This window comes from Nelumbo lutea, chromosome 1, assembly GCF_056320005.1.
Source record: "Nelumbo lutea isolate HS-2025 chromosome 1, American lotus-T2T, whole genome shotgun sequence".
NCBI lineage: Eukaryota > Viridiplantae > Streptophyta > Magnoliopsida > Proteales > Nelumbonaceae > Nelumbo > Nelumbo lutea.
In genome coordinates, this window is record NC_142684.1 from 127,399,347 (window position 1) to 127,468,051 (window position 68,705).

A 68,705-nucleotide genomic window follows, 5' to 3' on the forward strand; every position below is an offset into this window, starting at 1 on the left:
AATGCACCAGTTGCGACACCTTTCTGCTCTCCACTTTCCTTTCGGAGTTAATTTAAAAAAAGGATCTTTTCTTAGCTGCAGACTGCAGAGTTGAGTTCGGAAGGTGGACATCATATTCCAGAATTAGGGTGTTGTTTTTAATCCCTCAAACAATCTAAGTTCTAAATATCAACTGCCATCACAGACCCAATTTGGGGATTAGGGTTTTTTATTATGACTTCATTAAGGATTTGATTAGTCTTGGATTGGAGTTGGAAATCTACATGCATTCTTCCTTCTAAAATCTTGAAGCAAATTCTATGGCAATGCCCATCAAATTTGTGAAAACCCCATCTAATTCTGGACAGATAGCCACTTAAATAATCTGACTGATTAGGTTAGGATTTGAGTTAATATGAGCCATTAATGAACCACTGAATGTGGGTGGATTCTATTGGGTCTGGGGCTGGTTTGACCGCTGGACCCTCTTAATTCTCCATGTGATGTTGAGATCACCGCCATCATGTGGACCCATTATGACTTGAATCTCAGTGGTCTTAGCTGAGCCATGTGGCGAGTAAATGGCCCCCCCAAGAATGTGTTAGTGTTACAGCTGATGTGTACCCAACCCAGCTTTGCCTTTGCCCGTAGATAAATAATAAAATCAGTAATCCTTACTTCAAAAATCCGCCAGTCCAGTTGTAATAATATTTGATATTATACCAGAGAGCCCAGCATAGACACTCCAACCCCGACTGTCCCCTTCTTCATGCTCAATCCACTGTTCTTTAACAAAGCAGGCGAAGTAGACTCCTCGATTGCACTCCCAACAGGAACAGAGCCATCATAATTCAAAACCCTCTCTCTCTCTCTCTCTCTGCAATGGAACCCAGACCTCCATTCCTTTTCATCTTACTAGCACTCCTCTTATCTTCCACCGTCACCATCTCTTCCTCTCTCTCCCACAACTCAACTTCACCATCACCACCACAAATCTCTCCAACCAAATCGCCCTCACCTTCAGCTCCATCTCCAACGCCTACAAAACCTTCTTTCTCACCTCCAGCTCCAAAACCTTCAACATCGCCATCTGCTCCATCAACCCTTGATCCAAAACAGCTCCTTGCTCTGCAATCTCTCAATATCCCCACCGTCAAGGACCCCTGCATTCAGCCCTCCCTCCACAATACCACTCTCTGCGACAATGGCAAGCCCTTCCGCCACCTCCTCTCTCTCCGCCTCGTCAACTGCTCCGATGACGTTGAAATGTCCATCACCGCCCTGAAATCTCTAAGCACATTGCAAGATCTCGAATTCCTAAACTGCCCCATCCAGCCCGTTCACTTCCCCGCCGAGCTAATCGCCAGCCTCCGCTCCTTCTCTTGTATCAACAGCCTCCGTAAGCTGACCGGCGTTTTTCTCGGCCGCTTAAAGAACCTCACCGATCTAACAGTCTCTCAAGTGACAGTTAACGCCAGCGGACCGATTGTCATTTTTGGTAACTTGAAGAAGCTGAGGTCTGTAACGATTTCAAACGCCAATCTTACTGGTTATCTCCCCAAAAGATGGCATTTGAACTATACCCATATCGATTTATCTGGTAATCGACTCAAAGGAAGGGTACCCAGTTCATTAACACTTCTCGGCGACCTTGAGTTCTTGAATCTTTCTTCAAACACGCTCTCTGGTGAGCTCCCCACTTCGCTGGGGGACCTGTTATCGCTTACAAATGTTTCATTTGCTTCGAACTCATTGTCGGGTCCTATACCCGACTCAATGTTGGAGATTCCAGGTCTAGTTCACCTCGATTTGAGCTCGAACCAGTTCAATGGAACCATCCCGAAGTTCATCTCAGAGATGAAGCAGTTGAAGTATCTCAATCTTGAGAACAATAACTTTCGGGGGGTCATGCCCTTCAATGGGTCCTTCATAAAGAGGTTGGTCGTGTTCAAGGTAGGTGGCAATAGCAATCTTTGTTACAACCACACGATTATTTCGTCAAAGCTGAAGCTCGGGATTGCACCCTGTGACAAAGATGGGTTTCCTGTGTCGCCCCCACCGGCCCGGTCATCGGATTCATACGACAGTAGCAGCAGCGGCGACGACGATGAAAGTTCAGATGGTAGCAGCAAATCCAAGGATGATCATCGCCATGGACCAAGTAAGATTGTTCTTGGAGTGGCAATTGGGCTTTCATCTATAATTTTTCTAATTGTGTTCTTGGTTCTTCTCTCAAAGAGGTGTGGATGAAAGAAAGTAGAGATTAGTTTACTTTTTACATAAAAGGGGAAAAAAAAAAGAAATTTAGGAATTATAAGTTGGTTTTGTTTAATCATGACTCATGAGGAGTGGATGCAAAGGGAAGAAAAGATAAAGGTGGAAAATCATTGAAGGGGTGTAATTCTTTTTTTATATGTATAATTATTTCTTTCATTCTACTACAGCTGGAGAAGAAGAGTTGTCTCTCTCTGTTACCATTTTTTAAAAGTGTAGTTACTATGGATTGTATTATTGTTGTCATACATGTAAAAGAGTGGCCGATGATTCATTGGAGGAGCTTTTTTGTTGTTTATCTTGAAATTGTTTTCTTCATTGCTGTTGTCATTCTGACTCAGAGATGCTCCATGGTGGTAATGATGTTCTCTTATGGTGGGTGGGAGGGGAGTTGAGGATTTTTTATTGTTTATGTTGTTATGGGTAAACAACTAATCATTGGATTCTCTTCTGTTTACCTCTTTTTGTTAATACCATTCTAGGTATATATAGTTTTTATTTCTTCAGCCCTATTCTGCTTGTCTTTTAACTTGTTGCTTTATTTTTCTTTCTAAATTTTCAGAAACATGACTCGTGCAGTCCATTTGGGTAGGTGATGGGCTTATGGTTCCCATTTCAATATCCATGTTCAGACTTCAGAGTCAATTTGATATCCAAAGTACAAATCCAATATACTGAACCGGTGTCTGTGTCTGTCCTGAACGTTTGTCCCTCTTTTGCTTTTTCCAGGACTTTTTATTTATTGTTTCAAGGAAATTGAAGCTTATCTAGGGGCTAACGGCCAGGCTTGTACAAATTACTCTCACATATATATTAAAAAAGGGTAAATATAAAAACCTCCCATTGAGTTTTTCTGACAATCACAAAAAGCTCTCTTGTGTTTTGATGTTAATAAAAACTTCCCTTGTGATTCTGACAACAATGTACAAATACTTCCCATTTAAGGGTGCAAATGGATTGGATCATGATCCAATTTGAAATCCGATCTTATTTGGTCGAATTCAGATCATTCTTGTTTACCTTTGGATCGGACTCAAGAAGATCTGATCTATATATATATGTTATCTATTTATTTATAAATATATTTTTCATATTATGTTTTTATAAATTTGTTATATTATTTATTTTTTTATCAAAAAATTATATATATATGTATATGATGAAAATAATTAAAAAATACTTGTATATTTTGTTTTTACTTTATTTAAATTAGTATATTTTATTTTTTATTTTAATAATTTATTAATTTTTAAAGAAAATAAGTCGGATCTAATCAGATCCGAATATCTGACTTATCAATAAGATTCGAATCCAAATCGAGTCTTATCAAATCCAATCAAATTTTTAGATCAGATCGCATCCAACATTGTTAATGTTAGATCTATTCAAATATACCTTGATTCGAATCTGATCTGATCCATTTGCATCCTTACTCCCATTCAACATTCATTCTAGTAATAAAATCATTCAAATTATAAAAATGTGATTACCACCATTATGGTATTATTATACAATTTAAAATTGCAGTATTTTGTTTCACCACATACCTTGTATACTTCTGTTTGCCACTGTTGATAAATATAGCATGTATTTTGTTTCATGGACATTTCGTGATAGGCATTTATCAAAATGCCACCATATCATCGCCAAATCATCATTTTTTCAATCATATTCATCCGTAGGTATTGATATCACAAAAGTGAATTTTATTTATACGCACACCAAACATTTCCACAATAATTGAGAACATTTATTCATTGTTCCACTGATGTGGTGTTAATGGCACCTAGTTGTCCATAGACGGTTTATCAAATACTTTTCTCAGTTTTGAAGACAAATCAAATACAAACATTTATTTAATAAGGGGAAACTATATCAAACACATACATAATCTCTCTCGTAATGGCAAAATCTCTCATACCTATAAACGATGCAACAGTTGAATATTATTATTCTGGCCTTTTAAGACTCCAGTCCACACCAGTCTTCTAAAATATATGGGGCCCACTAAGAAATTGAAGGGAGAATGTTCGGGGTCGCCATGCCAAATTCACAGGCAAGATGCGGTTGGAGTGGGGGTATAGACTATGGGTGTTTCACAGCCTGCTGAACAGCTAAAGTGTTCATTGCTATCTACTGAACAACTCCCTTGGCCTATCCAAAGACCAGCAGCCATGCCAATCCCCCTTCAAATCACAAAAGAAGTTCAACCAACCATATCAAAATAAAACCGAAATCTACCAGATTTTATTCTTTCTTTTTTTTTTTTTTTGCTTTAACTGAATAAAGGAAATATTAGGAATGTGTCATAACCAAAATTCTTTAAAAAAAAATCCGAAAAAGCCCAAACGGTTTGACTTCAGAAATAAAATCAAATTCACAGTAAGAGGCCAAAGAAAACAACTCCAAAAACCTTCAATGTTCTTGCTAGCTTTATCCAAACCGATCTGTCAGATGATATTCTAGAAATCCATTAATGATTTATGAATCAAATTATTACTAAGAATAAAGGGTTTTGTTTTTTAGCAGAAAAGAAGCATCCACCACCTGAAGGTTTTACATATCTCATTCTTCAAGCATGTGAGATCTCGTTAAGTGTTGAACAATGTTGAGATTAAGGTTCAGTTTGCAAAGAGTATAAATACAAATATGTAGAATGCAGAACCTTATACTTTGTACTAATTTGTACCTGGTTATGTAGACTCTTCAGAGAGTCAGTGGCTCGTGAACTGCTTGTTGTTTTGCCACACTGAAAATTGGACAGACAATGGAACGCTACCCAGGTCTTATTAAGGCATACAGTAACTTTTTTGTTTGAGGAAATGAAATAAATTTTCTTTTTGGGTATTTTAATAAATATGCATATCAAGGAATCCATTTTACCCCAGAACCATCATTTTGGCCAAAAATTGTTGATTTGGTCAGTAAATCATTGACTTGGGCATTCGAACTATTCAGCAGCTGTTAGCTGTTTTTATTTTTTATTTTTATTTTTATTTTTTGTCAAAATGGTCTATCTATTTGATTCCAACGGTCAGACCATTCAACCCGGGAATCAGACCCCTGAATGGTTCATTGTCCAGTTTGATTTTAAAAACCTTGGGTAAAACTGGTATTTTGAAAAGAATATAATATTGCGTCAGCCTTTTTGTTTAGAAAGTTAAAAGGAGGAAATTGTATACTTTGTGAAAATTATAGGGGAGGTTTTTGCTAATATCAAAGCCTAGAGAAGCTTTATATGATTGTAAAAAAAATCTATGGAAGGTTTTATATTTTACACATAAAAAAGGATATAAATAGAAGGGAAAGAAAGGAAGTTATTGTGAATTCTCTGTCATCTCAGTAACATATATATTATATATTGGGTCCCAATGAATGAGTCCAAAATCATTTTCCAAAATTTTCTCCTTCCATGGAATAATGTTTATAGGTGATGGATTATGAGACTCATTTTTACAGTATTTTATAAATATTTTGACAACTGTTAAAAGTTACTTTTAATCTTTTTGAAAATAGATCGGAAGTATTTGAAGGGACAAAGTATCAAAAATATTTGAAAGTACTCATTTAATATGCTGATCAGACTCGGTTCGACGACCATTATACCTCTTCAACTTTGCTGAAGGTCGGACCAAGTTGACCAACTGAGGCCTGAGCTGGAATTTGCTGCGCACTCTTCCCTAAAACATGCCAACCATTGACCAATCCGGATCTCCTACTTCTCCCCCATCCGCCATCTCTACCCACAGGATACGACAGGCGCGCATTGGGAATATCACCCTTATTCATGGGGAGATGTTCCAAATGCACGGTAGTATCTCAGTATCTTGTGGGCAGGGATGTGAAAAATGTGTTTGAGCAGGAAATCCAGAGTGCCCATTGACATCCCTCTTTGAAACTTGGATCGGTTTTATGGTGGAGCCTGATTGTGTTATGTATGTGCTTATAATAGAAAATATTGATAGCTAATCTATTGCCTCGACTGTTGGTTTGGGTAATTTCTATGTGCAGATACAAAATAATAACAAATCAATGAGAATTTACAGTGCAAATCAGTGAGAAGGTGCAAAATCTAATTTCCCCAAATCAAACAAATGAAGTAAGAAACAGCATATATAGCTCCAATTAAAGTACGAAGTTCAATTTGACCTGACCTGATAAAAAATATATAAGAAGAAGAATTGACTTACTATTTTATGTATCAGAGGCTGTCTGAATAGATTTATGAATGTTTCAATTAGAATGTACCGCCATCTTTGGCTTTGTCGTTCCTCTCAAGGAACTCAATTACGGAGTGTGCAGTGCAGTAAGAAATGGCCTGGACAGTCACCATTGGATTCACACCAAGTGCAGTTGGAAATACGCTGGTGTCAGCCACAAAGAGCCCCTCCACCTCCCATGTCTCTCCTCTTGGGCTGACCACTGACTTGTCCCGGTCCACACCCATCCTGCAGCTCCCCATCTGATGCGCTGAAGCCACCGGCGTCGACAGCCCCCACAGTTTCCTCCCACTCTCCTCCTTCACAAATTTCTCAAACTCGTCTTTGCTTGCTCGCTTCACATTTAATTTCCTCCCCTCACAATGATGGGTTCCAATCTCTTCCGCCCCTGCTGCTGCCAATATTCTTAGCACTTTCTCTACTCCCTTGCTTAAATTCTCTTCATCTATGGCATCCAGTCGATAACTCAGCGAGCTTTCTGAGTTCACCTGGCCTGATCCTTTGTCTCTCGCCAAAGCAAACACATGGGCGGTCCTTGAGAACCTAGACATCCTCTCTTTGAAGTCAGTACCTGAAACCCACGGCATCAGAACTGAGAACAAACCTGGGTGCAACGATGGGGTCTGTAGAATTGCACCATAGCCGGAGCCCTCAAACCCTGCAACAACTGTCGACATTGATGTAAGTATGCCCCCTTCATAGCTCCGTTTATCTTTGAGCCACTCATCACCATTTGATGAAGCTGGTTCATCAGCGAAGTAGCCCCATGCCAACACAACTGGATGAACACGGAGGTGTTTTCCGATGTTGGTATTCTTCAATCCACTTCTCTTTAACAGTACAGGTGTTCTTAGAGCACCACAAGCAACCACTGTCACCTTCGATTCAACAACACAAATATCATGTCCTCCACTGCCATTATCTAATCTGAAAGCTACCCCAATGGCTGTGCTTCTGTTGTTCCTCCTTCTCTTTCTCTCATGTAAGACCTTCAAGGCCTCACAGCCTGGAAGAATAACGCCATTACCTGAATCCACTAAGTCGACCAGCCATGTCTCTGCGGTGCCTTGCTTCTTTCCGTCCTTGCACCCAAAACCACACCACCCACAGTAGTGATCCATTGGCGCATTTTGCGAGACTCTGCTCACTGGGTAGCCCAACTCAAGACACCCTCTTCTTAACACTGCATTGTTAAAGCTTTCTTCCTGAGTATCAACTTGAACTCCCATTCGATTGCAGACGACATCCATGGCTCTATTGTAAAGCTTGCGATCAAATAACTCAAGCTTGTGACTGTAACACCATTCCTCCATGACATGATCAGGAGTTCGTATCGAAGCAGACCAATTGACCGTGGAGCCTCCACCAACGGTGGCGCCTGCAAAAAGGAAGACGCCCAGATCGTCGGTGGCTGTGAGACCACCGTCTAGGTACATTTGCTCGAGACTGGGTCCTTCCAGAAGTGAAAGATTGTTTCTTGCAAAGTATTTTCCCTTCTCTAAGACGAGCACCTTGTAGCCTGCTTTGGCAAGAACAGCAGCTGCTACACTGCCACCAGACCCGGATCCCACTACGACTGCATCACATCTTATAGTTAAAGAAGGAGAAGATATCGAGGGAGTCTTGTTTCCATGAAAATGGTTAATTGTGACAGGAAACCCAGATTGTTCAAGGTATTCTGCGATACTTTGTCTTGGGTGCCTTGGATTGATGAGGCGTCTATAGAGAGGCCCAAAGAGCTCTTCTTTTTTCTCCTCTTCTTCTGAAGTTAAATCATCTTGGTCTGTTTTGGATGCTTGAATTCGGTGTTTGAAATCTGGATCTGGACCACAGTAGCCTAGAGCCTTCCATGATGGGTTCTCATTCTTCTCGTCTACCTGAAAAATACAAGAATTAGAAAACCGAGGAACCAAATAATCTTCAGGGTTTGTGCTTTTAAAGCCCAAAAGCACAGAGTCCCGATTTCAGGCTTTCTGCATTGGCCATTGGGGCTCAAAAGGGCTTTTTCAGAAGCAATTATTACCAAATCTCATATTAGCTCTAAAGCTCAATAGCAAAACTTTATCCAAACAATACTTCTTAAAAAACTTATCCATAATATTCAAGCATTTTATGCTTGACAATTTTTTTTTTCATACTCATGTCAAGTATGTAGTCAGGTGATATAATATAGTGTGGCTCCTAGTCCTACAGAGGTTTTTGATAATTAAGGTGATCATTTCTAGCCCGGCCTGGAATATTCTGGGTTTGGGACTGGGTTTTCAGGCCTCTAACATTTATTAGAAGATGACACATATAACATATCTATTGCTATATAAAACAAATGCTTGTCTATTAAGGTCATAAAAATTAATTCCAAATATCATATATAATATATAGTTATTGTATATATAAATTATAACATATATTTCATACATATTTTATATGCCACATATATATTTCAAGGTCCAGGCTATAGCCCAAATCATCAGTGTGGAAAGCCCAGCCGGGCTAAGTGATGATCCTCAGTTTTATGTCCATGTTTCTACAATGACGAGTGTTTGAATGGTGGCATAGACAAAACAAGCTCACCTCTGCGCTGTGACCATCATCACACAAATTTTTGTGACTGTCCATCAAAGTACAGACATGGTCTCCATTGGCTTTAAATTCAATACACCGAGTGATTCACTTGTTGGTTCAAATAAAAACACTGTCCATGCCAAAAACCAACATGCATTTTGCTTTGGCCAAATTAATAGTCTGATTTGGAAATTGTTTGTAGAAGAAACATTTCTCCACCATCCAATTAAATGCAATAAAAAAATTGGAGGATATGGAAAAGTACGGATAGGCACCTACCCCAATTGTATTTTGGGCCTAAAAATTTTGATCATGGATTGAACTGTCATTCTTCCTATTTTTATTCTTTTTATGTTTAAGCTAATTTATTCATGCATAAATTAAGAGATGGTGGATTAATTTTTAGGGGGATTTTATAGTTCAGTCCACCCCTATGGTGGAGTTCAGATTTATAGGGATAGATTGAATCCTGACCGTGGATTGATGTCAAATCCACGGATAGGATGCGATTTTAAGAAAGGTACTAATATACTAGAAGGGGGCTGCAATTTCAGGAGTAAATTACAGTCCACTTATATGTAATTTTTTCAATGTTCTCTGACTGGTTGTACATGTTAAATGAGACTTGCGAGTCAAATCCCACTGTCACCATTGGTTGGGGTGATAATCACATTGCTGTAGCGCAATACTGAAACATGCAAATCAAGGCCTTTGACGTATTGGTATGGCTCTTCCTTGAATGTATGAGAGAGAGAGAAAGAGTCGGTGCTGACCATTGTTATGGGGGCACTAAATGAAAGTAAAACAGAATTGGGTATTAATTTTGCATCCAATCAAGATTTTCTACGCAACGAAACGCAGCCATATACAGTAATGGTTTAATCATATCTTTTACTTTATTTTCTAAATTAGAACCTCTTTCCCAAATAAAATATAAAACTGAAAGGCAATTGAAATAAAACCTTGGGAGAATGACGGTTCAGCCCAGGGTCAGAATTTATAGGCTCCAAGTACTGTTGGGTACGTGTCAGCTAAGAATTGATACCAATTCATGGGTGGGCATTGGTGTATAGAGTGTGGGTTGTTGACATTTTGAATATTTATAACTCTGTAGTGGAAATCAAAAATTTTTATTGAACTTGTCCGTACTTTTCTTTAAAACCTCCGACCTATGTGCCCATGCCCAAACCAGGCCAAAGTTGTGTACGGCTTTAGCTTGGGATGGGTTTGGGCTTGCCAGCCTGGGCTTACATTGGGCCTTGGACCGGAGGCCATGTCTTAGGATTTGCCCCAATTGGCTCTTAACTCCATCAGATCTACTCAGTGAACAAATTTCCTACTCACTTTTTCTACCCAAACCCTACCCATAATACATTGCAGCCGCACATCTTATTAAATACAAGATGGTGATGTGTGGCTGAAATCAAGGTGGGTTGTGGGTAAAGATTAGTGGGCAGGAAATCGATTTGTTGGTTATACACTCTATGCCATTCTATCCTTGTTGGAAGGATCTGGTGGTTGCTCGGTATGTGGTATTACTGATTATGATGGTGTTTGAAATCGTTGCTCTTTCTCCATTGCCCTTTTCTAAGAAAACAATAATGCAATGGTGTACCATTTTCCCAGAAAACACTCATATATTTCGTTTGTTTGTTTGTGATATTGTCCGATCTGAGGTCTTTTGAACTGAAGACGCAATCAAATAATCTTGCTAACAGGACAAGGCCGAGGTGAAAGGACAAACCCACACACTAAGATCTACAACCAGGAGAAACGTCAGAGTCTCGAGGAGTTGTTCCCTGGTAGGTACTTCAACGCTCAAGTTAGTTGGATAGAGAAAGAGGTGACCGGGCCGAGCAGGTTGAAATAATGCTAGTCCGGGCCGAAGAGATAGTGTAGAGAGATATTCCAAGAGTATTTTTTTTCAAAAGTCCCTTACCTCGAGTGGGGAGTACTTATTTATAATTGGGTTTCTGTGTTCTAGATGGATAGAGCTCCCAGGGTAATTGGGATGAGATCGTCCACCGAGGACTTCGAGAGGTTTCCGCTTCCCTATCAGAGTCTACTTCCTTGTCCATGCAGGACACTCCTTAATTGTGCTCTTCCATCACACGTGGTGCCGATGTGGCTTGAGAGAGGACATTTGTAGAGGTTGCCATGTGGCATCTTTGGCCAGCTCAACCATCACCCGAACACTACTCCCCTAGTTCTGAAGTCGAGGAGTGTAGTGTTCGGTTGTGACTAGGCGTGGAAGAGCTCTACGGTCCTCGGTTGTGGAACTTTAATTTTTTCAAGTTGACTAGCCAGAGTAAGGTTGGTTTTCTAGGCAAACCGGCCAGTTCAACGCTCATGACGTTTCCGAGATGGGTCGACAGACGAATTGTTTCATCTTTCTGAGGTCATGGAGTGCGAAGTGTGGCATTGAATCGGCGTCGTTGATCTAGTTTGATTTGAACCGTTGGCTGCCTTTATAAAAAGGGGGTAGATGAGCAATTTAACTTTGCCATTTGAGAAGAGTCTATGCCTTGGAGTTTGGCAAACGTCCCATGCTTGATATCTTAGGTGTCTCGAACTTCTTTTTTTTCTTCAGTAAGATGTCTTTCACTACATCTTCCTTGTCTTACCTTTTCACCGGGTACACTTCGGTGGATGTAGTCCTCAGCGTGAGGCGACCAAGGTTAGGGTGCCGGAGACTGATGCCAATGTGGTCAAGGTTGGTGACGAGGGCAACACTGAGATCTAAGAGATCGATGCTGACAAGGTGGCCGAGGCCGATGTGGAGTCTAAAGAGAAAACCCTCGAGGGGAGACTTGGGGAGCGGTTTGCCTCAGCTTAGTGTAGCCTTTCTCCAGGTAACCCGGCTTGGATCTAGGAAGTGTATCGCATTCCCGAGGAATACGAACTGAGGTGTCCTGGGAGAGGGGAGAGGGCCATTATGGCTCGTCCCGGGGAGATTTGTGTATATGTCCATAGTTTGATGGCCGGCCTGTTGATGTTTAGATACTTTCTCCACTTAAAGAAGCATAAGCAAGGGTACTACTACTTGTCGGCCAAGTCGATCACTAAGGTGCTTGTGGGGCTCCCTCTTCCATTAAGCACTAGAAAGAGGGTTTTTTTCTTTGTGAAGTGCCAAGGAGGTTGGCTATTCTCCCTCACCCTATCCATTCTGAGGACCAAGGATAAGGGTCCTTCCCAAACTGAGCTATCGAAGGAGGAGAAAGTTGTTGTGAGGAGGATAGTGCAAGTGCACACTCGGGAAGTACACATCATCCCAATTGTTGACCATAGTTGGGCTGATGTGCCCTTAGGCTGATCAATCCTAGTCCGGTTTGTGGGTTTCACGGTCTTTCTTCTTTTTTTTGGTGAGCTTGCCTAACTTTGTAATGAATTGTGTAGATTCGGACATGATTGGCGCTGAGAAGAGAGCTCGATGTATGAAGGTCGCGGCTGCAAGGAAGGCACAAGCAGCTAGGACCACGGGCTGCAACTCGGGACTGTGGAGCTTCAACGCCACTCGATAGAATGCACACCTCAATAGGGGAAGAGTCCAAGGTCGATGAAGGAGGTCATGGTGGTTGACTCTGAAGAGGCCACAACTTTGCTCAAGCGGTCCTTGTTGTATAGGGGGATGCTCCAGAAGACACTTCGGTTGAGGATTCAACCAGTGTGTGCGTTCAACAATGGTCGATTCGACCAGAGGACACCCTTGAGATGGAAGGGGTGGCCAAGCAACTTGTTCGGGGTGTAATGCTCCCTAGAGGAAGGAAACTAGAAGTTACACCAATAGCTTCCTGGAGAGCGTGGCTCTTCATCAAATCATGGTGGTGAGTTCAGCTTTACTTGTTCTTCCTTGTTTCTCTTCTTTAATATTAACTATTTGATGTCTTGTGGTCGGTTGTTCAATCACTGACCTTGTCGACCACCTCCTCAATTTGCACTAATTTTATGAGTCGCAAGAGATAGAGAATACCTAGTTGAAGGTGGAGTTGTCTGAGATGAAGCCCGACACCGAGGAGAGGGACGACATTATCTGTAAGATGAAGAGTTGCGCCCACGATCTCAAGGTGGCGACAGATGTGCTGAGGAGGGGGCTCGAGGAGGCTGAGGCGAAGATTGCTCGAGCAAAGGAGGAGGGCATCTCTGAGTATAGGTCTTCAGAGGCTCATCAAAATGAGTTGGGCAACTACCCTACTAACTCCTGGAAGGAAGGATTCACCCTCTGTCAGCAGAGGGTGATACGTTAGTTCCCAGAGGTGGTCGAAGTCATTTAGGGGTTCAACTCCTTTGATGCCGAAGAGCCTGATGGTGGGGATGTCATTATTGTTGATGAATAGAAGTTGGGTCTTTCTCCTGAGCATTTTTTGTGTTGTTCTTCTCTAGATTTGTGCATTGATGTCGATAAATCCACGAAGGTATCCACATTGGAGAAGGTCTTCTAGGTTTTGGTGAAGGTCATGATAGCGCTTAGTCTTGTAGTTGTGTTCACAGTGGAAGTCACAAAACTTGTCTTGATTTCTCTTGTAGCCCTGGGTTTTCATCTTCTCAAGCCACCTAGCAAAGCTACGATCATGGATTTGCATCAGCATGTGAGCCCACAAAGCGTTGAGTGGAGTGAAGTTGTGATACATCGGCGACAAGATCCTTGGTTTGTGGTTAGGTCGACGATCTTGCCTCTTGGTGTCTCGACGCTTCCGGTCGTGTTGGTCTGCATCCTCTCCACGCAACGCTTGGGCGTCTTCGGCATTCATATACTTCTATGCGTGTTTCATGAGTGTGGTCAGGTTAGGCAAAGGGTTATTTTGCAAAGAGAAGCTGAATATTGAGGAGCGCAGCCCGCTCATGATGGAGGCCACAGCCACCGACTGATCTAGAGTCCAGACTTAGAGGGCCTTAGCATTGAACCTCACCAAGTATTCCCTCAAGGTCTCTCCTTTCCTTTTTCGCACTTGCATGAAGTTGACCGACCTCTTCCAATGCCTTTTGCTAGCGGTGAACAATGTCAGGAACTGTATCTCCAACTGCTCCCAGGAGGATATGGACCACAGAAGAAGGGAGGCGTACCAGGTTCTGGCGACTCCGTGGAGGGTGGCAATGAAGGTCTTGCACATGAGAACATTAGAAGAGTTGTGCAACATCATTATCACCTTGAACCCCTCAATGTGGTTGTTGGGGTCCGAGGTTCCATCATATTTCTCGAATTGAAGGGGTTGCCATCTGATTGGGAGGAGCTGGTCGACAATCTCTTAAACAAAGACGGGCTCTTTGGCAGGTTGTTGATTGTGGTGTTGCTTTGTTGGTTGAGCCAACGGAGGTGCAACACTTCTATCTACTTAGTTGTGCTCTAGTTCGGCCAGACACTCCCCTTTTGGGATTGCAAGCCAATCTCGAACTAATCCAAATTCGACTACCGAGATTAGCCACTGTTGTAGATGTTGGTTGTGTCATTCTTTCGTCGGCACTCAGGTGGAGTGATGGGATCTACTACGGGCGTCGTGCATGCGAGGTCGGGCTGGGGAGTCAGATCTTCTAGTTGGTCGTGGTCAGATTGGACCCTGTGCCTATCTTCGTGGCACCTTTTGGGGTCCTCGGTGTGAGGATCGGCTATAGTAGGTGCCTATGCGGCAGGGCAAGTGGCTTTGTGATGCGAGCTGGTTGCTCCAGCGTCTCCATCATGGATAGGATATGATTGATTTTCTACTGCATGACTTGGAATTGTGTGGGGTCAACTGTGGTATGATGTAGGGGTTCCTAAGGTGGAGAGCTATGAAGTGAGCAAGATCCTCAATATGGGGAATAGGCTCTAGAGCGATCAAATGTGCTTTTAGGCATGGCTGCTTTTAGTGCACGTAAAGGTGTTTGGGAAATGACATTTCGTATGCTTCCCACAGACGATGCCAATATGATGTTGTCTGATCTGAGGTGTTCCAAACCGATGATACAATTAGATAATCCTGCCAACTGGACAAGGTTGAGGTGGAAGGATGAAGCCACACACTGAGACCTGCAACCAGGAGAAAGGTCAAAGGCCTAAGGAGTTGTTCCCCAGGTAGGTACTCCGATGCTCAAGTCAGCTGGATAGAGAAGAGGTGACTGAGCTGAGCATGTTGAAATAATGCTGGTCCGGGCCAAAGAGATAATACAGAGAAATATTCCAAGAGTCTTTTTTCAAAAGTCCCTTACTTCGAGTGGGGAATACCTATTTATAGTTGGGTGTCCGTGTTACAGATGTATAGGGCTCTCGAGGTTGTTGAGATGAGGTCATTTGTTGATGTCTTCGAAAGGTTTCCTCTTCCCTGACAGAGTTTGCTTCCTTGTCTGTGCAAGACGCTCCTTCTTAGTCGCACTCTTCCATCACACGTGGTGTCGACATGGCTTGAGAGAGAGGATGGCTACGGAGGTCGCCACATGGTATCCTTGGCCAACTCAACCATAACCCAAACAATTTGGTTCCATTGTTTAGTCTGGACCTACTAATCTCATCAGATCAAATTGATCCAAACTTTGGCTTAATGTTGTGTTTGGTATAAGAACTTTTGTTCAGCTAGCTTTCTATTTGTCTCTTATTTTATATCAAACCAAACACAACCTAAGGAGAAGAGTGGACCACAGAATGGATTTTCCTCTTTAGGCTTTAAGTACTTTAGTACAAATGCTGACCCAAAGAAAATTTGCACTCTGAACCAAATTTTCTAATCTTTGATAAGAATACATTTTTGCACTGAAAATAAAAGTAAATTTTCTTTTTCTGTTTTTTTTTTCTTTCAAAATGGGACCAAAGTTTGCTTCTGTTTGTGTTTGGTAAGGATATGTCGACGTACTGAAAAATGAACTAATTTTTTCATAACTGCTTTTTATTTCAAAATGGGAGAATTTGCACACAAAGTAGGTCAATGTAGAAAAAGTAAATTCCACTCTTTAAATTTGTATTTATATCAATCACAATCAAATAAAAAGGGCAAAGCAGTGCATGAGGCTCTTGCCAATGTGGGGTCTAGAGGGACATATGTATTTTGGCCGAATATATTTGCATTTATAAAAGGCTACAATAGCAGGACTCTTTTCCATTTATTCTTTAGGCCTAGTTTGTTTACAATGCATCATTAGTATTAGTTAAAAAATAGAAGTGCAAATTCTGATTTATTTCTATTTTGCCTTATGTCTTATTTTATTTATTTACATTGCATAAATAAAATAAAATCTGAACCAAAGCAAAGCAAACCTGAATTTTTATTTGTACTTCCATGCATTTGTACTAGGGCAAAAGAAATTGCACTACCAACAAAACAACCTTAAGGCTGTGTTTGGTTTAAAGGAAAAAGTAAGGAAAGGAAGGAAAAGGTAAGGAAACTTTTACAAACCTTGTATAGGCTTTTTTAGCTTTCCCTTCCTTTCATTACCTTCTCCCTCAAACCGACCATAGCCTAAGAGAAGGCAAAATCTATGGTTCATCACCTGCACAATGCAACCAAAAATGTGATCCATTGATTGATAAAATGTTACGCCACAGCTTACATTTTTAACCTTATTAAATATGAACCAATAAAAGATAAATAGGTCAAGTAATGTTTTTAACATAATTAGTTGAAATCTTAATTTAATATGTAAAAAATATTAGTCAATACACCACAAATGAACTCGAAAAAGAAAAATAAAATGAAAGGTTAACTAAGGCAAGGTGACAAGGCACATAACTGCTCCAAAAGTAAGTAGACTATGTGATTGGTAAATGCATACCATGGATGTTTTGGCATGTTGATTGAAATCTTGATTTTATATATAACGGATATAAAAAAATGCACTTATTTACAGTAATTGGAATCCACAAGTACAACCAAAATGAAGGTTAACCAAAGGCACAAAAATACTTCGAATAGAAAGAAGAAAGTGGAAATAGTAGAATTAAAAATTATGATTTTTGAACTACCGTTAACCTGGACGGTTGAATCGTTGAGCTTGAGAACCGTTCAGGCAACCGATTCTGTTTTACCTTAAACTTAATCTCTAACCAAAAATCATTGAATAAGTCAATAAACTATTAACCCAGACAATCAAACCGTCTACTAGCATTGCTCCAAAGGAATAAGAAACATGTGATTTTATACAATCTAGCAATTGCCCAGAAAAACAGTATCATACCCTTATCGTCATAGACATTGCTCAAGAAAAAAGCCAAATATAATAAATAATGGGACCGCCCAAAGTTTATGGGCCTCACATGCCATTATGGTTCGTGGGTACTGTGAGATGGTCCTTTCTCTGGAGTTCCAATTAGCGCCCCATACAACACGCCCCACAAGTACATCTTAGCGTGTTATGGCAACATCTTTATTTATTATTGGGAGATACTTTTAATGTTGTGGGACATGTTCTGTTGGGATGATATAAATTCCTTTTTCGGTTTGTTTCCCATATTATCTTAAAAAATAAAAATAGAATACAGATATCCCTACAGTTAAAAGTGTGTTTGGTAGGGATTGCAATTTCCCCCGTAAAATCGGGGCCTCGCCCCGCTCCGCTCCAAATGGGGCGGGTTTTCCCCGACTCTAAACAAGGATAGGGCAGGGACAGACAAAATGATTTTTCTTCAAATCGGGTATGGGGCATGGGCAGGTTTTGTATATAATTTCTCGAACCCGAAGGTAAATTAGTAAAATATATCTAGGTTTAATATTGATATTTAAAATATCTTTAAGTTTTCCCTAAATTTTTAAAATCCTACAATCCCATAATTTTATTTTTGAATTATCCCTAAAGTATTGTAATTCAATTTTAAAATACCTCCAAATTCTTGTATCTTTTATATAAATTATCCATAAAATATATATTTTTTAAGAAATTACCTTAAAACTGGGAAATAGTAATTATTAATTTCTTTAAATATTTTGTTTATATATTCATGAAAATCAATAAAGAAAGACAATAGTTCTTCATATATCTTACAAATCCTAATAAACCCAAGTTTAATGTTATTATTCTTTCAAAACATTAAAAAGAAAATAGATAACAAAATTTAGAGGGCTGAGGGAGAACTGAGAGTAGTTTTTTGACTGGAGAGAAATAATCTATACAATTATTTCATCCACATAATTCTCCACCTTTTTTTTTTTGCTTAGTTTGGGTTTAAACTGCAATTAACATATATACTCCTTTGCTATTCTAAAATTTGCAGATCTTACTGTCTCAAACAATGCAAAACTTGATTTAAATCTTTCTTTTTGTTAATTTTGCTTTAATTTTTTGCAATTTCTATTTTTAAATTTGATACCCTTGTTCTTGGGGATTGAAATTAAAATATGCCAGAAGTCTGAGAGAGTTTGAACAATAGCCAATAAACCAGCCTACTATCCCATTCAACGATTTAATAAAGGGAATGGAGTTGTATTGTACCTGAGTGAAGAAGACGAATAGAAGGAGAAGCTTGAAGATTTTGAACAACATCCTCAGCAAGCTAAATGAACTGGTTGACCATGAAAGAAGTATCTCCTCCCGTTTCTTCTGTGAAACCTGAGAAAATTTCTGGAAGTAGGGGAATTTAGTTGACAAACTGGATTTCCCAGTCAATATAAACGTTCCGAACCATGTTGAGAGGAGCCATAGAGTTAAGCGGAGGATACCCACCTTTGGAAGTGGTAACTTTTCAGTTATAATTCCTGCAACCTACATTCTCGAAAGCTAAAAATATTGAAAAATACAAGAAAAGGAGAGAGAGAGAGAGAGAGAGAGAGAGATTTCTGTTATTATGTTCTTACAAGTTGTGGAATTGCAGTGGTGGAAGCAGAAGCCCAATAAAAATTGGAGAGAGAATCATCTTCATCAGTGCCAGAATGGTTAATAGACGGCAAAAGGGTGTCACACAATGTGCATAATGAATGCATTTCGCGAGAAGAAAGTGAATTCACAGTAGTTATCTTCTCTGGATAGCTGAGATTTGCAGGACGATTCTTCTCCATTCTTCTTTTGCAATGAGTGGAGTATTGAAAGAGCCCTTCACAAGAAGTTCAGAAGCATCCTGATTTATGCCAGCTTTCTCTATATATAGATAATGAAAAGCCATGTTTCATATGGTCTCCAATCTCCGTATGTCCTATTACCTTCATTTTTATTTTCTACTGATCCAATAATATAATAAAATAATGCCAACCTGTGCTCACTCACATAGTAAGCGTCCTAGCTATTTGGTGCAGCAACTGACCAAGGCATTAACTCCTCCGTTAGATAAAATATTTATTTTTTATATATAATGAAAATTAAGCAAGACTTTAACTAATTAACATGATTGATTGAAATCTGGATTAGTGAAATGATCGAAAGAAAGCACCCTAGCTCTGTAATGGAAGTCATTGAAAAACTGATTAAACAATTTCTCATGGTGGAATAATATACTCTATCAATGACTAGTTAAATCAACTAAAGGAACACCAGAGTTATCAGTTGACGCAGATCTAGGGAAAGAAATTAAAATGATGACGTTTCCTTAAGAGCCTCGCCACTCTCCATACGGAAGGCAGAGCCAAGGGAGCCTCGGTCCAGACTCCAGACCCCAGAGGTGGTTAAGCAGGCAACAGGTGCTGTATTAGTATCTCCGATGCCCAAAAAGGTTTTTGTTTTTTTTTTTTTTGGTAAGAAGCTTTTTATGCGGTCGACAATAGGAGTGCAAAAAAAATGCATTAATTGGCACCGGATGTACTATAGACAAAAACAAAAAATTCATGGAAAAGTATGGACAAGCCCAATGCAGATTTCTGATATTTCTAAACATTCAAAAGATCAACAACCAACATTCTATGCACCAACTCTCGCTCGTGAATTGGCATCAATTCCAAACTGGCACCTACCCCAACAGTAGTACTTTGGGCCTACAAATTCTGACCCTGGGCTGAATTGTCATTCTCCCAAAACTCAAGGGGCAGAATACAACTATGGTAAAATATTGCTATTTACCATGGCCTTGGGGTAAAAAGAGTAATTGTCCTCAGTATTATCTTGACTAGAAAACCAAGTTGTTGACATGCGTAGTGGAAAATAATGTGGACTGCTCTCTTTTTTGAATTTAGGATTATTATTGAAAGAGAAAATTCCTTATCAGTACCCTGTACCTTGGCTCGAGTGACAATCTAGTCCCCGAACTTTAAAATGTGACAATCCAATATCTCCACTTTCAAAATGTGACAATCCATAATCTCCACTTTCAAAATGTGACAATTCAGTACCTGTCGTGAACCGGTCCGTTAATCAGCCATTAAGTGACATTTGAAAAGTCAAAAATGCCCTAAGAATGCCACCTAATTCTCTTTATCAATCACCCAAACATTGACAATAAAATGAACAGTCTCAAATTCTATATTCTTCTAAATAGTCACCAACTTTTTTGAATAGAAGAGGCTAGGATTTGGGACTGTTCAATTTTGTGTCAACGTTTAGATGGTTGATAAAGAGAATTAGAAGGCATTCAAAGGGCATTTTTTACTTTTCAATTGTCACTTAACGGTTGATTAACGGACTAGTTAACGACATGTACTGGATTGTCACATTTTGAAAGCTCAGGAATTGGATTGTCACATTTTGAAAGTTCAGGTACTAGATTGTCGCATTTTAAAGTTTAGGGACCAAATTGTCACTCAAGCCAAAATACAGGATACTGATCAGGAATTTTCCCTTATTTAAAACTTCCTGCCACTTTTTCATATTTCTCTTACCTTCTATCATATCACAGTTAGTAATCATTAACATAAGTTGTCTGATTAGAATATAAATTATTTCTAATGACAAAGCTAACCCCGATCTTCTATAAAAGGTTTAGAAATGAAATCATGTAAAAATAAAAAACATTTCTTCATTATCCTCCTCCAATCCAAAGGTCCCAAGGCTACTGGTGTAATTGAATCGAGATGAGTCAAGTTTAATTTCGGTGGCTCCAGCTCGAGCTCAACTCAAAAACATGGAGCTTTAAACTCAATACAAACTCAATAGAGTTTTGAGTTTCATACTTGAACTCGTGTCAATACTCACAAGCTATTCAAGCTTGACTCGGCTTAAGCCAATTATAAATAAATTAAAATTTAAAATATAAATAAAAATAAATATTATGAAACTTGATTATTTATTTATTGAAGGAAGGATTAGGATCCATCATATGGATGCTCGAACCATGCTAGATGGTTGCATGAAATTTCAAAAGTTTTCTAATCCTTTTGGGAATCGAATTCCGTATGTTTTGAAAAATTACATTTTTCAAAGATCGGTATTGCACTGAATCGGACTAGATTTGAAACCAAACAAAGAAGGAGATGTATACCTGATACGAATACCACAAATTCAAATCCCAATGTGGAAAGTTCACGCCCAAATTGGACTTAAAATCAGCCACCGCTGAATATGGCGTTATGTACTCCTAAAGCCAATTCAACAACGTAGTTTTCAGCAAAATTGCAATCCAATTGCTTAGATCGAACTAGGGAGGTGATTACAAAATTCCTCTAGATTTTTCTTGCAAAAATAAGAGGGAAACTGATATATAACAGTCCCAAATAGTTGAGGTCGAAGTGGAAAATTTTTGAGAGACAAAAGGGTGCAGAGAGGACTAGAAACTGCAAAAATATAAAGCTGCCTTGGACTAATCCGCCCCCTCCTCTTTTATAATTCTTATGGAGCTATCTCCTAATCTAATTAGGAAATAATCCAAATCTAAATTAGATTTGGACTCTAATTAGAAATGGATCTTATCTTTTTCTAAGATTAGGTGCGCCATACCCAAATTCGCCCCATGTCACATGACAACTTAAGCTATCATGTGATAGCTTAATTAATCATATTAATTACGAGCTTTAGGCCTATCAACTATAAGGCTCACAACCTAAGAGTGTTGCATGGATAAGTTAGGCCTGATTTGTATGGTGTGGGACCCCACAATGACCTCACATAAATCAACATGGGTTCGGTCTAGCCTCTGTGAAAAGGCCTGGTCGAATTCACTATGTTTAGCCATCCTATGAAAACCTAAGGATAATGGACTTAAGTAAAATAAAGCTCATCAAGTAATCAGCCCTTAATGGTCTCTTACACTTAACCTTTCAGCCCATAATGGTCAAACACTACCCAATAGGGAAGGACCTCTCGCCTGGCTGTAAGGTACAATGTCACACTCTCTACTCGGATGGATCCTGGGAATTAAAACCTTTTGCAAACATTTTTCATAAAGCATAATATTATATCAAATAAATATATTTCGCAAAACCAAATCTTAAACACAATTGAAATCCACTACCAACAGTTTAGGTTTCCATCAAAAGATAGTGTTAACCCTATCATTCACTTTGTCCGACAAAGGGGCCAATCCTATCCCTATAAAAACTCACTTAAGTTAATTCTCAGACTGCCCCAAAATACTTAGGTTTTGACCCTTAATGCATCTCACTGATTGGCACATCAAAAACATCACAATCCAACACCTAGTGCAATACCATAATCAAGTCTAGTGGTTATGTGTAACTTTCTAGTTTTATCCATCAATCTCCAAGGTCCAGGGCATAATTAGAAAATGGTCTGAGCTCAGTGTTTCAACCAAACACACATTGCATGTGCTTTGGGTCTAACCCTAGTAGCTGAAACAAGCTGCCCCAACTTCTTTGGTAGCACATCAATGTCAACCTTGGCAAGATAAACTCCCCAAGTCTAACCAACAATTGAGAATATTCTAAACTAACACAAGTCTCATAAGTGTTCAATTTAAGGGGTAATTTCACCAAAACATACCAATACCAACATGAAACAATAATGCACTTTTATTCATTTACAATGCATGTATCTACATATCTATCTTATTGGAGCTAAGGGCATACATTGTCTAATAATTTTCACTTGCACTTAGGTCCAATTGGGTATAAGCCCCAGTCTCATACTATCCATGTGTTTCTCAAACACTTTGGGTCAGTGACTTAGTTAATGAATCTGCCACATTCTCCGTTGATGCTATTTTCTGAATCTAGATGTCCCATCTACCAATAATCTCCCGTAGATCTAGTGTTATCACACAACAATGGAATGAGTGATATGGTAGGATTCTAAATTCCAAGACAAATTTATTCATCCATACTACTTATTAGGTAGGCTCACTTACGGCAATGTGCTTGGCATTGATCGTGGACTATTTTTCTCACTACATAGAATCCCAAAGTATCTAGATATAGACTTTCTATCATTTGGTTTAGGCTGAAAATCAGCATCAGTATGCCCGACCATCTGTAGTGAACTACCATTGAAGATAAGACAATACATTTTAGTCCTCCATAGGTACTTTAGTATGCTTTTCACAGCAATCCAATGCTCTTGTCCTTAGTAACATTGGTATCTACTTACAACACTAACAATCTGAGCAATGGCTGGCCGAGTATACAACATATCATACATGATGCTCTCTACGGTTGAGGCATAGGGAACATCTCTCATGTCCTCAATCTACTCAGGGGTCTTAGGTGATATTCCTTTGGAGAGAGTGACTCAATGCCTGAAAGGAACAAATTCCTTCTTAGAATTTCGCATGTTGTATCTATTGACGACCTTGTCAACGTAAATAGATTGGAATAATCCAATTATCATCTTCAATCTATCTCTATAAAGTCAAAGTCCCTAAATATAAGAGGTTTCTCCAAAATCCTTCATGGAGAATTGTTACAAAAGTCATACCTTTACCGTAGTCAACATTCCTAAAATATTCCCAATGTGTAGAATGTCGTCTACATATAGAATAAAAATTGTAACATTATCTCTCACTATCTTTCTGCAAACACAGGGTTCATTCATATTCTACTCAAAATCAAATTATTTGACTATTGAGTTAAATTGGACATTCCAACTTCTAGAAGCATGGCCTCAAGTGAGAATGTCTCAATTTCTCCATTAGGGCCCATCTTCTTCTTGTAGATCCATTTGCAATCGATTACTTTCACTCCAGGAAGTGGGTCTATGAGAGTCCTGATTCCGTTGGATTTCATCAAGTCAATGAGTCTATGCTCAACATATCTTTCGTATAAGTCATTGGATTTTCCTTACTGTTCACAACTTTCATCAAATAACTTTCTTGGATCATATCCGTAACGAACTGGAGGTTTAGAAACCCAGGTAGATATTCTAAGTTGGGTATTATTATGTGGAATCTATGGGTCATTTTCCACTACTCCTTAACTCTCTTCATCAAGAACAACTTCTTGGTGATGATTGTTCAGGATGTAGTCTTCCTCCAAAAATAGGCATTTAGACTAACAAACAATTTTTGTTCTCATTGGTCATAGAAAATATACCCTACGGAGTCCTTGGGGTAGTTTACAAATAGGCAACAACTAGTTTTGGACAACCCCATATTTTCAAGTGTCTTACACTTGGTTTCTTGTTGGTTCATAGCTCATAAGGAGTCGTAGGAACCTACTTGATTAGAACTCGATTTAACATGTAATTTGCAGTCTCTAATGTATGCCCCCAAAAGGATATAGGTAATATGAATGAACGAGAATTGATTGGACTATATCTAATAGAGTCTGATTACTTCTCTTTGATATTACCCCATTGTCCTTTAAATAGTCTATGAATTTGTTGGAAAGATATTCACCTCCTCGATATGATCAAAGGGTTTTGATCTGTTTCCCCAACTGTTTATCAACCTCTTATCTAAACTCATTGAACTTTTCAAATGATTCAGATTTATGTCTCATTAGGTACACGTAACCATACCGACAATATTCATCAGTGAAAGTTATGAAATAATAGTGTTGGTTCCATGTCCTAACATTTATGGGACCACATAAATCAGTATGTATAAGGTTAAGTGTATTTGTAGATCTTTCAGGCTTACCTATAAATATTTTTTTATGTCATCTTGCCTTGGAGGCAAGGCTTACAAGTTGGTAGATCTTCCATAGTGAGAAAATCTAAAGAACCATCATTCACCAATCTTGTAATACGTTCTATATTTATATGGCCAATTCAGTAATGCCACAGGCATGTAAGATTAACTGTATCATGTGTTTTTTTCTTGAGGATGTGTTCCGATAAAGTTTCGGTCACATTTGTTTCTAGAGAATGATGGAGAATATAAAAACAATCTTTTAATGTAACAATTCCTTCTCTAAAAATTAAATTTATTGTTCCTATAGCAATAGTTGCAATAGTTGCAGTCATCCCTAAGTAAAGCACAACTTCATCATCATTCAACCTTTTACTTTCCTTGAACTCCTGCAATGTGTTACATGCATGAGTGGAAGCCCCGGAGTCAATACACTAGTATGCAAAAGTAACTAACATATTAATCTCTATGACAAGAGATTAGAAATTACCTTTGTTTTTGTAGAATTCCAGATATTGAGGATAATTCATCTTCTAGTGCACAATCTACTTGTAAAAGTGGCATTCATCTAATGACTTGTCTTTCTTCTGCTTCTTCATTTTGTCTCTCTTTTTCTGAGGCATCTTCTTACTCTTTCTTTTCTTCTTGTCAAATTTGACACTTTCAACAAGCATGACTACCGACTTGTCCTTCTTCATTAGTTCTTCATTTCTTTGCAACATATTATTGAGCTCCTACGAGCTAACTTTTAGCTTGTTCGTATTGTATTTCATGACAAACCGATTGAAGGATAAGGGTAGAGAGTTTAGAATGGCATTAGTCTTAGTGTCATCGTCTAGGAGCCAAGAGCCTCTAATTCATTTATATAACCTATTATATGCATGACATGGTCATGAACTATTTGGCTTCCGGTCATCCTTGTTGTCATCATCAATTTGAGGACCTTTTGTCTTATAAAATGATTTTGCTTCTCATACATGATCTTCATGATATTTGGGATATCTTTGTAGATATCAATTTTGTCAAATTGTCTCTGGATAGAATTGTCCAAAGAGGCTATAACATAACACCACGCAAGAGAATTTTTCTCTTCCCATTACTTATATTCCCTTCCTTCGTGCTTCAAAATCCCCATCACCCAAACATTTGGGTGTTGGGTTTTCGGAAACCCTATCCAATTTCTTAGATGTGAGCACTAGGTTTAGGTTATGATACCAATCTGCATAGTTGGGTCCTTTCAGTTTATTATCATCTAACAATTTAGTGAATTGTACATGTACCATTCCTAATAAAAGGCATGAATAATTAATCCACAACCATAATATTGTTTCATCTTATCTTTCATAGAATGGACTTTTATCTTTGTTCCATCTCCATTTGTTCATCTCTGAGATTTTCCCCTATCTCAGTGACGATGATACAGTTCATGTCCCTACAAATGTAGGAAATCATATAGGTGCATGGGACCAACTGTTTCAATTACATAACCTCACCACTTTATGTGAAAGATCACATATCCACCCATCCAATGAGTTTTCCCTTTGGCCTCCATCAAACAAGATTCATTGTCATTATACATTAAACCTTTCTGTATGGTAAGTGCAAATTCGTCATATCGTGAGCCCCAAATTTTAGCACCCAATTTTTGCTAGGTCCCTTCACCCTACCTCTTCGTACTCCCCTTTTGCACACCAAAAACTTGAAATACAAATAGATCAACTTGAGACTTTCCAAACCCGAAAAAGACATCATTTAACACAATTCACAAGATAAACAAAAACCTTAACCAGACATCATCCCCAAACTTGAAAAACTATAACTTAGTTACACATCAATTTTCATGACTAAACTCTAAAGATCCATTGTTCACCACACCAACTTCCTTTCTAACAGCCCTGATCTACGCGATATTCAAATTCCAACTCCTCCAAAATCAAATCCAATATAGCCATCACCTCGAGATCATTAGGAAACAATCAATTAGCAAATCCCACCACGAGTCTACGACAACCAACCACAAAGACATCAAGATCCAATTATAATGGCCCTGAATGATTACCAAGATCAACCATATCTTTCTCATATCAAAACTATCCACTTGACTCTTCCCCTTAATTCATGCCTATCCACTTCACCAGTTTGACCCCCCATTAAACCTAGATCCTATTTCAGCAAATCTTATTAATTAGAGTTTACCATCTGTCATCCCAACATCACGTGGAAAATCGACATTACCACTATGTTCGAAGACCCAAAAAACCTAGCATATCAAATCTCACGACCAAACACCTCTGTTTGACCATTGGAAAAGTAAAATTCCATGTCAAACCCTTTCGATTGATTAGAAAACCATAAAGTATGACCATGGTCTGAACTAAATCAATCAATCTATACTTTTGATCAAAGATCCATCACTTCCATTAGATTCGGGATGATCAAAAGTGCCAATCCATCAAATTTCATCCCAAAATTCTCCCTTTTGACCCTTCATCAAACAAAGATTCTATTTCAGCAAATCTATTGACCCAAACTTGTTGTCAATCATCCCGACACCATTTTCCTGATCAGATATCACCACTGTGTTCAGAGACCCAAAAAACCCCAGGATGCCAAATTTCATGACCAGACTCATTCATTTGACTGTTAAACTAGAAATAAACCATTTCAAAGCACTAGATTAAATTGCCACATCATCTGGCCCAACCTGAAGCCTTAAAAGGCTGATGGCTGATGTCAAACCCATTCTTAACCCCTTAAAATACTTGGACCAATGAATTTGAGCCTAATAGGCTTAAAAATCTCAAAATGCTAGACAAACCCCTACTTAAGACCAAGAAAAGACAACGTCTGGCACGCCCCAAGCTCTCATTATACGCATAAAACTCATGTAAACCACCCTCAAATCGAAGAAAATGTTTCACCAAACAGAAAGGCTTGACTTGGCATCTATTTCTTTGAAGAATCTTTACCCATTTTTGTGAAAAACCTCTGTTAAATTATAGGCACTATAACTAGGCGAATTTCAGACCCATCTCCCTCCATTTTCTCTATAAAAAGAGGCCCAGCTCGAGCTTGAAGAAAGGAGGGGACTGAGATGAAAAAACCCAAAGGGAACTAAAGGAAGGAAACCTAAGAGAGGTCCCTAGAGAAAGAGAGAGAGAGAGAAAGAAAAGGAAGAGGAGAGTTTTCTAACTCCTGTAACACACTCAGTCTGCCTAAAACCCGAAAATCCTTGAAGCTAAGCTCAAGCCTCGTCCCCTGTTTTCCAGACTCAACACCAAAGACGCCCAGCCTAGTTTCTGCCTTGCTCAAGTTTCATTTGAATTCCTTTCAACTTCTAGAAAAATTGTTTCAAGGTCGTACACGAGAGGTTAGCCTCTCATTCCACTGTATCTTTGCATTTAGTTTAGTTCCAGGTTGCTTAAAGCCCTGAAATATTGGGAAACTTACCTTCCCAACTTCCTCTGAATTTGAGAAAAGAGGTAGAGAGGCGAGGGTCCCGATAACATCACCTCAAATCGATTCTGGGAAAATTTGGGAACATTTTTCCCATACTTCAAGAGCTTTGAGCAATCTTGTTAGTTTGTGTTTTGCCAAAATCTGAGCCTGGATAACTTTGTTTTGGGCTGCTAAAGAAACTTGGAAAGAGGGGTGCCTAATACCTTCCCTCTCCCAATTCTTAGAACCCGAAATCTCTTGTTTGTGTGCCTTTCCCATGGAAAACAAAGTCACTATCAAAGACTTAGTTCGATTTTTCACAACTGAAAATGAGGGCCCATTTCCTCTAAAAAATGGGTGACGACTCCAAATCTTTTGGGACGATCATGAGCTTTTCGGAGCTCACACCAAGGTACCATGCAAGAGTCTTCCATTTTAGGATAGTCCCCCCCTACTAACCTACGACGCCCCTATCATCTCATGAAGTTCATCCCATTGACTGTCTCAGTGAAATGGATAGCCCAATTTTATGGTGTATCTTCACCCACCAATTCAGCCTATTTTCATGCTAATGACAGAAGACCTTTAGAAAAATCATCTTATGATATTCTCTATCTCATTATACTTATAATAATCATGAAAGAACTTGTATATCAGTCTCTAGGTCAGATTTAGGACATACCATAATGGCTCCTACTAGCTTTCATAAAGTCATATTCAAATGGGCCCTTATGGGCTAGCATTCCCGTGAGGTTCCTCTTAGGGAGGAAGCTACTTAGGGAGCCTATTGAAAGAGGAGACACTACAATGATCTATGCACATCATGGAAATGATGTGCATTTAGCCATGATGTTCGTAGAGAGTCACATAAGTCAATACATGGGCCAAACACTTATGGCCCATTAACAAATCACATCCATTCAACACATCACATACAGAAACGAAATTTATCCAAATCAATTTAAAACTTGTAAAAACCCATATCCATTTAGATTAACACATTATCAGCCCATCAATGGACCAAATTATCTAATAGTTTTATCTTGGTATATGGTCTAAACTACGAAAAGCAAGTCGGCTCAACTAACTACTTGGCTCAATAATCTTAGATCCAAGTTCAATTATCTAGCGTGCTAAACTTTAGTAGCTCACAAGTTGGTTTCACTTGCTTACACCCCTACCCAAGCCCATTTGGATGATGATATGAACCCCCAAACATTAAATGGAGGGGTACAATAATAAATTCCATCATCGCACAAGTTTTCTTAATGAAAAAGTCAAATAGAGGGACAATATAGTTAATTTACAAGAAACCCATCCATCTCCTAATGGTGGATCTCTAACAAGGGTCTCTAGAGGTTTTGAAAAGTCAATGAAAGTTTAAGAGAAATGGTGGAAAATGAAGGCAAATTTTAGATGATAACCCTTAACTTTTCCTAATTTGATTTTTACCTTCACCTAAACTCATCTTCAATCCCAATGGCTCTATACCGATATAAGGGTGGTAACGAAGAAAAAAGAGATGGTATTACCCAAACAGCATTGACTTCTTATTAACTAGAAAAATTCTCATGCTATGCAAGGGAATGGATTTAAATATATGAATTTGAAAGAAATGATTTAATAAAAAGATGTGAATGCATCGAATACAAGAGATATCATTGCTTCAAATGAATTTTGGATCAATTCCTTTATACCGGCCCACAATGAAGGCAGACACAATGGAGTTAGTTCGGAAGTGTAACAAATCTCAATAGCACGCTGATATACCACATCAGCCAGCCACCGACCTAAGGTACCTTACTAGTTCATGGCCATTCACACAATGGAGGATAGATATCCTTGGTCCCTTCCCACCTGTGACTGGGCAAAGGAGGTTTTTAGTGGTCACGGTCAACTATTTTACCAAGTGGGTAAAAGTCGAGCTATTGGTTTCCATCACAGCTCGTAATGTCCAGAATTTCATTTGGAGGAATATCGTTTGTAGATTTAGACTCCCCAAGGTGCTGATACCGAACAACATGAAGTAGTTCAAAGACATCAAGTACTAGAACTAGTGTGCCGAGATAGGAATCTAGCATAACTTCACGTCAATGGCCCACCCCCAGAAAAATAGTCAAGCCAAAGTGACAAACCGGACTAAAAGCTTGGATTTTTTGAGCTAAAGGTTTGTCGGTGGACGAGTTGCCTAGTGTTCTCTGGGCCTACCGAACTACTATTAACACAGCGATTGGCGAGACTCCTTTCAACCTAACGAATGGAATGAATGTTGCCATCCCAACCAATATCAAAGTGTCAACCTTGCGGTTTGAGACATATGACAAGGAGGCTAACGAGGACAAGCTGTGGACTAACATCGACTTAGTGGTAGAGGTCCGCCACTTAGCCTACATTCAGACTGCAGCATACCAACAATGGGTAGCTCAGTATTATAATGCTCGAGTTAAGAAACGTAAACTTCGAGTTGGCGACCTGTTACTCAGGAAGGTTATGGTACCTGAGCCCAATGTGGGAAAGCTTTGTCTGAATTGGGAAGGCCCCTACAAAGCACTCAAGGTGATCGATGAAGACGCATATGAGCTCGAAATGTTGGAAGGGAGGCAAGTACCCCATGCATGGAACATTGATGATAACTTAAGGAAATACTAATTATGAGGAATTCGGAAGTTTCAAACTACGTACGCAAGAACAAAAGTATAGACCACCTGCTACGGTGACCTGGTGAAGCGAACAAGGGAAAGCCAAACCGCTTTCAGCTTTAAGGCCCCCTATGTCGACCTGAAAGATGTCTACAGTTTGACAAATCGACAACGTTTTGACTTAGCCGAAATCATAAGCCTAGTCACTTTAAAAGTATAGGCATAGGTACACCTTGGCAACCTCAAATCGTGTTTTGACATTTAGCCTATTTTCTAGTGATAGAAAGTAGAAGGTAAGAAAGAGGGGCACAGTATATGCAAAAAAGTCCATTTCATTCAATAATGTAAATCAGACTCTTGATTGACCCAGTTCATCATCTCATTAGTGAACGCCGAACTCTTCAGCTTGGCCAAGTCAAAGTCGGGGCACACCAAGGCCACTAACATCTGGCATAGCTTGAAGCCCTGGCAGAAGGCACATGTCCCGAACTCCTCTCTATCCTTTAGAAAGTTAGGCAAAGACTTGAAGTTCTCGATATCTCGGACCTCAGCAGCACAGACGTCATCAAGAAGTTTCCCTTGAAGCTCAACAAGCTCAACCTCCTCTTGTAACTTGAAGCCTTTGGCTTCTAGTTCGTCAGTCAACTTCTCAATGGTGCTCACCAAGTTAGCATCGTGACTTCGCTCTTGGACAATCTCGGCCTTTAAGTAATGGATGAGACGGCTAGCTTGTTCCATGCGAGACGGTACTGCATCACCTCCTTCTCAAGAACTTGGGCTCTACCAGCTCTCCTCTAGGCATGATCCAACATTGCATGGGCCATGGCATTTGCCTAAAAAAATGGTATATCAACAACAAGCTAAACTTTGGCTAGGTATGAAGAAAGAGGTCAAGAAAATACCACCAAGATGTAGTGCATAAGCTTCCCACCTAGTTCACCAAGATGCAACTCACTAAGATTTGTGACCTCCTCTGGAAAGATGGCCTCTTTGTTCTTTAACAAGGTTGTCCAGAAGTCCATGATGGTGCGCTTTTCTTTAGAAGTGGCCCCTTGGAATTCGAAGTAGTGATCGCCTCATCCCCAAGTTGTGGAAGGGGCTCCTCAAAAGTCCAAGTGGCCTCAGGTTCAAGCAAGGTCCCCTCCAGTCATTCCTCCTTGACGAGGTCAACCACTGGCACGACTTTGGTTGCATTCCGTCCAGTGGGTTTGGAAGTTATGACCTGAGGAGCTTCCTGGGGAGTCACCTTCCTCTTCTTCCTCCCCATAGCCTGGAACAGCCCGAAAATTGGTATGCCCAACATGTTTCCTACACGATAAGTTCAAAGATAAGTCAAGACAAAAGAGAGAAAGATATATGCTAGATCTCAAAATGACGACCTGCCTGGAGGACTTAGCCTTGCCTAGATCAACTTCTCTTTAGCCAAGAATTCACTCAGCTCCGACCTCCTATCCACTAAAAGTTGCACCTAATCTACATCCGCTCACTCAATGTATCCTCCCTTGATTCCTTAATCCCCACTCTCCAGGCCATTGAGAACAGCCACCCACCATTCCGGTTGAGAAAGAAATACCTCATCTTCCAGTTTAGTACCTTGGAAGGAAAGGCCCGTACGGCAGGTAGTAGCTATACATCCCGGGAGTACTGGAAGGATTTTTCTTTATGTGGAATATGTTGGCGAAGGTCTTAAGATCTAAGGGGAAGTTGGCATAGTAACAAAAGTAGATGATGCCGACCAGGGTCCTAATAGAGTTTGAATGAAGTTGATCGAGGCTAATATTGTAGTAGTTCAGCACCTTGGGAATAAGGGGGTGAAGAGGGAACCAAAGTCCCGCTTTCAAGGCCTCCTCAAAGATAGTGACCTCGTCATCGTCATGCTCCCACGGGAACTGCCCAAGGGGAATGGAATATCCAAATTGGTCTAGAATCCTATACCGGTCTACATGCTCATAAACGTCCTCGGCAGCTAGTTCGGTGGAACCGAACTTGGATTTATTTTTTGAGTTGATGACTGGAAGATAAGGCTCCTTTATTGGAACCTCGTCGTTCCTAGGTCGAGGACTCCTCCTTGGCCTGGCAAGATGGACCCCTATCTTCCTCGGCTTTGACACCTGACATGATAAAAGAAAAGAACGGATCAAGGGGGAGATGACTCACCTAGAATGAAAAAATCGACCTTGCCGACAACACCGACAAATTCAACAATGTCGATCTCTGCGACCTCACTATGCACCAAAATTCCAAGGTTAGGGACGAGTGAAATGGTCCCCTGAGGGTCATATTTATAAATAGATGAACAAACTATGGACGGTTGAGATTAGTTGGATCTGACTGTTCTCAAGGACGTAACGGTTCGTATTCCGAAGTAAAATCAGTTTAGCATTTTTGACGTCTGCGCGACCAAATGGATGTGTGAAGTCTGCACGTCCCCAGTATGTTACCTCATGCCTTGGTTGGATCGAGTGAACTAACCCAATCCTAAGCCATTGGTCGGACCATGATTGAGGATGGAGCTCAGACCAAATCATCTCAGGTTAAGACTACTCCCTCATTGGACTAATCATGCTGGACTCGGGAGTGGGGAGCAATTAATGAGGGGTAATTTGGTCCTCCAATGATATCACGATTCATGGCATTGTAGAATGGAAAAAGTGATACCTTGGCCCCATGTAAACAAACCCCAGGAGCACTTTGGGCACTTCACAACTACATCGATGACCTTGACACCACTCCAATAGGCCGAACTACAAACAGCTATGAAAGAACTTAGGTCAGCGTAAGAGGCAACCTACTTCCACCATTCTGACTTGACTCTAGTTGGCGACCTGCTTGACTTGTTAAGTGACCTCCTCGGGATCACAATGCCATGTCGGTATAGTCGATTATCACCCTGCCCGCTTTGGCCGGGATTGGATAAGCATTACCTACTTACACGAATCCACCTCCAGGCATGAAACCACCTCCGAACCAGATGAACCAGAAATCCCGAACGTGTTTCATGAGGCTCACGATAGCTCGCCTATATAAGGGCCTCATCTCCAAGCTCATAAGGTACGTGTGACTTAGCTCTTTAAGAACTCTAGCTCTCTTTGATCTCTTGAAATCAAATACCAGCTCACTAACTTAAGCATCAGATTGCCCACCCTGGGTCAAGCAACCCGAACACTCTGATTACTTCTCTCTTGCATCTCGACCAAGCGACCTACTCAATTCGATGTCCAAACTACCAACCAGCAAGAAGCACCAAATCGCGAATCATCAGAACCGAACAAAAAATAGAATTATTTAGGATCATTCAACTAAGTTGGGTCCTCCTCTAAGAGAGTGACTTAATTGCTACAATGAAATAACTTGTAAAAGGCAATCTTCCCTAACCATGGCATTCATGATTTCATTTTTGAAGGCATCATTTAACAGTAGATAAAAGATATTGATCCTTTAAGGCATTCTACATGGAACTATTTGTCCAACCCAGGGGATCTCCTTTGATGAAAAGCTTCTCTACTAAATTATCTCTAATTCCGATTTATCCTTTCCCCCACTTTTTATCTATCTATCTATATTATATATTAAAACAAAGCGGTCAAGAAATTCTCCTTTTTTTGAATCTTTTAGTTTTTAAGTCCATATCATTTTTTAGTTTTCTCCTAAATGACCTGCCCCACTATCCCCTACTTTCTCCTAAATATCTCTAGCTCCTATTTATCTTCTAAATTATCTCTAATTCTTATTTATTTCCAAAATTATTTCTAATTTAGTAGAGAGTTTCTCTCCTAAATTATCTCTAATTCCTATTATTCCCTCCCCCATTTTTTATCTATATCTAAATGTTATTCAAATAATAAAAATTTAACATTAAGAAATAAAATAGTATTTCAATATTTCAATAAAAAAGATCATAAATAACAAGATATTATAAATATATAAATAATTATATAAAAAAATATTTAGTAATATGTAATAGCTTTAAATATAAAAAAAAAACTCAAATAACAAGAAATTTTAAAGATTTTACATATTATTTAAATATTTAACAAAACTAGATTTTAAATAGTTAAAATAACGAAAATACTTAATAAATTTAAAATTTTCGTAAAAGTAGAAAAATAATTATAACATAAAATTGAAATTAATAATAATTTAATATCTTACAAAATTATTAATGAAATTATGTATTAATAGTATAAATTATAATTTTATGGATTACTAAAATCAATAAATAACAAAAAAATAAATATTTTACATATTATTTAAATATTCAAATAACTAAATATTTAGCATAACTAGATTTTAAATATATAAAATAACGAAATTATGTAATGAATTTAAAATTTTCTTAAAAGTAGAAAAATAATTACAACATAATATTCAAATTAATAATAATTTAATATGTAACATAAAATTGAAATTAATAATAATTTAATATATTACAAAAGTAATAATGAAATTATGTAATAATAGTATAAATTATAATTTTTTGGACTATTAAATTCAATAAATAATTAATATTTTAAAAAATAAATATTTTACATATTATTTAAGTATTTAAATAACTAAATATTTTAAATAACAAAATATTTAACATAACTATATTTTATATTAGTTAAAATATAGAATTTATGTAAAAAATTTAAAAAACTGAAAAGTTGAAAAATAATTATAACATAAAATTGAAATTAATAATTTAATATTTTACAAAATTAATACTGAAATAACTTTAGTAATAATTAAATATATATATATATATATATATATATATATATATATATATATATACATAATATTTTAGAAAACTAATTTCACTTGTATCAATTAATAATTCAATAAAATAACTTTCATAAAAATTAATATTTATTAATAATAATTTTAAACTCTTAATACATATTTATTATATAATTATATATTCTAATATTAGTATTTATTGCATTTTAGTAATTATTTATTGTTTTTTGTGATACATGTATTTTCAATAATTATGTATAAATTTATTTTTGTTATTTAACGGAAAACTTTCAATAATTATTGGGTTTAAACTACTATTATTGAAATTTTTAAGTCTTGTTTATTGTGCTTATTGTATTTATTGTTGTAACTTATTGATTAATATTTATTAGATATTAAACTATTATTTGAGGTTATACTATTTAATGACTAATTTAATATATTTTTATTAATTATTGTATTTTTTTCATTATTAATATATTCTCAATAATTGCTATAAATTTTCAATAATTATTAGATAATAAACTATTTTTATTTATCAGATTTGAGACTATTGAGTTAACTGAAATTATGAGTGCTCATGAGTTGGTTTAGTTTGGTTGTAGGCTATTTGGCCAACCAAATTGAACAAGTCAAGTTGGGGAGTTGGTGAGCTGAAACCAACTAACCATTTGTGAAACCAACCCATTCACGTTGTATCGGTTTGGGTTGACTTCTTGGTTTGGTCAATCGGTTCAAAAGATTTAAACTAAAAAATTAAATTTAAATTTTAAAAATTATAGTGCAATCATTAAAATTTAAATTTATGATATAAAACATTTTAGACTAAGAAATATGGGAAATTTCTCACTTTTTATATTAAAAATTATATTTAAAATATAAAATATTAATATATATATATATATAATATTTTAGAAAACTAATTTCACTTGTATCAATTAATAATTCAATAAAATAACTTTCATAAAAATTAATATTTATTAATAATAATTTTAAACTCTTAATACATATTTATTATATAATTATATATTCTAATATTAGTATTTATTGCATTTTAGTAATTATTTATTGTTTTTTGTGATAAATGTATTTTCAATAATTATGTATAAATTTATTTTTGTTATTTAACGGAAAACTTTCAATAATTATTGGGTTTAAACTACTATTATTGAAATTTTTAAGTCTTGTTTATTGTGCTTATTGTATTTATTGTTGTAACTTATTGATTAATATTTATTAGATATTAAACTATTATTTGAGGTTATACTATTTAATGACTAATTTAATATATTTTTAGTAATTATTGTATTTTTTTCATTATTAATATATTCTCAATAATTGCTATAAATTTTCAATAATTATTAGATAATAAACTATTTTTATTTATCAGATTTGAGACTATTGAGTTAACTGAAATTATGAGTGTTCATGAGTTGGTTTAGTTTGGTTGTAGGCTATTTGGCCAACCAAATTGAACAAGTCAAGTTGGGGAGTTGGTGAGCTGAAACCAACTAACCATTTGTGAAACCAACCCATTCACGTTGTATCGGTTTGGGTTGACTTCTTGGTTTGGTCAATCGGTTCAAAAGATTTAAACTAAAAAATTAAATTTAAATTTTAAAAATTATAGTGCAATCATTAAAATTTAAATTTATGATATAAAACATTTTAGACTAAGAAATATGGGAAATTTCTCACTTTTTATATTAAAAATTATATTTAAAATATAAAATATTAATATATATATATATATATATATATATATATATATATATCAATGGCCAGGTCATCCGGTTTTGGTTGGTTTACAAATGGCCAAAGCGAAATTGATCCAACTTGGTCGAGTTGGGAAATTTTTAAACCAAAGTTGACTTAAAGTATTAGAAAACCGACCAACTCAGGTTGAATTGATCAGGTTGATCGGTATCATCAATTTGATGAATAAACCTAACTGAAATTAATTGTTGTTATTTTTGTTTTATAAAAAAATTATTAAAAGTAGTATATATAAAATATGAATAATTATTAATTTTTTAAAAAGCGGAAAATATAAAACAATTGTATACTCTTATGTGTTTCTATTAGGGTCATTTACTAGAACACACCTTATAATTTTACAAATTTACTTAAACCTACCTTATAGTTTTTATTTTAGTAAAATATCCCATATATTTTACAACTTATTTACTTAATCAAACTTTCATTAAGTGTTTGTTTTGCCACTAGGCCCATGATTTTTTATTCCAAAAATACCCTTAACACTTTTTTGTACAGTAAACAAAATTGACCAAATATAGCCAATAGAGTGGTTGTCTGTGTCTTATTATAGGCAAAAATGATATTTTTTTATTTTCTTTTGATTAAATTTATTTAAATGAACATTAGGGTTAACACTATCATTTTCCACTGTCATCTAATGGAAGATTGATTAAATCCACCGCAAATTATAAGTGGTGTTTTAGTAAAATACAAACTATAAAGTAGATTTTAGTAAATCCATGAAACAATAGAGGGTGTTTTAGTAAATGACCCATTCTATTATTTAGCTTTTGCTTAAGAAATCCCGTACATCGCACGGGAGCAATTCTAGAGGCGGTGCAAGACTCCCTCTAGAAGCACTAGGAGTTGCCACCTCACATGGCTTATCTCCTTTTTTCCCCTCCTTTATATTAGGAAACTAGCAAAACTTTTTCCTAAATTATTTATATTTATACACTATTTCCTATTTATCTCCTTAATTATCTATAATTCCAATTTATCCTCTCCCCCACTTTTCATCAATATCTATCTAAAGAAAGTTTCAATTAAAACATTTAATGATTATTTAAATATTATAATAGAATTATATTAAAAACTTTAAAATATTTATTAAAAACACAAAAAATAATTGTAATGGGTTTAATTATATTCATATTATTAATAATTTTATATTTTTATGAAATTCATAATAAAATAATGTAATAACAATCTCAGTTATAATTTTGTGGATTATTCAATTAATTTAATAACTAAATAACATTATAAAAACAAAAATAAAAATTTCATATTATTAATAATTCCATTATAATAATTAATCAATATTTTAAAAACATAAATAAAAATAATTGAAATAGGTTTAATTATATTCATATTATTAATAATTTTATATTTTTATGAAATTCATAATGAAATTATGTAATAACAATCTAATTTATAATTTTGTGGATTATTCAATTAATTTAAAAACTAAATAATATATATATATATATATATATATATATATATATATATATAAAATCTAAGTTACAATTTTGTGGATTATTCAATTAATTTAATAATTAAATAATATTTTAAATATATATATATATTTTTTTTAAATAACAAAATATAAATAATAGATAAATAATTATGTAACAAAATATTTAAAATTGCATAATAACTTTAACGAAATAAAATTTACATAAAAAAGATTAAAATTTTTAAATATTATTTAAATATTTAACATAATTAAATTTTAAATAGTTAAAATAATGAAATTATGTAATAAATTTTAAAAAATATAAGGAGTAGAATAATAATTATAATAGATTTTATAACTTTTGAATTAATAATAATTTTATATTTTACAAAATTATCTAATAATATTATAAATTATCATTTCATGCATTATTAAATTTAATAAATAGTTCATATTTTATCCTTTTAAATAATTGTATTATTAAAATAATAATGTTTTAAAGAATAATTTTATATTTTACAAAAATAATAACGAAATTATGTAATAACGATATAACTATTCAATTTAATAACTAAATAATATTTTAAAGATATAACTAAAAAATTGTTTAAATAACAAAATATTTAAAATTACTAATAAATTTAAAGAAACAAAATTCAAGTAACAAAAAAGATTAAATATTTTACATATTACTTACATATTTAAATAATGAAATATTAACATAATTAACTTTTAAATAGTTAAAATAACGAAATTATGTAATAAATTTTAGAAAAAAGTTCTTAAGAGTAGAATAATAATTATAATAGATTTCATAACTTTTGAATTAATAATAATTTTATATTTTAAAAAATTAATAAATAAATTATGTAATAATAGTATAAATTATAACTTCATGAATTATTAAATTTAATTAATAATAATATTTTAACATTTTAAATAATGGTATTATTTAACTAATTAAATAATGTTATAAATAACTAATTTTAAAAACTTCAAATTAATATCAAAATATTAATAACTAAATCATATCTTATATATTATTTCAAAAACAAAAATAGATTAAATAACAAAATTATGTTATAACTTTAAAAAATTATCCAAAGCACAAAGTATTTATAACTAGCAGGGCCCCATGCAATGCATGGGATATGGCACCATCTATGTCCTTATCCCTCGCCCTGTAGTCAAGACACTCTACCCCATCCCTACCACATCCCCAGTGCGTATTTTATAAATAGAATTGTGGAATCCTAAGATTATAAGAATATGAGGAAAACTTAGTGATATTTTAAAAAGTCGATATTAAACCTACTAATATTTTACAAATTTACCATTGGGTTTGGGAAATTATATGCAAACCTCGTCCCTCTCCCATCCCTGATTTAGAGCAAACATATTTTGCCCATCCCCACCCAATCTCTTCCCCGTCCCTCTCCCATCCCTGATTTGGGGAACTATGTATGTTTTATATACTATTTTTTAATAAATTTTAAATATTTTTAATATAAAAATTTGAATACTAAACCATATTTTAAACATTATTTGAAAAACAAAAAATATAGATTAAATAACAAAATTCTATAGTAGCTTTAATAAAAATATAAAATATAAATAAATGAAAAAAATAAATATTATTGAAATAGTGGAAGTAGATTAGTTAACTTAGAGGTATTAAAGCTTTTTATTAGTTATTTGTTATATTTTTGCTATAAATATATTTTCAGCAATTATGTATTCCGCAATAAATTTTTAATAATTATTAGAGACTAAACTATTGTTATTTGTTAGAGATTAGACTATTAATTTAGCTGAAATTAAGAATGTTCACTAGGAAATTCAGTTTGGTTGGAGATTGTTTGGCTAGCCAAATAGATTTGGTTTGGTAAGGAAATTGGTCACTCGAAACTAACCAACCATTACTAAAAACTAACCATTGGTTAATTAATAAATGTTCAAATTTTTAATATTTAGTGTAATTTATACTAATCTGTGTAATTTAATAAAATTTTATTAAATTTTTACAACAATTATTTTTCATAAAAGATATTACAAATTGGCATAATTTACTAATTTCTATAAAATCAATAATTATAATTAACAATTATCAAATAATTCAAGGAAACTCTTTAACTTAAAATCCATAATTTTTAAATAATAATATTAAAAAATTATAAAACCAATCTATGAAAAAAAATATTCTCCAAAACTATTTAAATAATAGGTCATTATTACTATTCAACTAAATAATTATTAAAAATTTTAGGAAAATTAAATTAGGAAAATAATATACCAGAAATTGTTTCATATTTATTTAAATAACAATCCATTATTATTATTTTAATAAATAATTATAAAATAATTTAGAAAAATATTAAATCTATCCATAGCGGTCTAGACCACTTGGTCGACTTCAACAATACTTGGTTTTACATTAATTAACAACAAATTCTTTACTTTAAATTAAAATTAACGTAATTTACCATAATTACATGAATTTACTATAATTACATCATATTGATTAATAGTAAATAATTTAGGCTTAAAAAGTAAATAATTTACATTAATTCACATTAATTTATTGTTATTGTACTAATTTACTATACATTTAATATTGTTATTTAATTTATTGTTAGTTAATTAGTTATATAAAATCATTAGAATTGTATGGATGGCAATTTTCCCTGTAAAACTAGAGCCCTACTCTATCCCACCTCAAGCGCCAAATGGGGAAAATATTTTTACTCCAAATCAGGGACAGGGAAGGGACGAGGTTTGCATACCTCAAACCTGATGATAAATTAATAAAATATTAGTAGATTTAATATTGATTTTTAAAATATCTCTAAGTTTTTCTCATATTATTATAATCCTAGGATCCCACAATTCCATTTATAAAATACCCCCAAATTGTCATAATCCAATTCTTAAAATACCCCCCCCCCCAAATTCCCATAATCCTATTTATAAAATATCAACAAATTAGATTATTTTTTAGTGATTGCCTCATTTGGGGAAATTTTAGAGATTTGCCTCGCCTTGAACTCGACAAAAAATGGGTGCCTCACCTTGAACCTGCCCCACCACCAAGGGAGGGGGCAGGGATGGGGTGGAGCGTCTTGACTATGGGGGCAAGGGACAGGGAGGAGGGCCCTGTTCAATGCACAGGTTGGTGTATATATACACCAAATTGGATTATATCAGATCCGATGGTGGTGGATCCATATTTGATAGAATTACAAGCAGATTGGATCCGGATCACCCTTAATATTCAAATTCAGACAACCGGACACCATTTGCAGCCCTATGAAAATCCTTTTAAGAACCTTCTTTGAAAGCTTTGCATCTTAAAACAGAACGACAGGGAAAAAGGTCTGTAAATTGGGGGGCTCATCATCAAATGCCAACCATGAGAGGATAAAGACTTCTTGTGTTTCAGTGTCTCTTACAGAGAGCATAAATCAGGGAGAGTGAGACAGTGGAAGATGAAGGAAATCCATCTATGCTATTGCAGATTTCAAGAAGTAGCAGACAAGGGCAGAATTGAACAATCCAACACCAAGCCAATCATTTCCATTGACCCACCCAAATAATCCACATTAAGCTCAGTTTGAACCTAAATCTGATAATCTAAAACGAAATTTTCAACCAGTATTTCAAACCACAATGGTACTCAATCCAAACGTGCAGGTTCAAGATTTTACTGGAAAGAATGCAGATGGGAAACAACCCATTTGCTCCTAACCTTAACTAAAAGGTTGGTGTCTCAGTAACTGCAAGTGATGAACTAAAAAAGTAAAAACAATATATCAGAGTTAATCTACCATTAACAAAGAGAACACCCCTTTAACATTGATGTGAACTGGGAAATTACTATGTCGCAGAAAGGAACTAAACTATAATTCTTTTATCGCCTACCAAGCAATAGAAATTGAACATACCAGCCTGGCAAGAAGGCAATATTAAGAATCAAAAACTGAATTCTGTAACAGAGAGCATGCACACAACCATCTAGTACTTTAGATGTGAAGAAAATAGGAGAAATAGCAACACAACTCAAATGAACAAGCTAAAAAAGCTATAGAGATGGAGTAACCCAAAACGAACGGCCAATAATTCGCAGTGATTCTGTTGGGTAACATGACTGGATGGTTTTCTCTTGAATGTTGAAGATGCCCAAATCATGAACTCCCCATTCTGTATTTATGGAGCAATCTAGTCCATTGTCGTCGGTGAAATAGATGCAGTTCGCACTGCATTCGGGAAATTCACGAGCAGAGATAGAAACAGAATAGTTGTCACCCAAGAACAACACACGGTCACCTATGCTTTTCACCTCCACCCACCCGGGGTTCATAGAGCTCCGCTCCTCTAGCTTGAAAACCTTGAACCCACCTGTTCTATGTGACTGGGAAGGACTGTTAGCGTCATCATCGAAGTAATCATGCCTCAGAACCTGCAATAAATCGCCTGACGACTCCACTAAGTATCTCTTATGAATAACTCTGCCACCAGTCAACACTGGCGGAACCTGTGCAATTACAGTCCTCTTGGGAGAAGGGGAAGAAACATCCCAAGCGTCTAAACCTCCATGATTACCCAATGTGTAGAATCTCTCCTTGTGGTAAATGATGTCGTCGTAAGGACGGAAGCCTCTCCTCAAAATGGTCCATGACTCATCTCCAGCTCTACAGAAGGCCAAATCTCCTTGCTCGCCGTGGGTTATCATGGCTATGTAGTCGTGCGGAGCTAACGTAGGACTTGAGGACAGAACCACTTTATGTATGAAATACCCTCGGAGGTTGGCAGGGGTGTCGGAGAATCCGTCGGAAAATATATATTCGATTACGGCACTGGATTCTGATCGGCGGGCGTTCGAAACATAGGGGAGAGTCGCCACGGGTGGGAGTCGGATTCGAGGGGCTGTAGGAGAGAAAGGATTTACGAGATGAGCATCACAGTTTTCGTCCTGGAGTGCCAACCAACCACGGAAGGACCCAAAGCAGACAGCGTTACAGAACTGCTTGGGAAATTTGATCTTGTAGAGTTTTTCCTCTGAGAGGCTAAAGAATTTGCGAGTTTCAGCGTCGGTTTCCGGGAGCATAAGCCAGGGTGAGTGGGGGGATGGAGGGTCGAGAGGATTCAGCATCCCTTCTGCTGCAAATTTCCAGGAGGGGCAAACGGCGGAGAAGCGAATACAATCAACCAAGTTCAGCCGTTTCCAGATGAGAACTAAGAGTTCGTCCGGAAGGTCCGACCAGCCGGCCATGGTAGCGGAGCACAGCTGCGCAGGCTGACGAGGGAGTGTACAACTGTACAAGGAGGGCTGTGGCACCAGCACCGTGAGGAGGTAAACATTGACCGACATCACACCGCGTCACCGCCCGCCAATTAAGAATTCAGGTGGCGGAGAACGGAAGAAAGCATGGAGGGCCTTTTAGTAATTTTATGAATAAACTTTACGAAAACAACCTTACTGGTTACTACTAGCGCTAGAGAGTCATGGGCCTATCATCTGGCTCGTGTAAAACGGTTTGGGGCCATATAGGCCCAAAGTTTTATTCTGGTCTGGTAAAGACATTAATATCTTGCAAAGTTTTTGTGATATTTTTCTCTAGATTCATTATAAGAAATACTTTTCAAAGAATTAAAACCTATTTAGGAATATCATTTAAGTATTGAGATTTGTTCCTTACAGCCTCATTCCACCTTGTGTTGGGAATATCTTCTCATGAATAAAAACACACAAAGTAGTGAAGATGTTCCTGATATACGGCTGAGACAATTGTGGGATTAATGTGAGGAGCATTCTGATGAATAGATACGATAAACGTCAAAACCTATTTGAGCAAATGGTCTAATATCCAATCCCGTCACCTATTATAGTTAACTTGGCTTTAAGACAAGGTATGGATGGAGTTATGCTTCTTCATGCTTCAAAGTACACAGCTTTTTACATGAGGTGTAATGATGCTGTAATCACATTTGCCTGCCGGCTAGAAAGAAAGCTGAAACGAGTAAAAGGAGGGAGGAGTTGCATTGCGGCAACGGTCTAGTACAAAATATGCACAGCACTATTGGCTTGATTAGATTGATGTTTCAGGCGACTTATTGGGTATCAGCCTATCAGGACCGGATTTTTTGTGATATTTGTTCCTCTCGGAACCACTGTAATAGTTAGTCATAGAATGCTTGATAGAAGAGGGGGCTTCAGACCATCGGGTCAAGGAGCTTTCAGAGCTCCAAGACATGAAAAGAATTCCTTACAAGTTACAATACTGGGTCTTGTGTATTTTCAAACTTCAGACTGTATGGGCTAACCTCATCCATCATCAAAAGCGTTTTGGCATGAGATGTAACGGAATCATTCCCCGTTTCACTTTTATACGATAACAGACAGTAATTAGTCCTACAAAGCTTGTACTTCTGTAGTTAAAAGTTGAAACATTTGCTAATGGTGCAGATTGTAAACCAGGGGTTGCAAAACAATATAAAAGTTCATTCTCTAACAACCATTATCGTAGAACGTCATCCATAAAACTGTAAGACATAATAATTAATAAACTACCGACTAGTAAGATCCATTTATATCAAAACGTTCGCATAAAACAGAACGAATATTCCTGGTCTACAAACATTGCCAAAACAAAATGGGATCCAGATTGATGGGGATCTTCCTAAGAAACTATTGTCTGCGACTTGTTGAGGATCACTCCTTCATATTTCACTTGGAACCATTTCATAGCATCCTCCTTTGTGACCCTGTGTTGGATCCCAACACGAGATTTGCACCTACGACGGCGTGCAACGCGATATCCCGGTCGTTCGAGTACGACATAAAAATCCATACCATAAATACCGGTTGAAGGATCATACCTAAAACAGAAAGTATCAATCAATATATTAACTATGTGCAAATAGAATAGGTATTGAAAACATGCGCACTGGGAAAAGGAAAATGCATTTCAAGCAGGGAAGAATTAGCATGCATATCATTTCAGGCTTGAACCAAAACAAATCTGTACCTGAGGTACTAAATGCTCGTCAACCTTGGAGAAATGAATATATTTAAAGATTTAAGAAAAGGATCATCTGAGTTTTGGGAGGGGTGGATTGGATACAGACCTAACCTTTGGCATCTTTTTTAACTAAGTGGCCTCTCTTAGACTCAAACCCATGTTCTGACGCTTGCCAATCCAACCATTACACCAAGCAATGGACCCTAGTTGAAGGTAAAAAAGATCTCCTAATTGGGTACATTAAGTAGTTTCTCTACGTGACCCCCCACCTATCTTTGCAACATGGAGTCATGGAGTAATCATTTGGTGGATAACGACTTTCAACCAGATAAAAGGATGAATTGGCCTGGCCAAACTTTCAATCCCACAGTCCATATCAACCTCATATCCAACACTATGGAGATATATTCCATTAATAACAACCATAGGTTTTTTAATTAATATAACAGTTGTCCACAAAACAAGGTACTTTTTGATAGGCAAGGTCTTCTGCACCAAAACTTCCTCAACAACATGGAAGATTCATGGGCTATTGGATAAGCTCATTAAACAACCTGAGAGAACCCTTTATTATTTACAAAAAAAATACTAAAACATAAAAAATCAAAAGTATATAATCTTATTACAAGCCGCGCCACTTCCACCACAAAATTTCCCAAACTTGACACGAGTATTAAAGAAAAAATGGAAAGCAAAATTCACATGTAGATACGCCAATCTCCTAACATGGGAAATAACAACCACAAGTATTTTGAAGTTTTGAACTAAGAAACATAAATTTGCCACAATTATTGATAGTGCAGAATCAGGATGTATTCGTCAATTTGTCCCGATAGAAGTTCAATTTAATAAAGGAAAAGATAGCAAACCATATCTACAAACATCTCAATGGGAAATAGTCAAAGAAAGAAATATTCTATTGGAAAAATACGAGTATCACTGAAACAGTAAAGTGTGGAGAAAAGAAGATGCAACAGAAAATAATTGCTAGACTTCATTATTAGGCACCATTAACCTCAAAGACCAGACATGATAGCAGGCGTCAATGGAGCAAACAGTCATTTGAAAAGGCAAGGAACACCTCTGAAGTTTTTATTATATAAAAATAAAGAAACAGATTGTTCATATATTAAGAAATAAGAATGTGCTTACAAAATAAAAGAAATAAGAATGTCTTCTTTCTACAAAAAGAGACCTAGTGCGAGTGCCTAAAGCCATGAGTTAAAAATTAAGTGCAAAGGAACTTTTTGAGGAGAGCCTAAAATGAATCAATATGCCCTAGAGAATATAATACGAAAGCAACTTCTCTATAGCAATTAATAGAACCAAAAAAATACCCAACAGATAGATCTAAACTGTACCATGCATTCAATTAATTCCAACTCAAAATGAATGAGTAAAATAAACAGTGGAGCGAAACCAGAAAAATATAAAAAGTTAGCACTTATGGGAACTTTCCCTAATCACGCAAGGTTCGTATAAACTACTTGAGTTCGCTAGTCAGTGATTGAACAGAGTATAAGTTCACCAATATATCCAAAACAAATTCATATACAAGACAGAACCGTTGCCTACAATCTACAGATAATCAATTAAATCACCACCAATAAAAAATCGACACACAGTCACAAACGATGGGCTTTTAATTCAAGTTCATGTTAATCAGCATAGCAAAAGAACAGCAAAACTTGATGGAAAAGGCACGGAATTTCTGCTTACTTGATACCCAAATCGATATGCTCCTGAATACCGAAACCGAAGCATCCAGTATCACTGAAGTTCCTCCTCAACAGCTCGTATTCCTTGACCTTCAACCCACTCTCCAGAAGTTGCATCGCCTTCTCACCCCTGACTGTGACGTAACATGCAATCTTCTCATTACGTCTTATACCAAAAGACCGAACGGTGTACCTAGCTGTCAAGACATCAACCCATCAGCCCAAACAACAACAAAATCACAGACAAGTAGACAGAGCGTTTGTTATTGGTAATAAACAGAGCATATTCAAGCAAGACTAAATCGAACTTACCCTTTGAGAAAACGGGGGTCTGCCCACTCAGCTGCTCCAACACCTACAATTGGAATTTAAAAGATAGATTTAGACACAACCGGCTAAACAATTAGATCTGAGGCATACTAAGAATGTTAGAAACGCATATGGGAAACCTTCGCGGCTCTGGTGAGACGATCTCCACTTTCACCGACGGAGATGTTGAGGACTAATTTTTGAACTTTGATTTCCCGCATTGGGTTCGATAGTTTCTTCTCTGAAGCCTGTTTTGGGTACAGAAAAACTCATTTAGAAAGATCTCAGACCAGTAAGCAGGAATAGAAAGAAGAAAAGAAAACAAGAAATCTTAAGCAAGTAGAGAGAAAGGAATGAGAAGATCCACCATTGCTCTCCACAGCCGAGGTTACAGAGGCAACCGAGTAGGTTGATAGTTTACGGAGGGAAGCGATGAGGTACAAGAAACCCTAGGAGAAATACGATGACTGGACATGCTAGGGATTTGTATTCCTCGTGGGAACCTCTTAAATGACAATAATACCCCTAAAATGAAGAGAGATGGTGAGCGCTATTCTGTTAAAACCGAAGAACCGAATTGAAATTTTCGGTTTTGGTTTGTTTGGTTCGGGTTGTTTGGTTTTTAGTGAAATCGGTTCGATAAATTTGATTTTTGATTAATTCAGTTTTCAGTTTCAGTTTCTAAAATTAGAAATTCAGTTAACTGAATTATTCTAACTTTCTATTATTATATATAACATATATTATATAATATATAACACATAATATATAATAATATATTATGTGTTTATATATTAATATATAATATAATAAAATTTCATTTCATAATATATATTTTATAAAATATAATATATATTTCATGTTATAATATATAAAAAAGTATATATTATTAAAATTTGGCTTTAACTGAAATAACTAAAAATTGAACCCAAAAAAATCGGTTTTTCTATTATCCACTTTCAATTTTGGTTTAAATTTTTTTAGTTGAGTTTTTAAAATTTTAATTTATTCGATTGTTCAGTTTTTAATCGTATAAACCGCCTAATTTCAGCCGTCCCATGGGCCCTACCCAGATCGAAGCAGATTTTATACCATTGGTCGGGGTTCAGAATAAACCCGAAACTCTGGGGCGGGGATGGTATTTGCCACCCCACTTGGATTATATTATAAATATAATATATAATTATTAATATGATAATATATGTTATATTATACTTGAAGGGATGAGAGATTCATCCTATGGACACCCAAATCTTAAAAAATAAAGGGGCAAATTTCAAAAATTTTTCTCTCCCTTTCAACTAGAAATCGCATTCCCTACTTAGAAAATCATAAACTGAACCAAATCTGAACCAAAAGGAATAGGAGAAGAATATACCTTATACGAAGAAAAAGTATCTCCCAATGAATGTGTTCACACCCAAGGAATGATCCAAATACGGCTCCCACTGAACATGGCGTAATGTAAGATGGAGCAGAATCAGCAGTATTCTTCTCCAAGAATTCTGTCATTCGCAAAAAATAGCAGGATGGAACGTAAGTACAGCTTCCTATCAATTATTTCTCAAAGAACTGATGTCAAAATCGAATCTTGACTTCTCCCACAACTGGAGATCATACTGGATGTCTGGCGGGTGCAGGAAGGAGGCGGCAAGAAAGATCTTTGCAGGGATTGCAGAAATCTTTCTTCTGTGATTTCAACTCTAAACAGGATCTGGTTATGTGATTCTTCTAAAGGCTATCGCCCCCTAGTTCTTTTGTAATCCTAAAAGATAAGCTCCTAATTGGATTAGGAGCTGCTGATCCAAATCATATTTGGACCAGACCTCTTGTTAGGTGATAAGGATAAACCCTTATCTTATCTACAGATTAGATCAACCTTCTCCTAATCTCATTAGAAGTTTTCTAGATCTGAATATGATTCAGATCTGGACTCTCTGGGTGGATAGGGTTAAGACCATATCCTATCTGCTGATCCATCTCAGGATTCACCCATATTTAACTTATTAAATAAGTCCAGTTCAAAATAGGCTTTAGGCCCATTAAGCTTATGTGCTCACTTAACCTTCCTAACTGCTACCCAGTTGGGCTTCCTTGTATGGCGTGGGACCCAAGGCCTGGTCGAATACACTGTTATGGACAGTGCACCCCCTGAAACCCACCAAATGGGTTCTATGGGCCCAAAACTTACCCTAAGTGGTCATTGGGCCAAGCCACCTTGTAACACCCAAGGACTTGGGCAGATGCAAGATTAGCCCATCACGTATTATCCTCAATGGTCTTACACTTAACCTCTCAGCCCACAATGATCATACACTGCCCGACAAGAGAGGACCTATCCCTCGGCTACAATGAACAATGTTACACTCTCTACTTATATGGATCCTGGGAATTAAAATCCTTTGCAAATATTTTAAAAACCACAATATATATACTTTTATATCTCATATAAAATATACTTTGAAAACAAATCTCAATGATTGAAATCGACTGCCGGCAATCTTGGTTTCCATCAGTGAGAGTACATCATTCTGATTGAAGCTAAGAGCATACAAAACTGTCTAACAATACTATATTATATTACATAATATAAAATAGTTCTAGCCTTTTAGATAAGTTTAAAAAACAAGAATTTAATAAATTAATACATATACAAGAATGACTAGGGTGGGGCGGGGCAAAATCAAGGATGGGGGAGATAGGGAAGGGGCTAAGATTTTGAGCTCACCATAAAATAGTTCTAGGTAGGTTTAAATAAACAAATAAATAAATAAATAAGTATACAAGTAAGAATGACTGAGGGGCGGGGTAAAGTCAAGGATCCCCTTGGGTTAAGATTTTTAACCCCACCATAAAATAGTAATAAGTAGGTTTAAAAAATAAAAATAAATTAATTAACAAGTATACAAGTAAGAATGACTAAGATGGGCAGGGCAAAGTCAGGGATCCTCATTCTTGACCAAGTAGACCATAACGGAGCTGTCTACTGCTGTCCTCTTTAACCTCCATATTCCCAAAAACGCAATGCAATTTTTGGCAAAATTCAAAATATAATTCCATTGCCGAGACTCGATCCCAGGTGTCTCGGGCGAGAACCGAGTATCCTAACCAACTAGACTACAAATGACCTGTCTAATAGTCCTCGTTAAGCTCTGTATTTCAAGTGTAATTTAAAGCATTTTCTTTACAAAATTCAACCCGAGTCTCTAGGTTAAGAGCCGAGTATCCTAACCATAGACCACAAAGGAGCTATTTACTTTGCCGGTAATCGAACCCAGGTCTCTCGGGTGAGAGCCAAGTATCCTAACCAACTAGACTAGTTCAAAACTGTCCTCTTTAACCTTACAGATTTTTTCTGGCAAAATTCAAAATATAATTCCGTTGCAGGGACTCGAACCCGGGTCTCTCGGGTGAGAGCCGAGTATCCTAACCAACTAGACTAATGCTGTCCTCTTTAAAATATTTTTTTCTGGCAAAATTCAAAATATAATTCCGTTGACAGGACTCGAACCCGGGTCTATCGGGTGAGAGCCGAGTATCCTAACCAACTAGACTACAACGGAGTTGTCTTGCTTTTGTCCTCTTTAACCTTCATATTTCCAAAACAGCAATTCAAAGTTTTTTTTGATAAAATTCAAAATATAATTCCATCGCCGGAACTCGGACCCAGGTTTCTCGGGTGAGAGCTGAGTATCCTAACCAACTAGAATACAACGGGGTTGTCTATTGTTTTCAACCACAATTTTTAAGTCTCCAATACAATAAATAATCAACATAAGAAAAAGTCATGCCCATTTAAACATATCCAACTGATGAGCAGCCCTATTTAGTAATAGTCTAAAGAAGATTTAGAGCACCCAAGATCAAAAATCCATAACTAGCTTTGCATTTGTCTAACATAATTAAAATTTTCTTCTACTTCTCCTGTTTAGCTACTTTGAGAGATTCAAAGACAACAAAAAGTCCTAAACTTTCAGCACTACGGCATTTCCACAAAGACTTCTCCTCCCACTAGCTATATCTATTTCAAAGAAAGACCCCTTATTAGAAAATTAAGGTGAGTAATATAAAATAGTCCATCATATAATATAAGTATGGAATTTAAAAACTTACCCATGAATAAGCATAAGAATGAATTTAATGATCAAATATCAATCACTATTGTTTGCCCTAATGCACTCTTTGACAAATCTTAAAGGGAAGAAAAACATGTATCATTAAATCATTTATGAAGGCTAAACAATTATCATTAGAAATGACATATGAAACTTAAACAAAGAGTATTATCATTTTCAAATTTGTCAATCTCTTCTAAGTCTTCTTCAACATTAATCGCATGCTACATTGACCGAGTCAAATCTCAAGTACATATAAGTGCTTTTGCTACATTAAGTGTCAAATAACTCCTAAGTACATCAAGCACTCGTCCTCTAATGCTAAAAGTGGACTCAAAAGCAACTATAGAAATGGGAACTGCTAATACATCATGAGTCATCTGTGAAAGTATAAAGAATCTGAGACTATTAACTTTCCACCATCCTAGAATATCAAAGTTGTCATTGCCTTGTCCCTCTTCAGTATCTTTATTCAGAAATCTATCCAACTTTGATTTAGCGTCTCCCCTCCCACTTATTGACTTGTACTTCTAAAATCGAGACATCATCATCTTCTTTGCTTGTGATTATTGTTCACTGTCTCTCTCACTTGAAATTGAACATTTGACATTCTCAATAGTTTGTCTACTCTAAGGTGCAAACATACTCTTGTATTCATTATACAGCTTATACAAGTCTTCCTTAACTCTTTTTGTAAATTCTTGACCATTGGCACCTCGATAAGTTTCATTAAGTACAAACTCCACATACTCTAATTTGTGTCGAGGGTCTAACCCAATTGCAATATAGACCAATGTATTCATCTTTTCAATGTTTCCCCTAATACTTATTGTGCTTCCCTTTTCATCCTCTTTGTCATATCCCTTAAAATTTTTATCCTCATTGTTTACCCATTCTTGTAAAACGCATTCAACTGCGTTAATTTCATGGAAAAAAGTTGTTTGATGTGACATATAAGGATCTTGAACCATTGTGTGATATCATAAAAATGTTGTAAAAATAATACTAACTTGCTAACATTCTCCCAATCAAAATAAGTAGAAATCTCATCTTCCATCTCAAGTTCACTCCTAAAATGAGGATCATGATCATCAAACCTCTTAAAGATTCTTTCAAACTTTTGAGTTGCATCCAAAGTAGGTATGTTGAATTCCATCTAGCAAATTCTTTCAAACTTTCAAACCTCCCCAATTAGAAATTTTCCTTTTCAAGTATGTACTTGCAACATTATTCGAACTTGCATTGTCAATTATAACAGTAAAGACTTTATAAATCCCCCATTTAATCAAACATTTTCCACTGCCTTACCAATGGCCTCTCCTATATGACTAGAAATTGGACAAAAGTTAAAAACATTTTTATTCAATTTTCAATCATTATCAATAGAGTGGGTCATTAAACACATGTAGTTGATTCTTTGCAAAAAAGACAATGTGTTTGTGGTAAGACAAATCCTTTGGCATGATTTTTTTAGGATATTATTTTACTTTAATTTTTTATTTAGGCAATTGGTAACAATCTCTAGCAATAATCCATCTAGATAGAATCCAAAACCTAGGACACGAAAGTGTCATAAAGTTTTAAAACCCTCACCATCCACAAACTTGAATGGAAGTTCATCAACAATGAGCATTTGAGCTAAGTCATTTTTAATGGCCTCTTGGTCAAACTTCCAACAACCAAGGGAACTCATATTTTCAGTATTTTCACCCCCCCCCCTCCTTGGAGGCTGATTGCATATTTAACTGTGATTGTTTTGCCTCTAAGCTATAAGGGTTTTTCTTACATATGTTTATGTGGTTCTTTAATGACCCTATCCCATTTTTCTTAGGGTCATAATAAAATTCTCTATCACAGTAGTTGCACTTACCCTTTACTTCACCATTATCTTAAATGAATATCGAAAAGTGGCCCCATAGTTGCACATTGGCTTCATTGCTTTTCTTTTTCCTTTAGCAACTACATTCATCGAATTCATTTGGTTGAAAGCCCGAAGCTTGGGGTGTGAACTTCAAACTTTAGTAATACTGGTAGGAGTGTTTCCAATTTGTTGTGGCATCTGCAATCACAATTCACAAAGGATAAGATATATGTTAAAATTAACAAACAAATGGAATAAAATACTTGAACATCTACAATCATAATTCACTTAAGAAACAAAAAGAGAACTAGGTAAGAGCAAATTTGCAATACACGATAAGGCAAATGATGTTGTTAGTAAAAAAATATAACACACTAAATAAATACTCCAAGAATCTAAGTCCAAATCCCTATCAAGATAAAAACAAGAATCTATAGAAATTAAAAAATATAATCATAATTTAATGCAACATAAAGTCATCACCAAACAAAGGGAATATAATTATATAAATATAAATCATGATAGGTGATTTCTCTAAATTCTCTTTTAAGGAAACACTACTTTAGTATATTTATTTTTTAGGGATAGTGGTTCTTGAATTAACGAGTTTTAACTATTCTTACAATGGTTTTTATTTATTCTTGAAGTTTTTAAGCTATACATTGAGCATGTTACATGTTAGTATTCCAAGTTCAGTTTCAACATTTGTCAATATTGCAAGTTCAGTTAATATTCTAATTTTCAAATATCTGAGTTCATGGGAACTTATTCTTTTTGAAACATTCCAAACACCACCTCAGCATATTAGTTTTTCTCTTAGTGCTAGTTCTCATCATCAACAATTTTAAATGAAGTTGTTCCCTTTTTTATCTATTTCTAATGCTACTCATATTGGTATCTTGTTCAACATATTAGTTATTTTCTTTTATAAATCTAAATATTTAAAACATTTTGATATTTGTGCTTAATTGATACTACATAGTGCATTGTTGCTTCTTCACCAAGACCAATCTAAATAATGGAGGGTGATTTGGCCCGACCTCATAATAAGGGGACACGTGGATGTGACTCGACACCAAGACCAATTCGGGCACTCCTAACTGGCAGTCGATTGGCTCCTATCTGGCGAAGGATGATACCTAAGGAGAAGACAGTGAAAGATTCCTAGGGGACTTGCCCGACGGGAATACTCAAATGCTTAAGTTAGAACACCTGAGAAGGTGGTAAGGAATGCAAAAAGAACTAAGAGTGCAGTAGCGCTAGATCAATGAGAGTTCGAGATTAACTCAAGATACAAAATGCAAGATACCAGATACCTTAGCCCCTTTGACCCTGGGGCCTTTAAATGTAGGTATTCTTGTCTACAAAGGATGGGATCGCTAGGACCTTTGGTCCACCTAACCAGTGTAATGAATATTGATGGGTTTGATTGACCAAGATTAACTGTTATTCCCATAAGCTGAAGTTTTTCCCAATTTTATTCAATATTCTTTTCCAATATATATTAAACATATTTCTATCAAATAACCCTCGATCCCTCGACTAGAGTTCTCAATAATAGAAATGCATTAAGTGCAAGAAAAACTCAAATATTCAGATGATTCATGTGTATATATCCATATATACCATTCAATTCACACCATGAATTATGTGGTCAAGTATATAAACTCCTCTCCCGATTCATTCATATACACCGAATCAATTAAAAGATTGGCCACTCCTAATCGCATTAAGCAAATAATTCATAGACTATATACGAATCACAATCTTGGAAAAATCATAGAGATAAAAATATATTCATTATCATGGTTAGGCTTTCCACAGTCCTAGCAAAAACAAATTAGTTCATGATGGAAGAATTAAAGCGAACAAAGAGAAAGAAAGAACTCTTGAATTCGCCCATGGTGCTGAGATCTCCTCTTCTTGTCGCCACCTTGTTCTTAGGGATTCTTGAATTCTTGATCTCCTCCTCCACGTTTCTTGAATTCTTGGAAATTCTTGGCTAATTGCTTCTTTTTTTCTTGATTCAAATCAGGAAGTGAGCGATTATGTGATGCCTAAAGCTGGTCCACCCCCTCCTTTATCTAGCTTAAAGGGGAGGGGGTGGTCTCCTACTTCCTCTTGAAGTTGATCTTTACAATAATAGAAAGTCCTATCCTAATTCTAATCTTATCTTTTTATCTAATGAACTCAATCCTTTTATCTCTCTAAGATTACATCAAGAATTTAGATCTAGAAAGACTCTTCTCAGTTTCTTGTTCTTGGATTTGTATTAAACCTCCTTTGCGAATTGGGCTTCGGCTAGGCTTTTCTACAAGTTGGCTTCAGCTGCGGATTGGGCTTTCCTATGAATTTGTCACGACTTCGGGCCTGAATTTAACTTCGATGCAGGATGAATCTGTGAAAGCCTAAAACATGAAAGTTTTGGCTTTATCTCTTATCTTTCTAGTGGATCATGAATCAGCCCATTCGGAGTTCGGATATGCGAGTTAGGCCCAGATTATTGAACAATGTCGAAACTGTGAAAAACCATCTGATTTGTCTTTCTTTGCTCCCGATGCCTTCTTTCATGCCCTAAACATAAATTCTACTCTCATCACATTGGAGACTGCGATATACGTGTTGAACCAGGTTCCAACCAAATCAGTTCCGAATACTCCATATGAACTTTGGACCGGAAACAAACCAAGTGTCAAACACTTGAAGATTTGGGGTTGTCCAGCACACATTAAAAGAACGTGTGCTCGACAAATTGGAATCCAAGACCAGTCGTTGCCTATTTGTTGGCTGCCCGAAGGGCTCTATGGGCTACCAATTCTATGACACAAGAGAACAAAAGGTGTTCTGTAGCCAAAATGCCCATTTCTTATAGATGATTACATCCTGAACAATTATCGTTAGGAAATTGTTCTTGATGAGGAGAGCTCAGGAGTAGTGAGAGGTGTCCCACAAGTTCCATGTAATGACCAACTTAGAAGATCTACCCGGGTTTCTAGGCCTCCAGTCCATTTCAGCTATAACCAGGATAGTTACCTGGTGGAAGCTATGACTTGTAAGGAAGATCCCATGAGTTATACAGAAGCTATGTTTGACATAGATTCCTTGAAATGGGTAGATGCCATGAGAGCTGAGATGGACTCAATGGAGACCAATGGAGTCTAGACTCTAGTAGAATCGCCTCCTGGGGTAAAAGCAATTGGTTGCAAATGGATCTATAAGAGAAAGAAGGGCCCTGATGGTAAAATTGAGACCTACAAGGCTCATCTAGTGGCGAAAGGGTATACTCAGAAGAAAGACATCGATTATGAGGTAACTTTTTCTCCAATGGACATACTTAAATCCATTAGGATCCTGGTAGCTGTAGCAATATACCATGACTATGAGATTTGGAAAATGAATGTCAAAACTAATCCTGAATGGAGATCTTACTGAAGATATTTATATCTTTCTGGTTCTGTATGTAGACGACATTCTACTCATTGGGAATGATGTAGGAATGTTGATTACGATGAAAGTATGGCTTTCACAGCAATTCTCCATGAACGATTTTGGAGAAGCCTCCTATATACTGGATTTTTGACTCTATAGAGATAAATCGAATGGATTAATAGATTATCCCAATCTGCTTACATTGACAAGATAGTCAAAAGATACAGCATGGAAAACTCCAAGAAGGAAATGTTCCTTTCAGGCACGAAGTCACTATCTCCAAGGGGATGTCTCCCAAGACTCCCGAGGAGATTGAGGGCATGAAGGGCGTTCCCTATGCCTTAATCATAGGAATATCATGTATGTCATGTTGTGCACTCGTCCTAACATTGCTCAGGCAGTGAGTGTGGTAAGCAGATTCTAGTTCAACCCAGGGCAGCAGCATTGGACTGCTGTGAAAAATATACTTAAATTCTTCAAAGGACAAAAGAATTTTGTCTGGTTTCAATGGTAGCTTACTAGAGATCCAAGGGTATACTGATGCCGACTTCTAGTCTGATCCAGATGATCGAAAGTCTATGTCTAGGTATGTTTTCACGATATGATCGTGTGTTGTTTGCTGGAAAAGCAGTAAACAGGGGTCCACGGCAAATTCCACAACCGAACCCGAATACATTGCCGCGTGTAAAGCTGCCAAAAAAGTCGTGTGGATGAAAAAGTTCATTCACGAATTGGGAGTAGTTCCATCCAGCACATCACCCATTCTGTTGTTGTGTGAGAATAATGGAGCTATCGCTCAGGCTAAGGAGTCACGAGCCCATTCGAAGTCAAATCCCATCGAGAGGAAATACCATGTACTGCGGGAGATAGTTGAAAGACGGGACATCCTGATTCAAAAAGTAGCATCAGCGGAAAATATAACAGACTCATTGACTAAGCCACTGACACAGAAAGTGTTTGAGAAACACGTGGAAAGTATGAGACACCGAGTGAGAGCTGTTAGATAGTGTATGCCCTTAGCTCCAATCAAAATGATGTACATTATGACATTTATTGTAAATTAATAAAGTACTTATTTGATTTATGTTATTGTTATGTGTTTTATGTAATACCCTTAAATTGGGCACTTATGAGACTCGTTTTAGTTTAGAATGTTCACAACCGGTGGACTGATCTAGGGAAATTTATCCTGATAAGGCTAACACTGATGTGCAGCCAAGTTGGTTGGGGTAGCCTGTCTCAACTATCAGTGTGAGACCCGAGGTGCACGCAGTGTAGGTTTACTTGAAACCCTGAGCCAGACTAGAATTCCAGTATTGCCCTAGACCTTGGTGATTAGTGAGAAAAACTAGAATGTTACACCTGACCCCTAGACTCGATTATGATACTGCACTAGGTGTCGGATTGGGCTGTCTTTGATATGCCAATTAGTGAGATCCTTAGAGGGGGTCAAAACCTAGGTATGTTGGGATAGTCCGAAAACTCATATGAGTGGGTGATCATAGTGATAAGATCAGCCCCTTACAGCCGAGGGAGAGGTCATCTCTTGTCGTGTAGTGTTTGATCATTATGGGCTATAAGACCATTGAGGGTAATACCTGATGGGCTAATCTTGCATCTATCCACAGTCCTTAGGTTTTTATAAGGTGACTTGGCCCAATGACCACTTAGTGTAAGTGTTGGACCCATCAAGAGTCCATGGTGATGGGCTCAGAAGTTCATTGTCTTTTTCAGTGAATTTGGCCGAGCCTTGTAACAGAGGCTAGGTTGAACCCTTGCGGCTGATGTGTAGATCAATGTTTGGCTCCCAACCATACAAGAAAACCCAACTGGGTAGTAGTTTGGAAAGTTAGTGAGTGCATAGATTTAATGAGCCTAAAGCCCAATTCAAACGAGTTTAATTAGATTAAGTAAATAGGGGTGGATCTAATTTGAAAACTCCGAGAGTCCAGATTAATTAAAGAGGGGTGGATCTAATCTGAAAACTCCGAGAGTCCAGATTAATTAAAGAGGGGTGGATAAGGGGTTATCCTTATCCACTTAGAGAGTCCAGATCCAAATAAATATTTGGATTTGAAAACTCCTAATAAGATTATGAGGGTTGATCTAATCTGCAGATAAGATAAGGGCTTATCCTTATCTCTTAAAGAGAGTCCAAATCCAAAATTTGTGGGCCTAAAGGGGCCAAGGCCCGAGCCAAACTAAAATGGTCATCCCTAAGCAAATTGCTTTTGGTTTGTTATATTAGTAAGGATAAGAGATAATAATAATAATAATAATAATAATAACAACAACAACAACAAAGAAGGAAAAGAGAAAAATAAATAAAAAGGTAAAAAGCAATTTAATGGAGTGATTGAGTGGAGAGAGAATTGGATATATATATGTATGTATGTATGTATGTATGTATATGTATGTTTGTATATGTATATATACACAAATTGGATTATACTCAAATCCGATTTGATCCGATCTCATAGGTGGGGATTTAAACCCAAGTCCATTAAGGAAATCGGATATCTCAATCTGAACCAATCTAAATAGGTTGAGGTCAAACAATAAAACATAAAACAACAAATTGCTTAATTAATGTTTAAACTTCTTATTTTTATTAGTGTTTATTAAGTTTGGTTTTTAAGTGGGGTTGAAACAATTTAATTAACATTTTAAGGAAACAATTTTTCTTAATTTTTATTAACTATTATAAGATAAATCTATTTTAATTATTATTTTTAAGTGGAAATTTAGTGGATTATATTTGTTTGGTTCACAAAAAGAATCAGAATTGGAATCCTTGGGAATCAGAATTAGAATCACCTATTCTTAACACTTGCTTGGTTCACTAGGAGTTGGAATTGGATTCCAATTGTTGTTGTTTGATTCATTTAGAGTTGGAATTGGAATCAGCTAACAACTTTTTTTAATATTTTATTATTTTATTAGTACCTTTTTTTTATTAATTTTTAGTCTTTAATAATTAATATCTTAGTATTTATAATGAATATTTTATATTAATATTTAATATTATTTAATTATTAATATTAATATTAATATTTTATTATTCATTATTACTTAGTTATTAGTAATATTACTAAAATTATTTTTTCTTATGCCAAAATATATTATAATAATATTTCATTTATACATTATTAATATATTTAAAAATTAATATCTTTGTATGCATCATTGCTTTATTAATATTTTAGTATAATACTATTATTTTATTATTAACTTACTATTAATTTAATAATATTTTATTATTTTATTAATATTAGGGTTTTGGGGGTTTTGTATCATAAGTTCTTTAGTTCTTAAGAGGGCCTAAAATATCTATAACTTCTTGCACATTCCCCCTCTCTCTCTCTAATAAAATAAATGTTATATCTCTCTCATTAATACTCTCTCTTAATTGTGTCTCTTGGTAATTGTGAGAAGAAAAACACTCAAAAAAACTATCCAACGACTTAGTTGAAATATGAAAAGATAAGCTATGTAGACGGAAGTCAAGGTTTCTTTCTCAGTGAATCCCTCATAACTAGACCTTTTCATGGACCGGGTGGCCCGACGGGCCGGCCTGGCCCGGTCTGACCCCCAGATGGGCTTGAACATGCTTATAGGCCCGTGGGCTTAAATTCTAGCCAAAAAGCCTAGCTCGCAATAAATTCGAGCCGGGCTCGGGTTTTGTCAAAATAACCCGGCCCGACCCGACCTAATATTAAACTTAAAATTAGTTATGTGATTATGTCCATTTAAATAATTTTTTTTTATTTAAGAATATAAAATTGTGCTTTAAAACATAAAAGAAAGGGGAAAATACCATCTTGTAGGCCCATTATTCATTTAAATAGAAAAAAAAAAATATTATCTGAATTTTTAATTCTAATTTGAATAAGGAAAATTGTTTTTTTTTTCAATTAGGTCGGGCTTCGGGCTTGGGCTCACGTTTCAGGCTTTTTACCAGGGCCGGGCTCAGGCCCAAGTTATAGGCCCGTTGGTCGGGCCGGGCTCAAGCTCGAGCCTAGTATATTTTCATTAGTGACAAGTGAAAGCCGGCTCAGCCCGGCCCATGAATAGGTCTACTCATAACTCTCTAAGGGAGCAAGGTATTAAGTTTGATGGAATGGATATGGTTAATAGTCAATACAAGCCTAACATTTAATATGGATTTGGCGTCCAAAGCAAATTGATGTAAAATCCCAAGTTTGCCAAACTTAAATCCCGTCTAAGCCACCCCATGTCAACTTTTGTGATTTCCTTGTATTTTCTAGGTTTTTCTTTTTTTGTGGGAAACAAATAAATGATATTTTGTTTTATCATAGATTGTTATTCTATGACTTTTTTAAAATATTCCATAGTCTTCAAATATTTCTTTATTGATTAGTGTGTGAATAAAGTCTTTTTCTTCCTACCAATTTTCCATTTAAGCCCATGCATTCGCGCGGGTTCACTTACTAGCTGATCACCAAATAAGAGGAAGAACAAATTAGGGACCCTCTATTTATGTACGAGTTTTTGTTAAACAATGTATTACTTGAGGGATAACTGGAGTAATAGAAACTCACCAACATTTAGTTAGTATGAGAACCAACTAATGGTGGCTCGATTAATAGGTTCTTTGGCTTGAAGTATATGAAAGGCTTGGGACCAAATCCCACTACTCCTAGGGTTGGGGTCGAGGGTTTGGGGATGGGCTACACCATATGAATCCAGAAGATATGTGGTTAGCATGAAATCAATAACTAAATTAAAAAATCAAATTTGAATTAGTGAAAATAACCAAAGGCTCACATTAAGTTCTTTATTCTAAAATTGATTATTGGGTCAAAAGAATCTATGCAACAATTCTTCATTAAATTAATAGGAGAGAGAGAAGCTCTATAACCCATTGAAAGGAGCAATTGTTTTGATGATGCGTGTTTTGGCAGCTCCTGATTGGCAGGTGACTCAGATGCCTAGTTGAACAATCCATACCTGGAATGTAGCTTGGACGCCTAGCTGAATGGTTCCTAACTAGAGGGTGGCTCTAACGCCTAGTTGAATGGTGACGAGCTGGAAGGTGGTTGGGACGCCTAGCTGAATTCTCCCTAAGGTGGTTCTGACTCCTAGGTGAACTGTCCCTTGCTGAAGGTGGCTCTAATAACTAGCTGAAATGTCCTAGCTAAAGGTGGTAAGCTGCATAGTTTACTAGTGTCACCTGCAAGGAAACAGTATCAGAGTGCCCAGGCTTCATTACCCGGGGTGGGCACTCTGATGCTTAAGTTGTTAGACAGTTTTGTATGCCCTTAGCTTCAATCAGAATGATTTACATTATGAATTTATTGTAAATGAATAAAAGTGCATATTTGATTCATGTTCCCTTTGTATGTTTCTATATAATACATTTAAATTGGACACTTAATGAGACTCGTGTTAGTTTAGAATGTTCACAGCCAGTGGGTCAATCTGGGGAGACCTATCCTGATAAGGCTGACACTGTTGTGCCACCAAATCGGTTGGGGTGGCCTGTCTTCGCTAAGGATGAATTCTCAGACTGTCCCAACATACCCAGGTTTTGACCCCCGCTAAGGATCTCATTGAATGGTATATCAACGACAGCCCGATCCAACACCTAGTGCAGTATCATAATCGCGTTTAGGGGTCGGGTGTAACTTTTCAGTTTTGCCCATCAATCTCCAAGGTCTAGGGCAATACTGGAAATCTGGTCCAGTTCAAAGATTCAATTAATCCTACACTGTATGTGCCTAGGGTCTCACCCTGGCAGGTGAGACAGGCCACCCCAACCGACTTGGTGGCACGACAGTGTCAGCCTTGTCAGGATAGGTCTCTCCAGACCGACCTACTAGCTATGAACATTCTAAACTAACACGAATCTCATTAAGTGTCCAGTTTAAGGGTATTACACAGAAACATACCAAGGGAACATGAATCAAATATGCACTTTTATTCATTTACAATAAACTCATAAAGTACATCATTTTGATTGAAACTAAGGGCATACAAAACTGTCTAACACCTGTAGGGGCAACTAGAGCTGACAAGGCTCGTCTGGGCTGATTACCTGTGTTGCTAAGTCGACAGAGGCAGGTTTCCATGTCGGTAGTAGAGGTAGATCGCTAGGTCAGTGGAAGTAGGTCGCTAGGTCGGCAGAGGCAGGTTTTGAGGTTGCCAGGTCGACAGAATTTTGATAGTCCAGTTTTGCTCTCAGCACCTCGGCTTATAGACACCTCGTCACCTTGGCAGGACTGACCTATGAGGGTGGCTCCACAACCTGCTAGCCATCAACTCCCACGTAGAGCATGGAGGGCTTAACCTATGGCACGACATCACGGTTTGTTGGCTATCAACTCCCACGGGAACCACGGAGGGATCGACCTGTTGGGTGAACTCACATTTTGTTGGCCATCAACTCTTGTAAAGAGCACGTAGGGATCGTCCTATGGCGGTGGCCTCACAGCTAGGGAGATTCTATTCTGGCAAGAAAATGAGAACTCGTCTATGTTATTTGATTCTACCCCCCTGGGGGGTTCAAGCACTATTGTTGTTAATTGAGGATGCTATTACTTGAGGCTTAGAGAATCGGGTGAGAACTTTGTCTGTTGTAGCATTTTCCACAAATGGCACCAATTGGATGCCTAGCTGAATGGTTCCTAGCTGGAAGGTGGCTCAGACACCTAGTTGAATGGTGATGAACTAGAAGGTGGCTCTAATGCCTAGTTGGAATGTAGCTTGGATGCTCAGCTGAACTATCCCTACCTAGAAGGTGGCTCTGACTCCTAGCTGAAGGTGGCTCTGATGCCTAGCTGAACCGTCCCTAGCTAAAGGTGGCGAACTGCATAGTTTACTAATGTGACCTGCAAGGAAATAGTGTCAGAGTGCCTGGGATTCTTTACCCGAGGGGGGGGGCACTTTGATGCTTAAGTTAGTGAATGCGAAGATTTTGTGAGAGAGCTAAAAGTAAGAGATCTAGAGAGCTGCGAATGTAAGGCCTTTATATAAGCATTGTTTGGCATGAGCATCATGCACCACATCCAAGATCTTTGGGAAGACATGCCCAACTGGTTTGAAGTCCTCGGAAGTAGTTGTGCATGTAGGCCGAGTTTTGCACCTTACTTGATTTCCTCCGGAACATTCAATGTGAGAATTGACTTCCGAGAGACTCAAAAGTGATGGGATGCATGTAGAGTTGGTCGGCAAGCACGTCTCGTAGGTCGCCACCTGGACCTCAATCAAGTCAACAAGCCTCTGAGGGAGGTCGCTCCTCACGTCGAGGTCACTTCAGCCAGTACTGATGAGGTACCACAGGTCGGCCCTAGACAAGGTGTTGCTAGCCGCTCTGAGTTGTAGATGAGGTTGCCAGCTAGAGTTCCACTAGGTCAATGGTGGAGGCAGGTTTCCAGGTTGGCAGCAGAGGCAGTGGCAGGTCGCCAGGTTGGTGGTAGAGGCAGGTCTCCAGGTTGGCAATAGGGGTGGCAATGAGTCAAGGTTTTTGCGAGCTGCTCAAGCTCGGCTCGACTCAGTTTCAACTGAGCTCGAACTCGAGCTTGAGACCAATTCAGTGGCTCGATTATTAAATGAGCCAAGCTTGAGCCTACTAGAGTTCGGCTCGTGAGCCGTATATATATATATATATATATATATATATATATATATATATATATATAATTTTTTTTTATAAAATATTTTTTTCTAAATACTTTTATAAAATATAAAACAAGCCGAGCTCAAGCTTATGAACTCTTGACTCGAGTCGAGCTCGAGCTCAAGGTTCTATCTCGAATCAAGCTCGAGCTCGAGCTTGAGATCAAGCCTTATAGAATAGTCTTGAGCCGAGCTTGAATCCACCCCTAGTTGGCGATAAAAGCAGGTTGCCAGGTTGGCGGCAGAGGCAGGTCACCAGGTCGCCGGATCGCCAGCTGAGACTCCATCATTTTGGCTAAGGCAAGTCATCACCTAGGTGATACTGGGATGTCATTCAGTTGTTCTATGATGCCATGTGCCATGATGTCCGTGGAGGGACAAATCTGCCCTCATCAGGTTTCTTAAGACTTTCATATAAGAAGAAGATTGGTTCACCCCATTTATCAAGTAGGCACATTTGGGTTTTGACATTAGTTTGAGTCCAAGCTAGGGTTCATATTTAGGTCGGCCTTTAACCTAATCCCGTCCATTAATTTGCATCCCCTACTTTATTAGTTTGAGTCCAAGAGTTTTTTCCGGTTCACTTGGGCCATGTGCATGCTCTTTTGTGAAGATTTTTTGCATTCTTTTCTGGCTTCATATGATATGTGCAGAAATTGTGTATATATCCTAGTAGACATGTTTGTGGCTGGGCTCGGGCTTGAATTTTGCCAAAACTTGAATAAGCCTGGTCCAATGATTGAGCAAAAAATAATGTAAATCCAAGCCCGAAAGCCTAGCCCATGCTTAGGTCTATATACTATAGAGCCAATAACCCAAGCATTAATTTCACATGCATAAACGCATATATGAAGCATATGTACCTTGTTCCACAACATATCTAATTGCATTGATGTATGCAGTCCCATTAATTTTGTACATGTATGAATTTGAGCCAAAACCTCCAACACATGAAATCTACAAAAGTCACATTAAATAAAAAAAAGTATATCAATATATGCCACAAACCCAATAAAACGAAAAATAGGAAAAAAAAGTAAAATACTTGGTTTTTAAGAAAAATTACTTTTTCAAGAACTCAGGACATAAAATACAAGATTAACATAGAAAGAAAAAAACTAAAAGGAACAAAGAGCTAAAATCCTTGGGGTACAAGAACCTACACAACTCATTTTGAGATTACTATTAACAGAAGAAATTTGTTCATAATACCAGCATGTCATGCATTTGTAAATAACTTAAAAGCAGCGAAGGAGAGCACATATCTCTGGTACAATTTCAAAAAACCTACCAACTTAAGTCATTTGTCTAGCTAAATACTGAAAAAGTTTAATGCTTTACGGTGTCAAGATGGTGGTTCATACTGCCTAAAAAAATGTATGATTACAATTCAGGGCATATACATTTTTTATCTAATCAATAAGGGCTTCAATAGAACATCACCATAATTAAAGGACAAAAAATATAGGTAAGTTGTTATTGAATGAATCATGTTCACATAAAGTACAAATAAAGTCATCTTGCTTGCATCAAGTACCAAGACCATATATAATGGTTCGGAAAAGTACAGATACACATGATGCAGAATTCTGAATTCCAGCCCCCCTACATCTAGCCCTCTCCCCATATAAACCACATCCTACCCGTGAATTTGGCATCAATTCACGGTCAAGATGTATTCCCTTTGTACTTTGGGCCTAGTAAATTATGATCTGGGCTGATTGGTACTTCTCCCTATAAAGGTTTAGCCCTTAAAAGAAGGGAGTATTGTTGATATATGGATTTCCTAGCTCACAAGCTCAATCTCCACAAAACCTTATTCCCTCCACCCATATATCATTAACGAGAAAAAAAAAAACATAAAGAAAAGAAAGTCTAAAGCATGTAGGTGAAACTAATATGACATAAAGTCAAGCATATTTGATGGATAAAAAGTACTTCTAAAGAATATATATATATATATATATATATATATATATATATAAGCCTTTGATTATTGATTGGATATAGAAAAAATACAAGATTAAGAGTGAATGAAGACCTCCTAGACATAGAAAAAGTACAGATGACCTCCCTGACCTGAAACCAAAAATGGTTGAAAGTAAATTAGAATAACATGATTTTTCCTTGATTTAGAAAGAAAACTAACTAAAAAAAATCCTCAAGGAGTGAGGCATATGACTTGAAAAAGCCTTTGAAAATGTATTTTTTCTATAAATGGGAGTCTTGTATATTATGTATAGTCCCTTTTAGTGAGACTTTTGCTAGAGTGAGAAGTTTCTCAAAACCAGATTAATAGATGAGAATGGACTTTATCAAAACCAGCTTAAACAAAGAGAATACAGCAAAAACAAAGCCATTAGCCCTCAATTTTTAACACCCAATTGAGCTGTCTTGCTTACTCCCAAGAAATATTACAAAGCACTATGCCTACTCCTAGACTGAAAGCTCCCTATTCATCCCTTCTCTAGCAAGGGAGTCTGCTAAGTTATTAGTTGTATTTCTTTCCGAACTGAATAAGATTACATTACTTGTAATTGATCAAGTTTTCCCAGTACATGTCTACACATCCAATGAACACCAAATGAAGATTTGTGCTTTTACAAACTTGCAAGAACATAATAAAATAGATATCAAGTTGATACTTAACTAAACTAAACTAAACAAGAATGAGCAACACCATAATCATTAATTAATTTTCATTTGAAACTGTTCAGGTAAAAAATAAATCAGAAAGCAATTACCACTTAGCTATACAATAAAACAAGGTTCAAACCATATTTTCAACAAAATTATTCAGGTTTTATTATGGGCAGCATCATTATATTTTTTTCTTACACTGGGAATCAACCAAGGTTAAAGTTTAGAGTAGGAGTTAAGAACACAATAGAGTTTTTATAGCATATCTCAAGTAACAAATCAGAATTGTATTTCCAAGAACAATTAATGCAATAGGATGAGATAGAAGAGCTGTTTTACTTCATGCCACTACTAAATTCTATGGATCCTTAGGTGGGGAGGCTTCCTACAATGCAACTATTTGCTTCTGCATGCAGATGACAGCTGGAGATCCAGACAACCAAGAATGGTAGGTAGACACCATATTCTACCATGCAAATATTATGTTCTCATATCAGGGTGTCTATTCTTGGGAGTCCAGACTTCAGAGTACTCAAGTCAAGGGGCTATGCAAAAAGTCTTTATGAATTAATCTAATTTCATCCATCAAGTCAAGAAAGCCATGGAATCGGAAGCTCAACAGTGATTTTTCTCTCAACTGTTAATGCTTTTTGCATTCTTTAGCGTACATATTTTATTATTCAATATTTCACAGTAAACTCCTTGATGAATCTAGTTATCAAATTTAGAAGAATCATGGCACTACTAAACTGCTTCAATTCCAGGACTAGACCCTTAGCCAACTCCACATTCGCCCACCTGCATTGTAGGTGAGCATACTTCCTAGTAAAATCATCAGGACCCTAATCTTCCCCTTCAAATACTTCCCCCTACCCATCATATTGCATTGAAGTAATTGTTACACAGGTAACTATGGAGGAAATAAAAGGAAATAGTAACCAGACCCTAATCTTGTATTAGTGAATTTGGTCAGGGAACCAAATTCACACACGTGCCCACATACTCAAATCACACATCACATGTCTCTAGCCATTCCATGTTGTGTCAGTTAGTTGAAAGGCATAAACATATATCCAAGTTGGTTCATGGT

At 36.8% G+C, this 68,705-nt stretch overlaps 5 protein-coding genes and 1 non-coding gene across 9 annotated transcripts; 2 read left to right on the forward strand and 4 right to left on the reverse strand.

Moving 5' to 3' along the window:
• The first annotated feature begins 186 nt into the window (after window positions 1-186).
• LOC148877440 (receptor-like protein 51) lies at window positions 187-2,551 on the forward strand. Its single transcript, XM_088951953.1, has one exon. It carries the CDS (start codon window positions 862-864, stop codon window positions 2,227-2,229), a length of 1,368 nt encoding a protein of 455 aa, XP_088808079.1. The 5' UTR covers window positions 187-861; the 3' UTR covers window positions 2,230-2,551.
• Window positions 2,552-6,305: 3,754 nt separating this feature from the next.
• Window positions 6,306-19,549, reverse strand: LOC148877441 (long-chain-alcohol oxidase FAO4A-like). Of its 4 annotated transcripts, XM_088941200.1 has the most exons (4): window positions 18,785-19,549; window positions 18,654-18,692; window positions 18,423-18,551; window positions 6,306-8,350 (listed from the first exon to the last, which is right to left on the reverse strand). In XM_088941200.1, the coding sequence occupies exons 1-4, from the start codon at window positions 18,983-18,985 to the stop codon at window positions 6,491-6,493; spliced, it is 2,229 nt and encodes a 742-aa protein (XP_088797326.1). In that variant the 5' UTR covers window positions 18,986-19,549; the 3' UTR covers window positions 6,306-6,490. The 4 variants fall into 4 exon arrangements, with proteins under 4 accessions (XP_088797326.1, XP_088797334.1, XP_088797317.1 ...); XM_088941208.1 differs by lacking the exon at window positions 18,654-18,692 and having other exon boundaries at window positions 18,785-19,548; XM_088941191.1 differs by having other exon boundaries at window positions 18,423-18,692; window positions 18,785-19,548.
• Window positions 19,550-30,570: 11,021 nt separating this feature from the next.
• Window positions 30,571-30,957, forward strand: LOC148877442 (uncharacterized). Its single transcript, XM_088969926.1, has one exon. It carries the CDS (start codon window positions 30,571-30,573, stop codon window positions 30,955-30,957), a length of 387 nt encoding a protein of 128 aa, XP_088826052.1.
• Window positions 30,958-42,693: 11,736 nt separating this feature from the next.
• LOC148877443 (F-box protein At2g26160-like) lies at window positions 42,694-44,462 on the reverse strand. Its single transcript, XM_088945450.1, has one exon. It carries the CDS (start codon window positions 44,252-44,254, stop codon window positions 42,965-42,967), a length of 1,290 nt encoding a protein of 429 aa, XP_088801576.1. The 5' UTR covers window positions 44,255-44,462; the 3' UTR covers window positions 42,694-42,964.
• Window positions 44,463-45,364: 902 nt separating this feature from the next.
• On the reverse strand, window positions 45,365-48,388 carry LOC148877444 (large ribosomal subunit protein uL5). Its single transcript, XM_088941281.1, has 5 exons — window positions 48,300-48,388; window positions 48,073-48,180; window positions 47,936-47,978; window positions 47,625-47,820; window positions 45,365-45,762 (listed from the first exon to the last, which is right to left on the reverse strand). Exons 1-5 carry the CDS (start codon window positions 48,300-48,302, stop codon window positions 45,564-45,566), a joined length of 549 nt encoding a protein of 182 aa, XP_088797407.1. The 5' UTR covers window positions 48,303-48,388; the 3' UTR covers window positions 45,365-45,563.
• Window positions 48,389-51,422: 3,034 nt separating this feature from the next.
• On the reverse strand, window positions 51,423-51,495 carry TRNAE-CUC (transfer RNA glutamic acid (anticodon CUC)). Its single transcript has one exon. It is a non-coding gene; the product is annotated as a tRNA-Glu (tRNA).
• Window positions 51,496-68,705: the final 17,210 nt, after the last annotated feature.

Coding starts and splice junctions, on each gene's coding strand:
- LOC148877440 (XM_088951953.1), top strand. CDS start 862: ATGGAACCCAGACCTCCATTCCTTTTCATCTTACTAGCACTCCTCTTA.
- LOC148877441 (XM_088941191.1), bottom strand. CDS start 18,985: ATGGAGAAGAATCGTCCTGCAAATCTCAGCTATCCAGAGAAGATAACT. Junction 18,693..18,784: donor CCACTGCAATTCCACAACTT/GTAAGAACATAA, acceptor TCGAGAATGTAG/GTTGCAGGAATTATAACTGA. Junction 8,351..18,422: donor TATTCGTCTTCTTCACTCAG/GTACAATACAAC, acceptor TGTATTTTTCAG/GTAGACGAGAAGAATGAGAA.
- LOC148877442 (XM_088969926.1), top strand. CDS start 30,571: ATGAATGTTGCCATCCCAACCAATATCAAAGTGTCAACCTTGCGGTTT.
- LOC148877443 (XM_088945450.1), bottom strand. CDS start 44,254: ATGTCGGTCAATGTTTACCTCCTCACGGTGCTGGTGCCACAGCCCTCC.
- LOC148877444 (XM_088941281.1), bottom strand. Junction 47,979..48,072: donor GTCTCACCAGAGCCGCGAAG/GTTTCCCATATG, acceptor TTCCAATTGTAG/GTGTTGGAGCAGCTGAGTGG. Junction 45,763..47,624: donor CATATCGATTTGGGTATCAA/GTAAGCAGAAAT, acceptor TTTCTGTTTTAG/GTATGATCCTTCAACCGGTA.